The 72,089-nt window shown below is 45.1% G+C and overlaps 1 non-coding gene and 2 pseudogenes across 1 annotated transcript; all 3 read right to left on the minus strand.

The window, feature by feature from the left end:
* Positions 1-16,284: 16,284 nt before the first annotated feature.
* LOC107160712 lies at positions 16,285-42,942 on the minus strand (annotated as a pseudogene).
* LOC125619939 lies at positions 26,649-26,731 on the minus strand (annotated as a pseudogene).
* Positions 42,943-55,829: 12,887 nt separating the features above from the next.
* Positions 55,830-55,932, minus strand: LOC125619940. The gene has a single exon (XR_007351504.1). It is a non-coding gene; the product is annotated as a U6 spliceosomal RNA (small nuclear RNA).
* Between the last annotated feature and the right edge of the window lie 16,157 nt (positions 55,933-72,089).

Here is a 72,089-nt window from a genome sequence, read left to right on the forward strand (position 1 = left end):
CCCTGTGGAAGGGGCAGCAAGGAGGCTTCTGGAGCCAGACCAAGGCGGGTGGGGAGGCTAGCAGTGGGCTCAAGGTGGACCCAGGCTGAGCCACTTCTCCTGGCTGGAGAGCCGCGCAGTGATCGCGCGTTTCATGGAGTACTTGGTAGAACATAAACACTGTGTAACGGTAGGTTTGGTTGCAGCTGAGGCTTGATGAAGTCAGTTGCATCTTTTCAAGGAGGCTGGTCTTCTGCATACCCATGGACATTTAAATTTCTTTTTGTTTTAATTAGCTATACATGACAATAGAATGCATTTATGCACTTTGATATATCCCATGGACATTTTTTCATCTCGACAAGACTGGCATTTAATTGGGGGTAGATCACATTCAGACAAAAAAGGTCCTAAACAAATTGAAAAACAAAAATGAGAATTCATTCTAATTCAAAGCCAACAGGGCTGTGGGGTGGAGCCAAAGTCTTAATTAACAACCTTATGGCTCCTTGTAGGGAGGGGGTCAATTCCTGGGACAGGAAAACCCTGGAGGCAGGGTAGGTTCTTGGTAAGGATGGAGGGCTCTCTGGTGGGCTGCAGAGCACCTCGAACATGCCTTGGTCTGCTGCCTGGATTCAGTAGGCCACGGTACCTCATCTGCCTCCATTCCCAGCTGCCTCCACCACTGCCCATGGCCCTTGTCTATGTCCACGTGCTTTTGTTTTGCATGGATGCCAGTCACTCCAGAGGCAGGTGCTCTCACTTCTTGGGGCTCACCAGGGCAGAAGGGGAACTGCCTCCCTGGGGCGAGACAGCAGACAACATTTTGGCATCTCTTCCAAAGGTTTCATTTCCACCTGGTTCCCTGTCTTCTACCAGAACCCAGTACCACATGGGCTCAGCCTCTTCCCCACAGACCAGTGGGCTCCATTCATGCCCTCTGGATGTGTGAGTATCTGGGCTCCGCTTTGTGCCCTGAGAGTTGACTCTTTAGTCCTTTGAAGGCCTTCTAAAAGATCAGGGGTGGAAAAAATGTCTTGTGAGCTCTAAGATTGACTAGTGCCAGGGAGGCTGGATAAATGCTAGCTTGGAATATTTTAGCTCCAGCCTCACAAAGATGCCTCTTACTGACACATTGTGTTAAAAGGGTTTACCAGTAGAATTGCTTGCACTTCCCATCTCTAGAAGATTGGCAAGACCAAGCAGACATTTGTACTAGAGCAAAGGAGTCTTCTCTGAACCACCTATCTATGCAAGCTCTAAGGTCAAGGAGAGGATAGTTTGCCTCAAGAAGAGTCCTTACAGTGTCAGGTGACAATTGTGGCTCTTTGTGTTTCTTCTTTGCAGAAACAAATTCTTCCTCAGCCTTTCACAGTTTTGGACATCTATAAGCACTGGGAACAGTAAGTCTGGTTGGGCTGAAGGGTTTTAATAGGGATACCTCAGAGCAATCTTCATGGAATAAACTAGATTACTAGTCTGGTGTGAAACAGCTCACTGGAGACTCTTGTTTCCTCCAGGAAGCCATGTCACATCACATGTGTGGGTGCCTGGTAGTGGGGGGAGGACATTAAGGGGTTCAATCATTGAAGAATAAAAATGTCTCACAAGCTTGTTAAAGACCAACCGAGAACTGTAAAAGCACTTTATAAAAGCAGTGAGAATCCTTAATACAAAATTTCATCTACACTGTGTTCTCATCACTGATTTAACTCTCATCTTCTAGAAATGTCATGCCATCCATTTGGTATAGGCATTTCTTCTTGTCCTACAGAACCACAGAGCTCAGCCAGAAGCTGAAGTCAGAGAAGGCTCCAGCCCTGAAAGCCAAGAAAGGCTAAGGGTTTTACATCACCATTGGTTCAGAGAGGGAGGAGGAGGAGGAGGAGGAGGAGGAGGAGGAGGAGAATGTCAAAGCCAGTAAGAGCCCTGCATGTGGGTTGTTGCTAGGGGACTTAGGCCACCCAGTTTGGCCCCCATCCTTGGTGCTAGTGGGGATCCAGCTGGTTCTAAGAAGTGCCTGCATGAACCAGCACCTGTCAGAGACAGTTCACTGCTACTGTTCCTTAATGTTACTGATCACTCATGGTTATGTTCAAGACCAAATGAGAACTATAAAAGCACTTTAATAAAGGATTGAAAATGCAGAATACAAAATTATATTCTGCACCATTGGGAAGGCCAGTGGGATAGTGGGTTTTTTGGGTGGGAAACCCTCCTAGGTTCTCCCCTAGTGGGAGTCCTGGGAAGACCAAACCTTTTAATGGGAGAGATTTAAAAGCCATAACAGATCTGATGAGCCTTTTAGCTATGGCAAATAACTAGGGATGCAGGGGTAAACCACCAAAACCAGGTGGGTCCATGTAGCATATCGTCTGCCCTTCAGAAGTACCCAGAAACTGCATTTTTTTACAAATCTTGATGGGGTGGAAAGAAGACCACATTTTCAGAAGTGCTGTTGGAAACACTATAAAAGGCTTCTCTCAGACCTGTCTTCTGTGTGGACCTGGGGGATTTCTCAGGAGTACTGATCTCCACCCTCATGATGGAATTTGCACACTGGCATGGAGGGCTGTGCAAGGCATTGCCTCCTGCGCATTAGCACAGTGATTCTACACATGCCACCGTTCCCCCTTCTCCTGACTTCAAGTCTCCCTGAGCTTTCTCAGCAGCAGCCATGACTCTCCAGAGCAATGGCTAGGTCTCCTGGGCATGCTGTTACCATTTTTTTTGCTTACATAAAAGACAGTTCCCTAATTTTTTCACCTTCTTGAATTCTTTAATACAATTTTTGATTTCAAAAGAAAGGCAGGATTCATTATAGAATATACATTATACAATTCAGAAGTATATGAGGCAGGAGGATCAGAAGTTTGAGGCTACCTTGCCAACATAGTGGGGCCATGTTTCAAAATTTTAAAAAAGGCTGTTGCTCAGTTGTAGAGCACATGTGTGGCAACCCTCACAACAAAGGAGGAGGAGTTTAACTGAATTTAGAATGTTGGAAAATTGCTTTGAAAAAGAAAAAGAAAAAACGATCACCCATACTCTCTCCGTCTATAATTAAGTAAATTATTATTTTACTTATTTATTCTCAGACTGCTTTGAAATGTGTTTGAGATCACACTGAATCTATATCTATATCTATCTATCTATCTATATCACTTTGACGTCTTAGTTTATAAATGCAAAACAAGTGCACTTTGAACTAGAAACAGCGTCTACAAGGGACCTGGAAGGCTTCTTTTTCTCCTCTTCTGCTTGCTTTTGTTCATTGCATGTGTCTATTGGTGGGTGCCCTGTAAACTTCCTCTCTTCTGTATAGGCTAAAATGAGTGTTCACTATTGAAAGCATGAGTACAACCGTATGCATTAAACAGAAATGGTCAAATTTCTTAATGACTGCCTAAGCAAATTTTTACTTTACTTTTTCATGCTGGGGATTGAACCCCGAGGTGGTGAGTCACTGAGTCACATCCCCAGCCAATTTTTATATTTTCTTTTGAGAAAGGGTCTCACGAAGTTGCTGAGGCTGGTGATGAACTTGCAATCTTCCTGCCTCAGCTGCTACACTTGCTGGGATGACAGGAATGTGCCAATGGCTGGGCTTGGCTATGCAATTTTTTAAAGCTCTGATAATGGAATTTTAAATATACTTTTTGAAAGAGGCCACATTGAGGAAAATATGTTGAAGTATGTGTGGGCAAAATGACAGGATTTCGGGAAGAGTAAATGAGACAAAGATGAAATAAAATTGGCTACAAGGTGATAATGGACTGAGCTGGGTGGTTCAGTATTCCTCCCCTCTATTTACGAATTTCTTTAAAATATTGCATCACTATAGAAAGAAATAGACATGGAGACAAGTTCCAGGGGAAAAAAAAAGATTATGTATTCCTCTCAGTAACATTCTTTTTAGCAAATTAGTAATCGTTTTCTTTCTATCTGAGATGGAATCTATAAAATCAACAGCTATTTTGTTGCATGAATCATGGTTCAGCGACTTCTCCATTAAAAGCCATTTGAATTCCAGGTAGCTTTCCCTATAGACCCAGGCTGACTGCCTGACGACCAAGTCTTTTTCTTTTCTTGTGTCTGCTATGGGGGTGGGGGGTTGAGGGAAGATCACATGGAAGCCCCAGGCCTCAAGAATGCTAGCTGAATGCCTCATGACAGAACTTTATACCCCACCTCCACTGTCCTTACTTGCACTCGACTTTCAGGGCTATGGTGTGGTGTCCTTTGTGAAGGGAACCCACCAGTGTTGTGCAGTGTTGGTGATAGTTGGTGGCAGGGATGTGACCCAGTTCTTTCTTTCTGGGGCCATGATGTTTCATGCCACAGGGGAGCAGAGACCCTCAGGATATGGACACAGAGCTTCCGTGTTCCCTGACAGCCATGGCTAAGAGATGGCAGTTCTTTCCCAAATTGGACATTAGCCTTGGCTTCTCCCAGCAGCCCCAGGCTTTCAGGAGCAAAAGAGTTGTTTGTTTGTTTTTTCTCACTGAACAACTTATTTTTAGTTTATTTTTTTGAATTAGATGGGATTTAATTTGAATTAGATGGGATTTAATTTCTCATTTTTCTGAGTGTACAGGTTCAGAATCACATTGCTCATGCAGTCACCTATATACACACAGCAATAATAATGTCTATTTTATGCTGCTGTCCTTCCTATCCCCCCTTCCCCTCCCCTCCCCTCCTATCACTTCTCTCTACCCAATCTAATGTGACACACTCCTTTTTGTTTTCTCCTCACATCGTCATACATGTATTCTGTATAATGAACAGGGTCTCCTTCCCTCTTCCAGGCAATTCCCCTTCTCCCTCCCTTTCCCTCCCACCTCTCTTCCCTATCTAGAGGTAATATTTTTCTCATGCTCTTCCTCTCTCCCCCATTTTGAGTCTCCCACTTTATATCAAAGAAGACATTTGGTACTTATTTTTTAGGGATTGGCTAACTTCACTTAGCATAATCTGCTCTAATGCCATCCATTTCCCTGCAAATGCCATGATCTTATTATTTTTTAGTGCTGAATAATATTCCATTGTGTATAAATGCCATATCTTTTTTATCCATTCATCAATTCAAGGGCATCTAGGTTGCTTCCACAGTCTAGCTATTGTGAATTGTGCTGCAATTCACATTGATGTGGCTGTGTCCCTGTAGTATGCTGTTTTTAGGTCTTTTGGGTATAGTCTGAGAAGGGGAATAGTTGTGTCAAATGGTGGTTCCATTCCAAGCTTTCGAAGGAATCTCCATACTGCTTTCCAAATTGGCTGCACCAATTTGCAGTCCCACCAGCAATGTATGAGTGTACATTTTCTCCACTGCATCCTCACCAGCACTTGTTGTTGTTTGACTTCATAATGGCTGCCATTCTTACTGGAATGAGATGGTATCTTAAAGTAGTTTTAATTTGCATTTCTCTGATTGCTGGAGATGGTGAGCATTTTTTCGTGTATTCATTGATTGATTGTTCAGGTCCTTGGCCCATTTGTTGATTGGATTATTTGTTTTTTTGTTTTTGGTGTTTAACTTTTTGAGTTCTTTGTGTATCCTAGAGATTAGAGCTCTATCTGATGTATAAGGGGTAAAAATTTGTTCCCAGGATGTAGGCTCCGTATTCACCTCACATATTATTTCTCCTGCTGAGAAAAAGCTTCTCAGTTTGAATTTGTCCCATTTGTTGATTCTTGGTTTTAATTCTTGTGCTATAGCTGTCTTATTAAGGAACTTGAGGCCTAACCCCACATGATGGAGATGAGGGCCAAATTTTTCTTCTATTAGACACAGAGTCTCTGGTTTGATTCCTAGCTCCTTGATCCATTTTGAGTTAACTTTTGTGCATGGTGAGAGAAAGGGATTCAATTTCATTTTGTTGCATATGGATTTCCAGTTCTCCCAGCACCATTTGTTGAAGATGCTATCCTTCCTCCATTGCGTGTTTTTAGCACCTTTGTCTATATAAGTTAGTTGTAATTTTGTGGGTTAGTCTCTGTGTCCTCTATTCTCTACCATTGGTCTACCCGCCTGTTTTGGTGCCAGTACCATGCTGTTTTTTTTTTTTTTTTTTACTATTGCTCTGCAATATAATTTAAGATCTGGTATAGTGAGTGATACAACCTGTTTCACTCTTCCTGCTTAGAATTGCTTTAGCTATTCTGGGTCTCTTATTTTTACAGATGAATTTCACAATTGCTTTATCTATTTCTGTGAGGAATGCCATTGGGATTTTGATCGGAATCACATTGAATCTGTAAAGTGCTTTTGGTAATATGGCCATTTTAATAATATTAATTCTGCCTTTCCATGAACAAGGTATATCTTTCCATCTTCTAAGGTCTTCTTCTATTTCTCTCTTTAAGGTTCTATAGTTTTCATTGTATAGATCTTTCACCTCTTTTGTTAATTTGATTCCCAAGTATTTTAATTTTTTTGAGAATATTTTGAGTGGGGTAGTTTTCCTCATTTCCATTTCAGGGGATTTGTCACTGATATACAGGATGCCTTTGATTTATGGGTGTTGATTTTATATCCTGCCACTTTGCTGAATTCATTTACTAGTTCTAGAAGTTTCTTGGTAGAACCTTTTGGGTCTGCTATGTATAGGATCATATCATCAGCAAATAGTGCTAGTTTAAGTTCTTCTTTTCCTATAGTTATACCTTTAATTTCTTTCATCTGTCTGATTGCTCTGGCTAGTGCTTCCACTACTATGTTGAATAGAAGCGGTGAGAGAGGGCATCCCTGTCCTATATTTTAGAGGGAATTCCTTCAATTTTTCTCTGTTTAGAATGATGCTGGCCTGAGGCTTAGTGTAGATAGCTTTTATAATGTTGAGGTAGGTTCCTGTTATCCCTAGTTTTTCTAGTGTTTTGAACATAAAGGGATGCTGTATTTTGTTGAATGCTTTTTCTGTGTCTATCAAGATGATCATATGGTTCTTATATTTAACTCTTTTGAAGTGGTGAATTACATTTATTGATTTCCATATGTTAAACCAGCCTTGCATCTCGGGGATAAATCCCACTTGATCATGGTGCACAAACTTTTTGATATGTTTTGCATCTGATTTGCTAGAATTTTATTGAGGATTTTTGCATCTATATTTATTAGAGATATTGGTCTGAAAATTTCTTACTTTTATGTCTTTGTCTGCTTTTGGAATCAGGGTGATGTTGGCCTTGTAGAATGAATTTGGAAGTACTCCCTCTTTTTCTATTTCCTGAAATAGATTGAAGAGTATTAGTATTAGTTCTTCTTTAAAGGTCTTGTAAAACTCTGCTGTATATCCATTTGGTCCTGGGCTTTTCTTGGTTGATAATCTTTTGATGGCTTCTATTTCCTCATTTGATATTGGTCTGTTTAAGTTGTGTATACCTTCCTTACTCAATCTGGGGAGATCATATGACTCAAGGAATTTATTGATGTCTTCAGTATCTTCTATTTTATTGGAGTATAAGGTATCAAAATAATTTCTAATTATCACAGTATTTCTGTAGTGTCTGTTGTGATATTGCCTTTTTCATCCCATATGCTAGTAATTTGGGTTGTATCTCTTTTTCTATTTGTTAGCATGGCTAAGAGTCTGTCAATCTTATTTATTTTTTCAAGGAACCAACTTTTAGTTTTGTCAATTTTTTCAATTGTTTCTTTTATTTCGATTTCATTGATTTCAGCTCTGATTTTAATTATTTCTTGCCTTCTACTGCATTTGCTAATGATTTGCTCTTTTTTTTTTTTAGGACTTTGAGATGTAGTGTGAGACCATTTATTTGTTGGCTTTTTCTTTTTTTGAGGAATGAACTACATGCAATGAATTTTCCTTTTAATACTGCTTTCATAGTGTCCCATAGATTCCGATATGTTGTGTCCGTGTTTTCATTTATCTCTAAGAATTTTTTAATTTCCTCCTTGATGTCTTCTATAACCCATTATTCATTCAGTAGCATATTGTTCATTCTCCAGGTGACGTATAAATTTTTCTTCCTTATTTTATCTTTGATTTCCAAAATTCATTCCATTATGATCAGATAAAATGCATGGTATTATCTCTACTCCTTTATATTTGCTAAGAGTTGCCCTGTGACATAATATACAGTCTATTTTTGAGAAGGATCCATGTGCAGCTGAGAAAAAAGTGTATCTGCTTGATGTTGGTTTATATATTCTATATATGTCAATTGCATCTAAGTTACTGTGTTATTGAGTTCTATAGTTTCTTTATTCAACTTTTGTTTGGAAGATCTGTCCAGTGGTGAGAGAGATGTGTCAAAGTCACCCTTGATTATTGTGTTGTGGTCTATTTGTTTCTTGAACTTGAGAAGAGTTTGTTTGATGAACATAGCTGCACCATTGTTTGGGGCATATATATTAATGATTTTACAGGAATGCCTTTGATTCATTGGTGGTTAATGGTTCCCTTTAGCAGTATGTAATGTCCGTCTTTATCCATTTTGATTAACTTTGGCTTGAAGTCTATTTTATTTGATATGAGGATGGACACCCCTGCTTGCTTCCGAGGTCAATGTGAGTGGTATGATTCTTCCCAACCTTTCACCTTCAGTCTGTGCATGTATTTTCCTAATAGATGAGTCTCCTATAGGCAGCATATTGTTGGATTTTTTTTTTTTAATCCAGACTACTAGCCTATGTCTTTTGATTGGTGAGTTTAAGCCATTATCATTCAGGGTTACTATTGAGATATGGTTTGTACTTCTGGCCATGCTTGTTTATTTTTGTTATTTAACTTGATTTGTTTTTCCTCTTTGATTAGTTTTTCCCTTTACTGTCCTACCTCCCACTGTTGATTTTCATTGTTGTTTTTCATTTCCTCTTCATTGATTGTTTTGCCTAGGATGCTTTGCAGTGCTGGTTTTCTAGGTGCAAATTATTTTAACTTTTGTTTATCATGGAAGGTTTTTATTTCATCATCAAACCTGAAGCTTAATTTTGTTGGATACAAGCTTCTTGGTTGGAACCCATTATCTTACAGTGTTTGAAATATGTTGTCGCAGGATCTTCTTGCTTTCAGAGTCTGTGTTGAAAAATCAGCCATTAACCTAATTAGTTTACCCCTAAATGTAATCTGCCTCCTTTCTCTTGTGGCTTTTAAAATTCTCTCCTAGTTCTGTATGTTGGACATTTTCATTATAGTGTGTCTTGGTGTGGATCTCTTGTAGTTTTGTACATTTGGCATCCTGTAGGCTTCTAGGATTTGGATTTCCATTTCATTCTTCATGTATGGAAAGTTTTCTAAAATTATTTCATTGAACAGATTGCTCATTCCTTTGGTTTGTACCTCTATACCTTCCTCTATCCCAATAATTCTTAAATTTGGTCTTTTAATGTTATCCCAGATTTCTTGTATGTTCTGCTTTTGGGTTCTTATCAACCTTTCTGAGTTGTCTAGACTCTTTTCAAGATGATATATTTTGTCTTCATTGTCTGATGTTCTGACTTCTAATTGGTCTACTCTGCTGGTGATACTCTTATTTGAGTTTTAATTTGGTTTATAATTTCCTTCATTTCCAGGATTTCCTTTTTTTTTTTTTTTTGTATAACCTCTATCTCCCTGTGGAGTTGATCTTTTGCTTCTTGGATTTGTTTCAGTAATTCATTGTCAAAGTGATCTTCCATTGTCTGCATTTGCTGTCTAAGGTCTTCCTTGAGACTCCAGATCATCTGTAGCATGTATGTCTTGAAATCTTTATCTGACATTTTTTCTGCTGTAGCTACCAACTCCTCTATTGTTGAGTTGTCCTGCATTGTTTGTGTTCCTTTTTTTCCTTGTTTTTTCATGTTGTTCACATTTCTTTCCAACTCTGTGTGACTGCTGTGTTATTCTTTTCTCCTATAAATTTGTGTTGCTTTTGTCTAGCTCTCCTTTGTGATGGGAGACAATGTTTAGAGATGTTGGGTTCAATTGCAATTTAAAATAAATTCATTAGCTTCATAAAAGGCATACAGATTCTGGTGGCGTATAGAGAACTGAGGGTTGGATGTAGGACTTTATGTTTATGGGGAAAGATGTGAGGATATGGGGGTTAATATATCTTAGCTACTTTGGAGGAGAACTCTAATGAAGGGAGTTATTAACAGGAGAATAGACAGGAGTATTTTGGGGTAGCTAAGTACTCGGGAGGATTATAAGAAGCCTAGAAACATTCACCTATTTGCATTTAGTAAATTACATGTAGTAGAAATAGTAATGCTTGGGATGTTGGGAGGGGAAGAGAAGGAGGAAGAAAAATAGAAAGAAAAGAAGAAGAAAGAAAAAATGCACTCTTAGAATTCTGTTTTCTTCTCTTCTAATAGGTGGTGTTGTGCATTACAGGTTGAGTCTCTGCCCTCAGGATGTAGGAAGCAATTCGTGTGGGGCAGCTCTCCCTCCCCTGCCAGGTGCCTCTCCAATCCAGGCCTCTTTGGGTTGCTCCTGGTCTCTATTCCCCTCACTTCTCCTGCTCACCAGGCCCCAGTTACTGGGACTCTTCGCCACAGCTCTGGGTTCACTCTGGGTGTGTGGTGCCCTGGCTGCTCCGTTCTTGTGGTCAACTGAGTGCTCTCTGTGTTGGGTAGTCACCAAATCATCATGGCTGTGGAGAGCGGGAGTTGGAAACCAGCAACCTGTTCTGACTGACTCCCTCTGATAGCCACGCCCACTGAGAGCTGGTGAGAAGGGTTTGGGGTTATCACAACTGGGGATGTGGAGCTGGAGATGTGGCACCTTCTCAGTTTCACTGGGCTGATATTCACGCCCACCGAGAGCTGGCGAGAAAAGTTCTTGAGTTATCACATCTGAGTGGAAGTGGGGGCTGGGGGTCACACACCTGTTCCGTCGCCAGTCTCGCTGCCTGTTAGGTCTGCCCAAAGCTGATGAGGTAGATTTTCCAAAATGGCGACCACCCGTTTCCATGCTGGAGTGTCCGTGTCCAGTGAGGAGGAGGGAATGGGGCTGTTTCTCCACTAAGTCCAAACATCAGTCCTTGATCCGGTGCCCTGTGGAGACGCGGGCACTGCACCAAGTCTGTCTGGTGCATCCAATCTCCACAGAATCTGAGACTGTGCATCTCTATGCAGCCAGAACTCCAGAGTGAGCTGCTGTTCTGCTGGCAGGGGTTCCGCACATGGAACAACTTGGAATTTCTCACGTTCTGGACTGTGTTTGAGACCAGCCATTTTTTAAACTGTCACAGGCTCCATGAAGCTTAAATTCATGGGTGGGGGGTCCTATGGGGGGGGGCATCTGTCCACTAGCTCGGGGTCACGCCAGTAATGAGTTCTCCTCTAATCCATATCCAAGAGCTGTTTGTTGAAATGAAACCTGCCTGCTGTTCTTAGAGGAGAAGGCCCATGTGGCTCATCCAGTGGTGTTTGTCTCTTGTAGCCCCTAAACTTGCATCTACCAGTGCCTCAGCAGTTGAGCCAGATTTGCCATAAAGCATGAAAGAAAAGGCCAAGGTGAGTGGAACCACTCTGCATGCCATGCCTGTGGGAATTGAAGTGCCCTGTAGGAACAGTCCCCTAGGTCTAAAATGTGCATTGACTAAAAAGATCAGGGGGTGCACCCTGAAGGCTGAGTCACCCTTGGGGCCTCAGTGCCCACTCAATCTGCATAAACAGGGAAGGCCTGAGTCTCAGCACTCTGGGCTGGTTTCCTCCTCTGAGCTGTGTGGGTGGTCTTGCAGCCTCTTTCACACTTGGCATTTTCAGTTTCTCCTCCAAGGTTATGTGAACCAGGAGCTTCTCCGAGCCAATTCCCAGGCCTCAAAGTTCACTATAAAGGCACGCAGACTCTTTGCTTCCCATATTCTGGAGAACAAAGATGACCCAGATGGCAGACTGGAATCTCAGCATGAAGGAGCCATCGTTCCCCTTAAAACAGGTAAGTCAGGGACAGTAAGCCATGGAAGGAAAAGGCAGTGAGCCTCTTTTGTCCTCCTGTAGAAATAATGCCACCAATGTGGTCCAGTCTACTGCCATGGTCTCTCCAAATGAGGGGTTTTGGTCTCCAGTGAGACAGAGCAACACTCCTCAAAGTAAAGGTAGGGCCTATCCTGACGTGTCAGCTCCCACGCTCTGGCAGCCCAGGAGCCATGTGTATCCAGGAGGGGAAGCTGGTTGCAGCTATAGGAGAACATCTGCCTAACGGAAGCAGCACCCTGACTTGTGAAGTACACATTTCTCTCTCCCTTCAGCCCTTCTGAATTTTCTTCCCAACACACACAATCATGCTGTGGATTATAGGCACTAAAGGTGACTCAAACAAAGACTGAGCTGGCAATGGACCAGCCCCAAGCAACTCTGACACACTGTAAAGCCTTGACCATCCCCTGGCCACCCTGGGCTTCTAAGTATGTCTCAAGCAAGCTCTGCAGAGGGTGACAAATCCAGCACATGGCAAGGTACGGCACACAGAAAATAATCACATGGCCTTTGGAGAGAAGGTTCTGTGGGCACAGCCAGGCGCACTGCCCTCAGCCAGGTGTGACGTGGATGCTTACCTGTGTCACTCCTAATGTGAGTACCTCCAGAGCCAGTCCACTGAGCTTTCTTGAAGAGCCCAGCATATAAGACTTTATGCATGTTCAGCCCAGAATGGTGTAGATCTCTGACGAGGTCAGAGGCTGTGGTCTGAGGCAGTGTCGAGACCCAGGCTTTGATCTTCAAGATACAGCTTCACCGGCTGGGACAGCAGCAGATTGTTTGCTGACTTTCCTCCCCAGTGTTCTTTGTGTTAGATGTGGGTGTGACAAAGAGGCAGTTTAGAAGGGGATGTAGAAGGATTTCTTTGCCTGTGTAGTCACCACACAATTATGAAATGCTAAGCAGAGGTGTCGAAAATTGTAAACAACGGTGGCACCAGAAGTCACTCTGCCAGGCAGTAAATCTGCTTAGTCACCACTGTGTATCCAATGCCACCCACCCCAAGAAGCCTAGAGCCCAGGACTGGAAAGGCCAAGGGGCTTCTATGTCGATGGATTGGGAGTCGAGTGTCTACAAGCCCTTCACTTTTATTTTAAATCTGTAGTTTGTTACGGAGGGACCTTGTTGTTCATCCATCTACTAATTTTTCAAGCAGGGAAACTGAGTTTTTGAGAGGAGCTAGGTCCTGGATGGAATTACGTACGTTGGTGGTAAAGTCAGACTCACAGACCAGATCTTCTGACCCTGCTCTGGTCAGCCTGCTGAAAGATTCCTTCTCCCTCCTGGTTTCCCTTTCATCTCATTGGTAGAGAGGGCCTCACTTAAACATTCTGGGTTCATAGTCTTTTCCCCACCCTTATTTGAGTGGAGGATTTGAGTAAGAAGACAAAAGAGCTCTAAGTTGAATGTAAGGTCCATGTGTGAGGAAGGCATGAACTTGGAGCATGTTTGGGGCAGAGTGACCCCTGGACCTTGCCCTCCTGTCTATAGCATTGTAAAAGGGTGAGCATCTTCCCTTGCATCCTCTCCACTCTCACCATATGATATTTGTCCCAGCTCCCAATGGTCTGTGACCCCAAGTCCTCTCTCAGCAGATGCCACCAAGGAAGCAGCAAGAAAGGCTTGAAACTGAAGTCGTCAGAAGAAGACCAGTCAACCCCCAAGATCAAGAAGAAGCAGCAGCCAGAGATCAGGGAAGGCTTAGAGGGAGCTATTTTATCAGAAAAGCCCTCCATGCCTTCCAAAGGGACATCAAAGGGAGACAAAGCAAGTGGCATCCAAAAGGAAAAGAAGGGGAAGGAATCTTGTGACCCCCCAAGAGGCCCAAAACAAGCCAGAGGGGAGCTGGGGATGGTGAAGGTCAAGGTTGGAGATCCAAGTGACCCAAGAAGCAAAAGCAAGAAGAAGAAGTCTGATAAAGGTAAGTAAGCCCATGTCCTTAGGCCCATGCTGAGTGTGTCCAGGCCCCTCAGACAACGGTTGGTTTTCCACCATGCAGAGGAAGATCCCTGGGAAGTGATTTGTTCAGGGTCTTGGGGGCAGCTAGTGGCAAAGCCAGGAAAGAATCCAAAGCACCTGGTTCAATGGGGGATGCCAGCTCCCCAAAGCCCAGAAATCTCTCTTTGCATCTGGTAGTCACATTTATTTCCAGCTTCAGGCTTCTAGTAGGTCCAGGCTCAGGCTGCATCCTGACCATTGCAGAGAATGGTGTCCTCTACCCTTGGGGCCCATGCCAAATTTTGGAAGAGCCTATTTCTACATCCAGCTGTGGGGTGCTTATGGGACCAGAACGCCTGAGTCCTTTTCATCTCTCTAGACTTCATTTTCTCATTTATTGATACCTCTGCTGGGGTCTGCACTCAGTGGGTCCGTGTAAGTCTTCATGCCAGCACAGGTACCTAGAGAACTGAGGCTCAGAGTAGCAGTCTTCTCAGGGTCCCAGGTTTTCACTGGCTCCAAATTGGCCACCCTTAGCACACTGTGGGCATTGGAGTTTAACCAGTTTGACACAGATTCATTGTGGATCTCTTCTTCTTTCCTCTAGATTATTTGTGGGTGTCTCCCATCGAATGGCATCTGTTAGGCTGGGAGGGTTCATCTTTCTGGGTGCCTACGACCAGACCCGCTGCCGGCTGTCAGACATGGGCAGAGAGAGTTCCTGAGTGGATGCCACTCGTGCACTTCCATGAAGAAAGGGGCCCCCCGTGAGAGCCCTGCCTTCTGGGCAGCAGGAGAACCTGTGCTGAAGCCCAAAGCTGCTGTGACTGTGACCATGGTACCCAGGGTCAGACTGGCTGGTCATCAGGGTGCCACAAAAAGAAAGTGTGTCACGGTGGGACTCTGAACAGCCCCTCAGAACCCCTTAATAAATGTGCCTGGCAGTGCCACAGCCAGCCTGGCAAAGCTTGCATTTGATCTGTATATGATCTGTCATTTCCTACCGGCCCATGGTGGATGCTGTGGAGAGATGGTTACAATTTGAAAAGAATGAAGAGGGGAAGGGGGAAGTGGGGTGGGGGCACAACAGCTGTGCATGTGGGCATTGATCCCTGGGGTCAGTTCCTGTGGTGTAAGGTTAGAGCTCTGTTTAAAAAGCGCCTCCGGCAGGTGCAGACAGGCATTCTTCCTGTTAACCAGGTGCTATGTTCAATGACCCTCAGGTGGCACCTACCAACACAGGGTCCAGTGACCCATGTGGTGTGTGAGAGGAAGTGGGCATCTGCAGCTCCAGAGGCTAAACAGGGGCATGCAGTCCCCAGGAAGGCTGATCCCTACTCCACTGCTGTGCCTCCAGGCTCAGACGCGGCCTGGACCAGTGCTGAAACAGCAATGCTTCCTCCTCCTTAGTGGAGTCATCCCTGGAAGGAGAGAAGGCGAGATGGAAAAGTCGCTATACTGTGGATTTTATGGCTTTACCAATGAAGTGCACGTGTAGAAAAATTCAGAGAGAAATCACAGGAATCTAACAGTGTCGTGTCTACCCTGGAGCCATAGTGCATGATCCTGCCTTGCCCAAATTTCCCCTGTTGGGGAAAATATTAAAAGCAGAATGACTGCATTGATAAGGTGATCTCTGGAAAAGAAGGAACGAGCCCAGCCATATGCTCAACACTTATAAATCAACCTTTATTAAAGACACTTCAATGCCATTTGTTAGACACTTCAATATTTTACATGATTTTCAATGTACATTGTACCAAAATTTCTATAAATAAATAACTCTGTACATAAAAGTAATGCTTCCTGTTTCACATTGCCTCTCAGAAGCAGCAGATTCACATATTTTGTGAAAGTCACATTAATAAGTTAACTGTTGAGGACAAAACTCTAAATGTGCTTATCTTCTGGAAAAATTTTAACCTCTGATAGGAACATCTTACACAGGTAGCCATTTGGCTAATATCTCCCCTTCAGCCTTTTGGCTAAAGAAATGTACTTTGAGATTTTTTAAGGACCTTATTTGTTTCAATGTAATTTTCAGTGAATTGGCACTCATAAGATGGTTAGCTACAGGGCTCAAAATTGAAAACTCACCCAGGTCTAGGGCTAAATCTTATGTAGTCTACGCCCAGTCCCGTCTGTGTGTGCGAAGGGTGTGGACAGGCCTGCTCTGGCTCCTCAGTAGAAATAGCCCTGAAGGGTGAGAACTTAATCTTTTTTATCCCCCAATGTAATATTATATTGGCAGAATTAAAACATCATTATTGAAAAATGCACAGCTACCAACACCAGCAGCCTTTGCCTTAATAAAAAGCCTCAGCTAACAATCCGGCAACATGGATAAGACCACATTTGCTTTTAACAAAAAAATGAGGTTCAGAGAAGGAAGAAAGCCTAAATGTTCTGACCCATGGTGTGTGGTGGATTAGCAACATTCACGCCACCTGTCCCCAGGACCCACTGCAAGGGTGATGTGGAGAGTCTCCTCGGTCACCCTGGCTGGGCTCCTGGCCATGCAGTGCACTTGGCTGTGTGCTGTCTCTGGCTGTGGGCTGCGAGTGGAGGGCCTACTCCTTGGAGAAACTGTCCACGTCAGCATTGCAGTCACTGCACACAAGAGAGCTGCTGGGCTCTGAAGGAGAGAGCGAGCCAGATCAGAACCAATGCCAGCTCATCTCCATCCCCGCACACAGAACAGGCCACTCACTCACATCCAAGTGAGGTCCTGCTCCCCCACCAAACACCTTCACGGAAAAGTCTGGGGACATGCCACACTGTTAGTGGAGACGGGTCTTTCATGCTCACATGCCCAAGATCAAGCTAATCTGGTACTTAGAGAATGTAGTCACACTACTTTGATCACAGCCAAAAAATGAAGAAGAAAACAAAAGCAAACCCCAACAGTTGAATTAGGTACCATGCAGGGTTAAGAGTTTTCTGAACAACTAGAAGTTTCATCTCAAAACAACCCTGGTGAACAGATACTAAATCTCCCTATGTTGCTTATGATTCTGGAAAATTCTTGCTCAGGTTTACTGTATCATAAATAGTATCTAGGAGACACTTCTAGAATTAAAAGGGCACCACGCCAGACCTTCCTGTTTATATACTAAATTCAGAGAGAGAGTTCTGGATGGAAACGTAGGCATCTCCCCTCTTCATTTAGTGAGTAGGTCAACCCAGATTTTGATTTCAAAAAGGCACCCTGATGAAAGCATCACCTACCCATCTCAGGTGGACCAGGTGTCCAGTAGCTTTCTCTGTCAATGTTCCAGGGTTCTTTACTGTACCTAACACCGAGCTTGGGCTGCCTACACGTGATGCTGTGAACATCAACCTCTGGGAAGAGGCCTCAATCTCTGAGACACACAATTGCAACAGACTCCCCGGTTTAGAAACTGCTTAGGATGTGTCAATGAGCCTGAGGAACACAATAGGTGGAGTTGCTGCTGCAATCTTTCTATCAGTGGTGGCTGAAGCTGGCAATGGGCCTGTTTTCTAGTAACATTTTCCAAGCAAGCAGTCCTGCAGCATCCACAACCATGTTAGAGGAGCAGCTCTCACAGGCTCGGGCTTCAGCCCAGCAAGTGCTCATAATCTTCCACCAACTAAACAGCGCCCCCTGTAGAGCACTCTCCCTCTGACACTGGAATACAGAGCATATCTGGGTACTGCCCCTGCACTCTCATCCCTTGGTATCCATGAGGGGCCGGTGCCAGAGCCCCATGCAGATACCAAAATCCAGGGATGCTCAAGTCCCTTGTATACAATGACACACCATTTGCACATGACCTACATATATCCTCCCATATGAGTCACCTCTAGATTAATCATCATGACTGGTAAAATGTAACTATATACATAGCTGTTGGACTGTATTTTTAGGGAATAATGATAAGGAAAAGAAGGCTGCATGATCATGCAGCTTCTCTGCCCTGAATATTTCTAGTGTGTAAGTACTCGAACCCACAGACACAAACAGCCAACTGTGCAAGCAGGGCTTGGATTCAGGGCCTGGGTTGTCCCTTGCAGCTGTTCTTACAGCAGTCCTACCTTATCCCGACTGGGACACTCACTACTAATCCCAGGGGGTGACTTTCCTGAGACACAGGATGTTAAAACCTCTGCAGAATTTGACAGACCAGGACTGAGCCAAAGAGCAGAGGCCTTGGCAGGGCAGCCACCTTTTTCACCTGATGCTGCCCATCTAATGCCAAAAGCCTATCTTGGGAGGCCATCTTTACCTATGGGGACAGTCACCTAGAGCTCCACCTCACTGTATCAGAGGCCTTACCATCACCCTCGATGTCCTCATTGGCCCAATGGCCACCATCAGTCCTGACCACAGTTTCTTGCTGGTCAGAAAGGGTCCCCTGAGAAGAGAGGTAGCTTGGAACACCTGGTGGCACAAAGGTTTCATCTGAAAGGAGATAAGACAATGAAATATCAGGGTTTCAGTGACAACAGATGCATATGCATATTCAATGTGAGGCCTCAAACAGGATCCCCTGGAAACAGCCATCAAAGCTGCTCAGAGACCAGGTGGAGTTGGTGCAGTAAAAGGCCCTCCCAGACCTGAGACTTACCTGAGCCCAGGTCGAAAGCAGGGAAACCAATGTGAAGACCACAAAATGTGGAGAAGAGTGACAGGAAGGGAGACCGAACTAACAAAACCAGAGCACTGTGAGTTTCAGGGACAATCCACCATGTGGCAAGCAGCACAGGCTGCCTCCACTTATGAGGAGGATATCAGCAGGCAGTTTGTTAATATTTTTTTAAAGAGAGAGAGAGAGAGAGAGAGAGAGAGAGAGAGAGAGAGAATTTTTTTTAATATTTATTTTTTAGTTTTCGGTGGACACAACATCTTTGGTTGTGGTGCTGAGGATAGAACCCAGGCCGCACGCATACCAGGCAAGCGCGCTACCGCTTGAGCTACATCCCCAGCCCTATTAATATTTTTTAGTGTCAACTGTCATGGCTTCTCCTGACCTGAAAATAAATGCCACCATGCCCACCTGTGTTGGTGACGCTGTGCTACTCGCTCTTCTTCCTGATTTGGTAGATGATGCACACCCACACCAGAGACGTCAGAACGATGCTGCACACCAGGGCGATGGTGAAGATGCTCATGGTAGTCTCGTCCTTCCTGCAGCCAGGTGTGGGCAAGATGCTCAGCTGGCTGTGAGTGTGCTCTGTGCCCAGGATGTTAGATATCTCACAGGTGTACGGGCCTGCATCCTCCACCACCATGTTCTAGACCACCAGCAGCTGGTTGCCAGGGGTGAAGTGGCACCTGTGGGTGAGGCTCAGTGGGTGGTTACCCTTGAGCCAGGTGATGTGGGGTGAGGGGCTGCTGGCCACTTTTCACTGGAGGGCTACCATCTCCTCAACAGACACCACACAGTCTTCCAAGGGTACCACCAAGGATGGGGTCTCTGCAAGAGGTCAAGAGACCTCACACTCACTCTGGGGCCTCAGTGCTGTGGGTCTGCTTGGTTCTCTAGACATGGCACAATCCCACCAGAGAGCTTCTGTTAGAGCAGAAAATTTTTCAGAAGATGGCTGATCTCAGGTCACAAAGATGCTCCTGTTCCCAAACTGGCTTGTGTCCCTGTTCTTGACTAAGACCACACCCCTCCTGCATGCTGTCTGGTCTCCAGTTGCTCAAGGCTCTGGCATTGCACGGGCCTTTAGTATTTTTAAAGAGATAGGGCCAGATATGGTGGCACACGCCAGTAATCCCTACAGGTTGGGAGGCCGAGGCAAGGAGGATCATGTGTTCAAAGCCAGCCTCAGCGAAACCGAGGCACTAAGCAATTCAGTGAGACCTGGTCTCTAAATAAAATACAAAATATGGCTGGGGGTGTGGTTCAGTGGCTGAGTGCCTCTTGGTTCTATCCCCAGTACCAAAAATATTTTTCTTTAAAAAGAGGAAAAATCCTAAAATCAGCCCCAAATTTCAAACAGTAGAAACACCTTCCAATAACTCCTAGGCTCCAAAGAGCAATTCCACAGCGTTTGCCCTAGGTGCTGTTTAAGACCCCTACACACACACACACACACACACACACACTCGGAATACATCAGGGGTTGAACCTAAGACAGTCAGGGTGACATTCCCTGACACAGAGCCTGCTGAGTTCTGGGCAGTGCAGCTGTAAATGCCCATTTTCACATCAGTGATGAAAACACACGTTGTCTTCTGGCATGACATACATGCGATGTTCCCAAGCTGCAGGGAAGTCTCAGCCTCTGTCCTTCTGCCAGGCAATCTGGGGTTTGGGATGGCCAATGGCAGCACACTCAAGGGGAGCCAAGGTGCCTGTCCAGATGGTGATGTCTTGGGGCCTTTTGGTAAATGATGGCAGCACTGGAAAACATACACAAAGGGGGAGGTTAGGGGATAGCTAGCTGCAAATGCAGGGAATGTCTCTGGGGAAGAGACTCCCCGTGTGCGAGGGCCACAGCTTGCTCCCTCCCCGCCCTGTGCCTTCACCAGCCCAGGACTCTGCTACAGCCAATAAAGAGCAATGAGCATCCCAGAGAAAGTGCCAGCCTCTCCCCACCAGGGCACGGCACTTCCTCAACCTCTCCACTCCAGCTAGTGAGAGTCTCAGGCTGTTGCTGACATTCTGCCTACTGCACCTCATAGGGTAATGGGTCATGCAGGTGGAGTTGTGGCCTAAGGCTTTCCTGCATTCACAAGCCACCAGGAGAGAGGCCAGAAACAGAAATACCTGCTCACCAAGCTGGAATCACAGAGAGAAGGTCCATGCCTCCCCTGGGGCAGCTTGAGGGCCACACGGTCTGAGGGCCACCCGGGCAGAAGCACGTGGCTCACTGGCTCAGCCTCAGCAAGCACTGGGATGTCAGAGTCAGTGTCCAGCTGCACCGCAGGCATCACCACAATTCCTGACAAAGCTGCTCTGGTCAGCCAGGCGCTGTGGCACATGCCTGTCATCCCAGTGGCTCAGGAGGCTGAAGCAGGAGGATCATGTTCAAAGCCAGCCCCAACAACTCAGCAAGGCCCTAAGCAACTCAGTGAGACCCTGTCTCTAAAGTATAGAAAAGGGTTGGGGATGTGGCTCTGTGGGTAAGCCCCCTGGGACCTCTTTTTACCTGGTATAAATAACAACTTCCCTGGCAGAGAGTCACTTAGTGGTCTGAGTCTTGAGGTGGCAGTGGGGTCTCTCTCAGAATACACCGAGACAACCCTGCCAGAGTGAGGTCAAGTTTGTTCTGTGGTCTGTGGGGCTGACTGAGCACAGGGCACCACCACTTCTGATGACCTGTGAGTCAACTCTGTCACTGGCACTTTAATGATCAGAAAAATCTCCCCAGGTTCCATGGTGAGGGCAAGTGCCCACTCATGCTCCTCCGTCCCCCTCCACAAACAGCAGCCCTGAAGAGAGCCACTCTGACACGCTGGTTCCTGAGTACAGGACCTCGTGCCACCCTCCAAGACACTGGTCCTGCTCTCTGCTGTCTTGAGAGGTGGGGACCTGCCCCTGCCCAGGATGGCCTGTGCCTCCACAGCTCTGCCACCCACTCAGGGGCACAGCTTCCCCAGGATCCGGGTATGCGCAGAATCTGGAAACCGGACCGCATGGTTCCCGGAGCACCACAGACAGAAGGGCAAGGCTCAGCTCTGCTGCTCACCTCACATCCCCAAAGTCACTCAAAGCCAAGGAAGAAGGGTGCTTTAATCTGCAGAACTTTCTCTGGGCCAAACTCAGGGGAGAATGTGATCTAATCCCACTCCTGCCTCCGTCCTCTCTGAGGTGGACAGCAGTCGGAATGAGGTGCCTGGGAGTGACCAACAGGGGCCACTTCCATACCGTTCACCGTGCGCCAGGCCTTGTGAGAGTAGGCGGAGCCAAGGTGGTAGGTGATAAGACACTGGTAGTGGCCCTTATGCCCAAACGTGACAGGCCGGAGGTGCAGGATGGTGGTGTACTCACACTTCCCCATCCTGCATGCATACGTGTCTGCGTTGACCACAAGCTCATTGTCTTTCTTCCAGGCAAACGTCTGGGGGAGTTGCTGCTGCTGACTGCTGAGCACGTGAGCTGGATGTCCTTGCCCACTATGGCTGTTGTCCTCTTTGGCTGGGTGATGATCTGTGGCTTTGGGAAGTCATTTTGGGAGAAAAGGGCCACCGTGAGGAGACAGGAGCCAGCTGCTCTCATGCTTGCACAAAACTGGGCCAGACGCTATGAGAGCCTCGCCAGGGACACCAGACCCCACTCAGGTGAGGGCATGAGCACACCCCTGGACTAGAAATGGGCCCACCAGTGCTCAGTCATCTAGCCCTCCAGAAGTTTCCTGGAGGCCCGTACCCATTGCACTGCCGGCACTCACACTCAGCACACAGGCACACAAGAGGTGCCACTTGTTGTGGCTGCACAAAGGACTCTGGCATGATGCCTTCCAGAATGTCAGGGCTTCCAGAAATCTGAACTCCCTTAAAATGATGAAAGTACTGAAAAAATGGAGAGAATCAACTGTGCTGATTTCTGGGAAACCAAACACAAGGATCCATTGGGTGTGGACTCAAGAAAATGGAGTCCTCTTAGAAAGAGATAGGAGCTCTCTGGTGTTGTGAGTTACCCCAAGTCCCATCTGCTCCCACCCCGCTCTGTGACAGCCTTGAAACTCAGCAGTTAGCAACCATCTAGGCGGCAGGTGGAGCTCCCCCCAAAGCCCATCAGAGCAGTGTCACTGTGTGACCTGTCAGGCCAAGACCTGGAAAGCCCCACTCATGAAGAAGGCCCACCACAAGAATCCCTGTCCCCAGGCATCTGATGAAAATAGTGGCCACTGTGTAACAGAGCCACTGTCCCAGGTGACTGCACCAGTCAGGGTGAATAGGACAGTGGTCAAGAAAGTGAAGGAGAGTCAGGCGAATGAGATGCCAGCAGCAGGCCCTGTGAGGTCCACCAGAGTCCTGGGAATCAGAAAGGCCACACGCACAGACAGGGCTATACACGCACCCTGCAAAGACCCAGGGGGAGCCTCGTTTCTGGCCTGGGCTGGGCTGGCAGACGGGCACAAGGAGGAAGTGAGGGTGTGGCCCACCGTGCACACACACGGCCTGGGTGAAGGACTCAGGATTGCTGATGGGGGTGACTTAAGGACTTCTGTGTCCAATTATTGGCTACTCACTAGCAAACCAACCAGGAACTCAAGGGACAGTACAGACCAGGCTCCACAACACTCATCTAGGAGAGGCCCTAAAGGGCCTCAGTGGTTGAGTGGTCCTGGGTTCAACCCCCAGTACCCCCTCCCAACAAAACAAAAGAGTAAATGATTAATCACTCTGATCAAAAGGCAAGGAGAACCATAATGGATTAAAAAAAAAAAAAAAAAACTGTGACCCAGTATGGTAGTTTAGATCTAAGACAATTAAACAGTCACCCAATATGAGACGAAATATTTTATCATGTAAATGAGGAAATCACTCCATCAGGAAGACATACAAATTATAATATGTGCATCTAACTGAGATTTACAAAATGTAGAGCAAAACCTCTCAGAAATGAAGAGAAGAACAGACAATATAACAATAATAGTCTATTTCCAAAGATGGCAAGAAAAACTAGGCAGAATGACAAGGAGAAAGAAGACTTGAACTATAGTATAGACCAACTACATCTAACATATACCAATGGAACACCCTCCACCTAACAACAGCATAATATTCTTTTGAAATGTACATGGAATGATCTCTAAGACTGTATTTTAGGTCAAAACATAGATCCAATAAAATTAAAAAAATGGAAATCACACAAAATATCTTTTTTTTTGATGACAGTGGAATGACTTTTAAATCAATAGTGAAGAGAATATTTGGAATTCAACTTGTGGAAATTAAGCAGTGCACTTCTACACAGTAAAGAAATCACAGGGACCCTGGAAGATGCTTTCAGTTGAATGAAAACTGAACACATCATGTTAAGTCTTGGAAGCTGCGCCTAAAATGATGCTCATGGAATTATTGCTGGAAATACCTGTATTAAAGAAGTTTAGGATTAATAATCCAGTTTTTTTTTTAAATTTAATAATCCAGTTTTTTAACTGAGAAAAAGAAGAATAAACTCTGCTCACAGCAAGCAGTAAGAAGAAATTAATAAGAGTTTGAGCAAAAATGAAAGTATGAGGACCGGAAAATGAGAAAATCACTGCAAAGCAAAAATTGGTCCTTTGAAATTGAAAAACCTTAGCTTGACTAGTGGGCAGGTGAGAAAACACAGAAGACACAAAATTGGGCATCCTATTACTAACTTTCTGTCAAGCCAAAGGAATACAGGGAACACTCTAGCTACAGTATACCAGCTAATCAGACCACCTGGTTGAAATGCTCAATCTCCTAAAACTGACTCAAGAAGAAACAGAAATTTTAGATCAACATTAAGGAGACACTTTAGAGTTTAAGAATTTTTAAATGTACAATTTAAAAATTCCTACAAAGAAAATCTCAGACTAAAGTGAATTCTACCAAACATTTAGAGAGAGAGCCAATCCAAAGCATCCAAAGCATTTTTTCTTCCTTTTTTTTTTTTTTGGACAAGTAAATGTGAAGAGAATATCTTCCAACTCATTTTATACAACTATTACTCTAACAGCAAAACCTAAGAAAAACATCACACACACAACAACAACAACCTAGAGAACAATGTCTGAGTATAGATGCAAAAACTTCAGCAAAAATCTTAGCAAACTGAAATGTATAGCACCTAAAAAGAATTTCGTACTATAATCAATTTAGGCTGAACCCAGGAAAGCAAGGTTTAACATCCAAAAATCAATGCAATAGACCATTGTCAATAAAATAAAGACGGAAAATAAACCCACACATTCATTTCAGAAACACACACATATAACATATAACATATACCAGACAGAATCCAATACCTTTTCATATTAAAAATACTCAAAAATTAGGGATAAGAAGGGAACTTATTCACTTACATAGAGTTCATCTTTGAAAACCCACAGTTAATATTACACTTAGCTGGGCTCGGTGATGTGCGCCTGTAATCCCAGCAGCTTGGGAGGCTAAGTCAGGAGCAAAGCCAGCCTCAGCAATGACGAGGCACTAAGCAACTCAGTGAGACCCTGTCTCGAAATAAAATACAAAAGTGGGCTGGGGATGTGGCTCAGGAGTTGAGTGTCCCTGAGTTCAATCCCTGGTACCCACTCCCCCACAAAAAACTATTGTAAATGGATTTTTTGTTGTTATTTAGTACCTCACAATTGCTGAGGGTGGCTTTGAACTGGAAATTCTCCTGGCTCAGCCTCGCAAGCTTCTGGGATTAAAGGGATGCAACACTGAGCCTAGCCCTAAAAATATTTTTTAAGAAATTTTTGCACAACTGTCAAGAAACTGAAAAACAACCACCACAATTCACAGAGTAGGAAATGATATTTACAAATCATAGACCTGATGAGGGTCTCATATTCAGAATTGATATCTCATAACAAAATAAATAGTGAAATGAATATGGACAAATGACTTGAGTAGCTACTTTTCCAAAGAAGCTATGCATGATCCAATAAGCATCTAAAAAGTTGTTCAACATCATGAGTCACTGTGGAAATATTAAGACTACCATGAGATTCCACTTTGTTCTCATTAGCAAATCTAAAATAAATTAAAAAAGATAGCACACGTCAGCAAGGAAGAAGAGAAATCAGAACCCCACACATTGCCAGTTGGTGTGTACAATCCTGAAGCCGCTTTGAAAGAAACATTTTGACAGTTTTTCGTTCAAACCTAGAGCTACCATATGACCCAGAGATTTTATTCCCAGGTGCAATCCCAAGAGAATTCACATAACTAACCAGTGAATGAATGTTCACACCAATTAATCATAAAATCCCCAAAGTAAGCACCATCTAATATTCTCCATCTGATGAAGGGATGAAACGAAACCTATATCCATACAGCAGGATGTCATTCAGTAACAGAAAAGGAACTGATGCTTTAAAATTTGCTCAGGGGCTGGGGCTGGGGCTCATCGGTACAGCACTTGCCTAGCAGGTGTGAGGCGCTGGGTTCAATCCTCAGCACCACATAAAAATAAACAAATAAAATAAAGGTATTGTACCCAATTGTAACTAAAACAATATTAAAGATAAAATAAAATAAAATTATGCTCAGGGATGGGGGCAGCTCAGACCCCAGATTCAATCCCCTCAGTGGGGGAGAAGACCAGGCAAAGTAAGAAGTAAGAGTTCCACAGGCCACATACCGTCCAACGGCATTCATGGTACCTGTCCAGAATAGGCATGTCAGATACACATGTGGATTAGTGACCGCCAGGGTTGGCTGGGTGCCAGGAGAAGAGGGAGCACCTGGTAAGGTGTGGGGTTGTGGTCTCTTTCAGAGGTGATGAAAATGTTATAAATCAGAGAGTAGCAATGATGACACACACTAAGAATATTCTAAAACCAAAGTTCACATTTTAAAGAGGTGAATTTTTATGACATGTAAATTATATTTATCACACACACACACAAAGTTTTACTGAATAACAATTCACCTACACTGCAACTTGCCCCTTACAAGTTCACAACTGAATTGTCTATAGTGTATTCATGTGTGGGTGTCGTCATGGCTCTAGTCAATTTTAATATCTTTGTCACCTCATGGAGAAGCACTTTGTAGCTACTTGCTTTCCCCCTCCATCTTTCTCCAGGCTGGAGCACTTACTTCCTATCTCTATAGATCTCCCTTTCCTGGGTGTTCCCTCCGACTGGGTTGTAGACTGTGGTGCTTTGTCTTTCCTTATGCCTTTCCCTTAGCTTAGCATTTTCAATTAGCAATAATTGCACCTCAGATAAACCTCATTGGCTATGATACTGCCACTGCACAAAGCTGTTAGCTTATCATTTTCAAAGATCATCCAGGCTGTGGGAGAGATGGGTTGCATTTTATGGCCTAATAATACTCCAGAGTCTGGCTCTGCCACCTTCCTCTGTTCATCCATCAAGTGGTGGGCCTTTGAGTTCCCATTTTTGACTGTTATAAATAATGCTGCTGTGAACACATAAGTAGAGTGGTTTTCATGAGATATGCATTTGTACCAGACATGCATTTGTATCATAACTGTTTAAATGAGGAATTGCTAAGGCTGCCTTCCAAAGGAACTGCCCATCTTGTACTCCCCCAGCAGTGTGGGCGGGGGATTGGGGGTGTCCCCTCGCCTACCAGCGCTGGCTCCTACCTGGCTCTACTTGCCCTCTTGGAGGGTGAGAGGTGATTGTGCTTTGAATATTTTTTAAGATGTGGGAGAGCCCACAGAGCGGGAAACTCTGATCTTCTGACAAGTGTTTTTGTGATTCCCATTAACAATAGATGGTTGTTTTTTGGAGGTGGGGCGGGGTGGGGTGGGTGGAAGCCTGAGCTAAAATGCGGGGGTCAGCCTGAGAGATGTGAAATAAATAACCATTGCAATCCAGAGAATGCCAGCGCCCCGGGTCAGAGGCGGTCACAGCAGACTGGAAGTCATCCCTGGATTGTCCAAGGGAAAGGCTGCCGTGTAGCAGGAATGGGAGGAAGTGGCACATAACTCCACTCCAGGGAGCTATGGAAAGACATTAATGGTCCAGGGCTCAATGGCAATGGGCGAAGAACCATAGACCAGCTGTGCCTAGAGAGCCTGAACTAGGCACAGCCTCACATCCCATGCAGAAAGCCCCTAAGAAGCACTGGCACAGTCTGGAGGTCTGCAGCCATGTTCTCCATGCTTACTTCTCCCTGGTCTGAACCAGGCAGGAGGGTGGCCCACACTAAGAAGGGGTTTGTCCTAATGGGGTGAAGGGTGAAGGCATGGACAGAAGGCAGTCCTCTTTCACCCTCAGAAGAGAAATGACTAGTGCAAGAGCCAAAATTAGGTCACAGACATGTCCCAGCAGAACCCCTACACTGCTAGGTGGGCTTCCAGTTAGGAACGTCCTAGCCAGGATCTGGCAGCAGGAGAGATGTGCACCCGCCCAGCAAGGCCTGACAGGTGTGGAATCCTATCCTCTCTCTTGCTCCAAGCAAACACCAGAACAACTCAAAATTCATCTCAATCTTAGTGGCTGAGAAGCTGCATCATTCCTGTCTGGGCTAGCCTGTGTGTGTGTGTGTGTGTGTGTGTGTGTGTGTGTGTGTGTGTGTGTGTATTCAGCTGTTCAGCATTTTCTGTACTCTTTGCCACCAAACATGGATCCTGAGAACTCCTGGTCAAAAAAGAAAAAAAAAAAAGATGGCATTCCAACAACCAGAATGAAGGAGGCATCTCTAGCTACCCATGCAGATTTCAGGGGTTTGGAGACACAGCAAGAATGCAGGTCAACACAGAAGGATTGTTTTTACTAGAGTGAATGTTCTCCTGAGACCTATCTTTCCTGCAGTGGACCTCTCATTCTTGGGTCTGGGAAGAAACACGCATGAAAGCTCCAGCATCATATGCTGCGTAAACTCCCAGCGACACCAGGGCACCAGATCTCTCCTGAAACACTGGAAACATCTTCCTGTGGCTAATAATTCTGAGTGTCACTGAGCCCCTGCATGCTGCCCTCTGATCGAACGCATATACTTCTAATGTCACGGAAGGCACCTCATGGTAAATACCATGTGTGATTTCAGCAGAAAATAAATTGCATCCAGGGGCTGATCTGCAGCCAGGGGCTGGGATTTCCCGGGATCACAACAATTACTCCCACAAGCAGGAGTCCCTCCTGGCCTCCTCGCCCTTCATGGAAAAAAAAATCTTCCACGTGGTCTTACCACACACAAAACTGTCTGGTGGTACTGAGAAAATGCTCTGATCCTTCAGTGACCCTGGGTGGGCACTGGGGGCTATCATGAAGGCCTGCAGTGTCTTGCTCTTGAGCCATGGAGGCAGCCACTTGAGCTGGCAGTCACACAGAAAGCTGTCACTGCTGATGTGCCTGAAACAAAGAAAAGGACACTGAGGGTGGGACTGCATGGGAACAGTGCAGTTTTAACAGACGGGGACATTCATTGCCACCCACAGCACGTGACGCCAATACCAGCAAGCTGACCTGGGAGATGCCCTTCCCCACAGTTTCTTTCTCTAGAGGAACAACACCTAGAACCTACCTGGAGATTCTCACCAAGTGCAGCTTGATGAGTCCTTCAGGATGGAGCCCAACTCTGCCCTCCTACCAAGCTCCAGAGTGGTGCTGAGATCCCTGGTCCAGAGGCTGCGCTTGGAAGAGTGATGGCCTGAACTTGGCCCTTGTTCTCAGACTCTGCTCCTGTTACCATGGGGACAGCTTCTCTCCTTTTCCTGACCTTGGATACACCCTACAGTGGCAAGAATACTTTCCTGATAAGCTACTTGGAACTTCAAACTCAGTCCGCAGCCCTGGGACTTGGATCTAAACTCTGCAACAAGTTCTAAGAAGTCTTCTTTTTTTCTTTTACGGCTGCTACTTTTTGACTGGCCAAGCTGTGTGCCTTCTTCTTCTTCTTCTTCTTTTTTTTTTTGGCAGAGTTTGGGGGAGTGCCAGGGATTGAACCCAGAGGCACTTAACCATTGAGCAACATCCTCAGCCCTTTTTTATTTAAAGCCAGGGTCTTGCTGAGTTGCTTAGGGGCTTGCTATGTTACTGAGGTTGTCTTTGAACTTGTGATCCTCCTTCCTCAACCTCTTGAGCTGCTGGGATGACAGGTGTGCACCACCAAGCCAATTTCCCCATGTATTTTTTTTAAAAAACGATTCAATTAAATTCACCCATAAATGATCATAGCTATTAGAAAAAGTGAGCATAAAGCAATTACAAGGGTTTGTTACTCTGGAAGTTCTTCCTCATGCTCACAAAGGCCCCAGGAAGCCCAGGTACATACAGCTTCTTAAGATTCCCCATCTTGATAAAGGTGTCCAGCTGCACAGACCTGATGGCATTCTCTTCCAGGTCCCTGAAACACAACACAAGGACTTGTGCAAAGAAACCCTGGGTGCTGGGCTGGGGTTGTGGCTCAGTGGTAGAGCACTCACCTAGCATGTGCAAGTCCCTGAGTTTGATCCTCAGCACCACATAAAAATAAAACAAAGATATTATGTCTATCTACAACTAAAAAAAAAAAATAATAAAATATTAAAAAAAGAAACACCAGGTGCCCTTCCATCTAGCCACGTGTCTGAGCCAGGAAACTCAGAGGTTTTCCAGGATAGCCTTGGCTTTAGGTGACCCACAGGTGATAACTTCACAGGAGGTGGCTCTCACACATGTTGACACAGCACGTGCAGTGACACGGGGACCCAGCCAGTCTGAGGGGCAGCACAGAGTCTGGTGCAGGCCTGCTCAGCAAGCCAAGGCTCTCCCAGCAGAACATGGGATCAAATTGGTTCAAAGAGAAAACAAACTAAAGCACACACACTCAAGGCAGCTACCCCAGAAGCACTGTGAAGGTCTCAAGGCTGGCTGGTCCCCTTCCTCCCAGGGCTGGGAAGGCAACCACAACCATAGAGAAGTTCCCAGTGGGGTGGTGTATGTGTCACTCTGCTGGCTGGCCTAATGGGGATGGCGAGGAGACCAGGGCCTGGGAAGGAGTGGGTGCAGTGGCGACACAGGCAGCAGCAGGGAGAAAGGTATTGTCTACACACCAGTTGCATTAACTGGGAGCACACCAACTGGCCATATGTTCTGTGACTGCTCTGGCATGGGCAAAATAAGGGCCAGAGTTAAAGCAGCTGTCACTTCTAAATAGCCTGTTTCTCAGTTTACAAAGATGCTGACTAAATCACCAGCAGACTGCTGCGGCCACCTTTGGCAGGCCTGCGGGACAGGCAAGGTCTGGCGACATACTCACAGGTGCCCCAGGCATTCCAGCCCCATGAACGCTCTCTTGGCCACGGACTTGATCTTGTTCCCAATGAGAGTCCTGCAGTTACCAAACATCCAGGAAGAGAGAGGGTGGGGGGAAAGTGGGGGAAAGAACACATGATCAGCGCGCTGCTCCCTGGCCAGCCTGTCTGGTGAGAGGCAGGGGAAGTTGACCTGTGCTGAGATCCCAGGGAACATACACAGCCCTACCCCTTCTGAGAGGAAGCACTTTTCTCTATTACAATTCAGTAGCAAGGACAGGCTGAAGGTGTACGCACTTTAGGGCCTACAAAGGCCCCCTGCAGATTCCATCTCACTCCAGTCAGAATGGCACTCATCAAGAATACAAGCAGTAATAAATGTTGGTGAGGATGTGGGGAAAAGGCACACTCAGGCATTGCTGGTGGGATGGCAATTTGTGCAACTACTCTGGAAAGCAGTCTGGAGATTTCTCAGAAAACTTGGAATGGAGCCACCATTTGACCCAGTTATCCCATTCCATGGTTTATACCCAAAGGACTAAAAATAAGCCTACTACAATGACATAGCCACATCAGTGCTTATAGCAGCTCAATTCACAATAGCTAAGCTATGGAGTCAACCTAGGTGCTCTTCAATAGATGAATGGATAAAGAAAATATGGTGCATATACAATGGTATTATTATTATTCAGCCTCCAAGAATGAAATTATGGCATTTGTAGGTAAAAGGATGGAACCAGTGACTATCATGTTAAGTGAAATGAGCCAATCCCCCAAAACAAAGGCCGAATATTCACTCTGATTTGTGAATGCTAGCCCAAAACAAGGGTGGTTGGGGGAATAAAATAAATCCATTGGATTAGACAAAGGGAAATGAAAGGAAGGGAGGGAGATGGGAACAGGAAAGGCAGTGGAATGAATGGGACATCACTTTCCTATATTCATATGTGAATACACGACCAGTGAAACTCCATATCATGTACAACCACAAGAATGGGAAGCTGGACTCCATGTATGTGTAATATGTCAAAATACACTCTATTGTCCTGTATAAATAAAAGGAACAAATAAAAGCCATTGGAAAAAAAGCCTCTTGTAGCAACAAGTGGAAACCCCTTGTCTGGTCTGGCCCTCTGTCTCCAAGGGCCTCCTGAGGTGGGTGGGGCGAGGCAGGCAATACCATTACAGGAGACAGGCTGGGCACTGTCTCAGTGAGAAGAAGCAGACTGTGGATCTGAAAACTGCTGCCCACTTCTGAGAACTATGTTCCAGGGATAGTGGTTCCCAAAAGAGGTAAGAAGGGGTCAGGAAATGGGTGTCTGTCAAGGTGGCTCCACAGCTCTTTGCACCTGAGATGCACCCTGGCAGCCAGGGTGTGGCTGTGGTGAGCTGGGTCCTTGCCCTCAGCCTGCAGGAGATGACTTGTGCTGTGGTTTTTGAGCAAAACTCCAGATTTTATATGATGTCAACCCATCAGACACAGGTCCCACCAAGAACCAGGTAAGAAATCTGCCATAAAAAGGCCAGTTCTACCTCCCACTAGAGAAGGCAGTGAGCACCAAGTCCTCCTTCAGGGATGCCAAGAAAGGGAAGAGCCCTCAAAATCAAAGATGGCAGGGCCAGGCCATCGCCAAGTGTCTGAGCTTCAACCTAACTGCAACAAGGCAGAAGCCGCAGGTGTCCTCAGGAGCTTGGAGGGGGGAGACTGCGAAACCCGCTCTGCAGACACCACCAGCCCACAGGTAAACGTCTGGGGCAGCCATGCCACAGGGCTCCCTGTCCCCCATTTCATCAGAAATAAACTCCTCCCCTGGGGGCCTCCATTCCCAGGGCCCCAGCAGTCACTCCACATTCAGCCTCAGACAAAGGCAGCTCTGTTTCCTGTCTCCTTTGGAGGGCAGAGAGCAAACAGGGCAGAGACTGCTGTGAATGCCCATCTCTCTGAGGAGGTATGCATGGACATGACAGCAATCTCACCCCAAAAAGCATTGGTACAGCCTCACAATCAAAATTTCTATTGTAAAACAAATAAACCAAACACAGAAAACCTGGTGGCTTAGCTTAGGCTCTGTAACCACAGAACGAGCAGCAGATAAGAGCTCAGGGGGCACCAAACCCCAAGCAAGGCTGAGAGCACTGCCAACTTCTCCATTTTCTCAGATCCCCCCAGGTTGAGGAATGTGCACCCCAGGTCCTAGTACAAATGAATGGAGCTAATTAGCTAAATCTGCAAACTAGATCCAGGAAAAAGCCAGGCTTTATTTCAACTAAATATTAGTCACGTTGACCCCTTTTACAGGGAGGCCAGGCTATTATTTCTAATGGTGACAATAGCAATAAAATGAATTCTTGATTTTGCAGGGCCAATTGTGCTGTGGGTGGATTAAAACAGGCATTTATCTTCTCCCTGCTGGCGTGTGGGGGATGGGTGGCGCTCCAGCCTGACAACGCAGTGGTTCTAACAAACAGCTGCTGGGTGGCAAAGGAAGCTGAGGCTCTCTGCTGGGTGGATGTTCGGTCCCACAGCCAGGGATACCAAGGAAGGGATGGCTAGCCTCTCATGAGTCTCCTGCCTAGGCAGTCATGGGCTCCCAAAGGCTGAATCAGTGCTTGCCCCAGCCACAGTGGCAAGGCACGGGGGGGGGGGGGGGCAGTGCAATGGTGCTCATGTCCCTGGGACAATAATGACAGGCACAACCTCCTTTCCCCTTGAATCCATTCTGAAGGCCCTGCCCACCAGCTACAGGACTTCCTACCTCGTGGGAACCCGGAAGCTCTGCATCTCCCTAGACACCCCTTTACATGGCCCTCTGCTCCCAGCCTCCCAAAGAATGCCCCAGACGTGGGCGTTGCCACAGGGCAGACCCCTGCATCGCCTGTCCTCCCCATGTCATTAACAGTTCCAGAGAGCTGCCTCTCCTGGGGTCCATACGTTCTCCCTTCTCTCCTCACATGCTGCCTGTGCAGGTCCCCAGCAGGTGACTCCAGAGCCACCAGAACAGGATCTCTGGAGAGTATGACAATCCCAGGCAAACGTGGGAGAAAGAAACACTCCAGTTTGAAGAACTATCTGAGCTCAAAACTTGGAACAAGGATGGGAAAGGCAACGTCCTCCCAGTTGTCACAGAGGGCTCTGCTGTTCCCACAGCTCTTCACAGGAGAATAGCTCCATTTAGGCCTGCGGTGAGGTCGGGAGGACCCCAGGAGAAGCTCTGCCCCCCTCACAATCAGAGGCAGATCCAGCAAGACGAGCCTCTTAAGCTCTCCAAAGGCAAGCCCAGGCCACCTTGCAGGGACTCCTCAGGGCTCCTGTGTGCTTCTCAGGGGAGCCCTGCAGACTGAGGCCCACCCATTCAGATGGGGCAAGGTAGCATGGTGGCCACATCTTCCAGCACGGCCAGGCCACAGGACTCCCAGTGACATGCTGAGGAAACCCAGCAGGGGAGGGGATCCAAGCAGCACAGTTTCCTCCTTAAACAGTCACTCAACCCCAAGCAAAGTGGTCAGACTGGAGCTGCACACTAAGACCTGCTTTTCTCTTTCCCTTCTAATGCATAAACCTTCACACACCATGATAGCAGACAAGGCTGAACCCCAGATGGCTGTCACACACCTACAGCTGTCATCAGATTGTGACAATCTCATTATCACCTCTATCTCTTCCCTTTTGTCATTTTCTAATCCAACTGGATTATTTCAAATCTAAATCACAGGTATCAAATCATTTTATTATTATTATTTTGGTATCACGGGTTGAACCCAAGTGTGCTTAAGCACTGAGTCACATCCCCAGCCCTATTTAATATTTTATTTAGACATAGGGTGTCACTGAGTTGCTTAGGGCCTTGCTAAATTGCTGAGGCTGGCTTTGAACTCGTGATCCTCCTGCCTTAGCCTGAGCCACTGGGATTACAGGTGTGCATGACCACACCAGGCTACAGCCCACTTTCTGCTGCAGGACTCAGACACAGGACAAGGGAGTTGTCAAAGGGGGATCCAGTGCATGCCAGCAGTCAGAGAGCCAAGTACTCAGAAATACTCACAGCTTGCTGAGGCTGTCAAGGCCAGTGAAGGTGCCCCTGGTGTCCTATATTGTGCTTGAGGTCTCATTATGGTCCAGGTTCCTGGGGAGAAGACAGAGCATGAAACTCTTAGTCACAACCCTCGCACCACTTTGTTTTCATTAGTTTTACATGACAACAGAATATAATATGGCATAATCTTTAAAACATGGAATATAATTCGTTCTAATTCAGTCCCCAGTATTCCCCCCTGCCACTCTCTGTGGGGACAGGATAACAGCTTCAGATTGGTTTCAACACAGCCTAAGGCACCCAGGTGCACCCTAGGGGCCCAGTGTCATGTACGGTCATGAGGACTGTGGCTCTGAGGAGCAGGCCCCACTCTGTACAGCCTGCAGCATGGCCGGGGTCCCACGGCCTTCCAACACAGCTGATGCACACCCCAAATTAGCAGCTTCCCCACCAGGCTTGGGGGCAGAAAGCAGTAGATACCACATGACAGAAAGCCCAGTTTGTATTCTGCCTGCACAGGGTGGACATCTTTCCCTGGCATGGAGGATCAATTGAGAAATTCCTTGAGGTTCTTTCTTCTCTAAATCAACCAGATCCCTTTTCTGGACATGACCAATAATCTGGAGCAAGGCATGTAGAATAAAAAGTAAATCAGCTAGCAAAGAAAGGGACGCTGGCCCTGTGCCCCGGCATGCTGGCCAGTGAGTCTGGGGCCCAGAGCCCATCTCCTCATGAGGCCTGCACAGAGTTAGACATTGAGCCAGGGAGGACATCTGGGTGCTGAGTCAGACTTGTGACCCACTCGCTTGGGTACGAGGGATGGGGCCGACTCTCCAGGCCAGGCTCCTCCAGCAGAGCAAACCCCAAGGCCAGTGACTCAGCCCCCTTCCCAGCTTCCAAGGGCATGTCACAGTACCCAGGCGAGACATCACTCCTGGTGGCCAGGCCCTGTTCTGTATGCACTCTGCCATCTTCAACTTTCCACCAGGCCCTCGTGCCTGTCCTTCCCTCTCCTGAGCCCTTGCAGAATGGACAGGAGCAGAAAGGAATGCTCTTGGCTCCAAGGAGGACCTGGAATGGACAGTGCCAGTGGGAAGGGAGCTCTGACTGAAGGTGAAACACTCCCTGTGACCTTGCTTTTATAGCAGGAAGCTCCAAGAGTGGAGTCTGCTGCTGGAAGGGGCTTCTCCTTCCCACAGTTCATGCCTATTATCTTCAGACTGCATGAACCCAGGCCTGGGCTGTGGCTTTGTGTGCTTATGTCCTCACTCCTGCTGCCAACCTTTTCCTCTTCCTCTGGCCTCCTAAGTCTCAAAGCCTGGTCTAGTTATCTTGCAGGACCTCAGCTTGAATAACTTGGCCTGGGGCGCTTTGGCTCCCCCAAGCAGTGACTCTACATTAAAGCCAGTTCCACCAGGTGCAAGTAAGTGCAGAGGGACTTCCTGCCCCAGGTGCCTGCAGCAAGCCCCTCTCCACTGGGAAATCGTGCGTAAGAAAGGAGCTCCACCACTGTCTGCTAAGAATCACACATCCCTCTCATCCCTCTCTGGGGAATTTCTGCTAATGGTTTGGAAACTATCTGAGGCCAACCATCAAAAACTTTTATAAAAATCCCAGAAAAGCATCCTGTGGCAAATTCTGGCAACTCACCTAACGGGACACTTAGAGGGACATGGCATTGTCACCTCCACCTGGTTCAATGAGTCCCTAATGAGGTCAAATAAAGACATGGAGTCCTCAACTCCACCTCTTTTGGAAATGAGGCACACCAGACACCAGGTGTGACAACGGAGTTTTGAACTAGCTAGTTTTTGATCTAGTTTCTCCATTGGCTTGGAGAAAAAGACATAGAGGGTTTAAAAAGTGAAGCCAGGTGCAGTGGTGTACGCCTGTAATCCCAGCAGCTTGGGAGGCTGAGGCAGGAGGATTGAGAGTTCAAAATTAACTTCAGCAAAATGTGAGGCCCTAAGCAACTCAGTGAGACCCTGTCTCTAAATAAAATATAAACAGGACTGGGGACATGGATCAGTGGTTGAGTGCCCCTGGGTTTAATCCCTGGTATCCCCAAATAAAAAGAAAGATGATTTCAGGGACAGTCTGGCAATGGATGCCAACCTGGGGATGCTTGCCTCAACAGCAGGACTCAGCATCCTCACTGGCACAATGTGCAGCTTCGGCTTGGTAACACCATGCTTTTGGGTTGTCATTCCCCTCAGGCATCATCCCAGGGTAACGAGACATTCTACATCAGCTCTGCACACATAACACATCATCTTGGGGTCCAATTCACATCCAAAGCCAGTGAGAGTGGAGTCTGGAGAATTCCCAGAGAGGCCTTCAGTGGCCGGCTCTGCCCTGTTCTGCTCCCCCGCCCAGGACCCTGGGGCTCCATCACCCCTACAGCAAATGCCATACAAGATGTGCAGGTTTTTGAGTCCCTTGAATGTGCCCTTGGTGATGTGACTGATGGAGTGTGGCTGAGGCGCAAAATCCTCAAGCTGTCCAGCTCAGGCAGGCTCTCCTCATCCAGCCACCTGAGGTTGTTGAAGGACAGGATCGTGGGGAGGTGGAGGGGCACATGTCATTATCGGGCCTCACAGAGTTGCTTACAACAGCCAGTGGGATCTCAGTGGGCAGGGAGTATCTCACAGTGGACGTGCAGCTAGATCATCCACCTGGTCTAACAATGAGGATGGTTGTGCAGGTCCTGGTGTGGTTGAACTTTGGGGATGGCACGATGTCATGCAATACAAAACCTTCCTGCTGATGTCCATGCTGGTCCTGATTCAGGCTATGAAAAACCTTTCTTGGCAGAGGATTGATACCCAGGACATGCCCCTTATGGGTTGGACGCTGCCACTCCACACACTGGACAGCAGAAGGCGCCACACATCACTGCCCGGGACAACCACTCCAGGGCCTCTGCTTCAGCCTGGAGGCTCTGGCCTGAGTGTCACGCCTACTCTTCTTGTGAGCAGGAAAGGACACACCCCAAATCATCCACTCAGCCTGCATATAGGACTCAAGCCTCCTCCCAGACACTCCTGCATTCCTGACACAACACGGGTGCTGTAACTTGGCATATTAGACACCTCTGGTTGAAAAATGGGAAGTTTAGGCTGGGTCAGGAAGAAGAAAAATAGTATCAGTGAAGATTAATGGGTTTTTAAAGGGGGCAGAGACCAGCATTCTTTCCCTCCTGGAGAAATAAGTCATGATGTGTGTCAGTCTTAGGCCCTGGCAGCAGACCAAAATTATATCCTCATCTGCAATTATGGAATTTTGCTTAGGGAAGGGGCGGGAAAGCAACCCTCAGCCTGGCTCCGAGGTGACATGAGAATAGGGCAAACTTCTAGGACTAGTTAAGCCACACAGCAGTGACCTCTGACCCCCTCTAAAGGGCACAGCAGACAGCTGTACACAGCCAGAAAGGGGAACAGCAAACTCCAAACCCCGCCAAAGCTCCGGAACACAGCTTCTCCAGGAGCTCACACACCCTCTGCCGAGTCACAGGACTGTTCTTCGCCTTAGGAACTAGACAGGCTTAGGACTGTGGGACTCAACACCTGCCCTTCTTCCCCAGGGCTCCCAGCCCAGGAAATCAAAGAACCATGTGTCCCTGGAGTCCCCTGGTGCAGTCCCAGCCTGAGCAAAGAGCTTGACATCCGACACCCAAAAAAGACAATGCAGCACCCTGAAGCATCAGGAAGACTAATCTGACAGCCCAACACCAAGGGCAGTGAGCAGGAGGGAAAGGCAGGGTGCTGCTTGGCACTCGCTATGACCACAGACCCAGTGAGACCGAAATGCCAGGTTAGCAGAGGGATGTGCATGGGTACGTGACAGGAGAGACACACAACGGGAGAGACGGGGTCAAGATTCGAATGCGAGTGCAGCATTAAGATCCAAGGCCCCAGCAAGCCCCTGCGAGTGTGAGCAGCACCCTTACTCTCACTCATGTTAAGTGATTTTTCTAGGCAAAGCCTATGAAAAGTGGGAATGAGGAGACAACCCTCCCAAACTCTCTTGAAAAATAAGGAAACACAACTGGACTAAACTAGAGCATTATTAAACTGAAAATGTTCACCTGGGGAGGAACCCAACACAAGTGGAACTCTAGAAATGGAATGCAGACACAGAAACATGCCCAAATTTTCAGACCCCATGGCTATGCAGCTCTGGCTGTGCACGCAGGATGGAGGGGTGTCACCACCACTGGATGCTCTCCGCATGGGAAGGAGTGAGCTCAGGTGTCCTCAGGCCGAGCCTGGCGTCCTGCCTGGGGATCTTCCAAAGGGATGAGGGCGCTGTACTCCTCTGCACACATCCACCTCCTCCACCAAGCACAGAACAAAAAGGAAGGAGCCAGGCCCCTGGGAAGCTGACTGAGGTGGAAATGCTGAGGACATAGACGTTGCTCCACAGTCAGCAGGTCGCCATTGCTCCATTCAAGCTCCTGGTGTGGTGCAGATGCACTGTTTCTCTTTTTCTTTTTCTTTTTTTTTGTACTGGTCCTTGAACCCAGGGGTACTCTACCACTGAGCCACATTTCCAGCTTCTTTTATTTTTTTGAGGCAGATCTCACTAATTTGCTGAGGCTGGCCTCCACTTTGTAATCCTCCTGCCTTGCCACCCAGGTCACTGGGATTACAGGTGTGCAACATCATGGCCCAGAGGCCTAGGGTGCCATCACTCTCCAAGTAGCTACATGGGGAAAGTTTCTGGGTTGCTCTTCCTCAACAGAGCCCTCTACTTCAGGAGCTTTTTCCAAACCCAAGAAATCCCTGGGGACAGATCTTCCCCAGGGGGACCTACATGCTACACCTCTGCTATTCCAAAAAAAAAAAAAAAAAAGAGGCAGGAATGGCCCTGACAGTACTTCTTTGGGCCTGGCTGGCCTGGGCATCTGTCTTTCTTCCACAACAGGACCATCTGCTGGCCTGCCTCTGACCTGCCTTTGCACCTGAGGCCTGCACCCCTTCCTAGTCCACTGTGATCTGGGCTCTGGAGGATCTGCCTCCAGGTGCTGTCAAAGACAAAAGCCAAGGACACTTACAACATGTGCAGCTTTGGACAGAACCTCCAGGGGTCATGGTGGATGCGAGAGATGGAGTTGTTGCTGAGGTGTAGCTGGTGCAGGGTCATGAGGCCATACATTTCACCCTCATGACTTCCACCAAGCTGTTGTGCTCAAGGTGCCTGAAATGACAGTGCACGTGGGATCAAGGGGCTCCAGCCTTCACCTGACACATGGAGAGCCTGGTCAGCGCTCCAATCAGACACTGTGGTCACAACAATGGTGTAAGAGCACGTGGGAAGCAGGGAGTCCCCTTAGTGTGTGCACACATGCAGGAGAGAAGATGGGCAGACCCCAGTGGAGATCTCAAGCCAAGACATACTCAGAAATTTCAAAAGGGCAGAGGACATTGGACATAAGTGACTTTTAGTTGAGGAAAAGTGAACCAGGCAGATGAGTGGGCCGAGGAGCTCTTGACAAGAGCAACGCCAGGAGAGGAACAGAGAAAGAAGATAAAAGGGGAGGCAGCCCTTATCCTCATCTGGCTGACAAAATCCACTGTGCCAGGAGACATGGCATTAGCTCTGGAGTCCAATAACTATATGATATATTTTTTGGTCCCTGGGATTGAACCTAGGGGGGTTTCTTAACCACAGAGCCACCTCCCCAGATCTTTTTTTGCATTTTTGTTTAGAGACAATATCTCACTGAGTTGCTTAGCGCCTTGCTAAGATGCTAAGATGGGCTTTGAACTCATGACCCTCCTGGCTCAGCCTCCTGAGGCACTGGGATTACAGGCATGCGCCACTACTCCCTGCTCCATGACTATAAGATTTAAATCTTGATTTTGCCATTTGAAGGCTAAAGGAAATATCCAGAAGAATCCACCTCATGGTACTGTCTGGGGATGGAACAGAGAATGTACCTTGGGCTTTGGGCACAGGGCTCAGGACCTGACTCCCAACAAGCTGATTAAGTATGCACAGTAGGTCTCTGACTTACAGTCTTCCAACTTGTGATGTCCCCACTCTATGAAGGTGTGAGAGCAGCACACGTTCTGCAGAAACCCTGCTTGGAATTCTGAATCTAGATCTTTGCTACCTGGTACAATCCTTTCTCAATGCTGGGAGTGGCAGAGAGACAGCTCGCCGTCACCAGAGGAAACAACTGACACTCTACCATGTGTTGTGCTGCCAAGCTAGGATGCCCTGGGTACTAGGTATTAAGTGTATTTTCAACTTATGTCATCTTCAACTCATAGTGGGCTTATCAGGATATGACCCCATCAAATATCAAAGAGCATCTGTGTGCCATTCTCTCACTTCTCAGAATCCTAGCCAATGACAGCTCCTCCCAGACAACTGGTTTCTCTCATGGAAGTTACCAATGACATTTTACCTTTTTTTGGTACCAGGGATTAAACCCAGGGGTGCTTAACTACTGAGCCACATCCCCACCCCTTTTAAAATTTTATTTAGAGGCAGGATCTTGCTGAGTCACTTAGGACCTTGATAAGTTGCTGAGGCTGACTCAAACTTGCAATCCTCCTGCCTCAGTCTCTAAAGCAGTAGGATTACAGGCATGCACCACCATGACTGGCCCTAATTTGTATAAATTTGTTTATACAAATAAAATGGCAGAGCCTAACACTATTTTCTTCTGAAAATTCTTTTAATCTCAGACCATGATTAACTTAGAACTTCAGATTCTAAATGACAGCCTTGAGGAAGGAAGAGTGTTCTGGAATATGCACCACAGACCTCCAGCCCATCTGAAGTGGCAAAGGAGGAGAAGCCAAGCAGCAGGCTGGCATCCTGGTCATGCCAAGCAGACCTGCCAGTGGGAGATGCTTCTGCACAGCACAATGTGGTGCTGGGACCTAGGCTTTTGGGCTTGGTTTCAGTTACGACGACAAGTAGTGAAGGAAAGAAGGTGTAAAGATACTGGTGCAGGTGTGCTAACTTGGAAGTGACCACCAGCCAACCTGAACACAGGAAAACCAAGAGGAAATGCTCAGACCCAATTGCCTCCTGGGAGAAGAACCGGGATGGGGAGAGAGGGTAAGAGGACGGATGATGGGTGGGCAGCAGCTGCTTTTCTTTACTATCTGATTCATTCATGCAGATGCATTACCTCTGATAAAAATAAACAAGTTTAAATGTTTGATCACAGCATACTGCATTCCTCTGCAATTTTTTTTTTTTTTTTTTTGATGTTGCCTTTGTTTCTGGCAGGCCTCAGCTCCACTATCACAGACATCTGGCCAAAGAGAACGTGATCTTGATAAAATCTGCACATCTGCACCAATTCCCTTTGATGAGCTCACTAGGTACAAATAAATCTCCTGAGATGAACTAGACATTTTGGATCCACTTTCACATCAAGTAAGATTGTGAAGCCCAAAATGCAGAGGGTAAGAGCTTCCTGTGGGGTTTAGGAGTGGAGAGAATGTGGGGAAGGATCTGTTCTGCAGCGAGGAAGTGGGGGTGGGAGGAGACCCAGAAACGTGAAGCTTTTTACAAGGTTAAGGGTGATAGCTGGACATAAAATTTCTAAAAAGATATTTTTGCAAAGAGACAATAGTAACTGCTAACCATGGTTTCTTACAGCAATGCACTATCATGTGTTACTTTTGCTTTAAAAGTGTCAGTATGGAGCAACTAGGTTTTTCAGTTCTATGTGAACATATATCACAAACTAGATGTTCACTAGGGAAACTTTAAAGAAAAGTCTAAAGAAGAAAGTGTGAATGATTGGCAAACCTGCTAATCCACATAAATACTTATCAGTGTAGAGTCTCCAAGATTTTTCTTAACATAAATTACTTTAAAATCAAGATTACATGACACATTTGAACAAAAATTATTTATCATATAAGTAATTACTTGTTATGTAAGTAATTTTTCACAAGCTATAGAATATTACATTGGACAGCTATCCTGTTTTGTAACTAGGCCAGATTGGACTTGTTCTTCTAATTTTTCATTTTATACACAATACAAGGGTATCTTAACCCTTTTAAAATACCCACTGTCCTCAGATGTAGGCCTTAGAGCTCTTCTTTCCTTACGCTGAGAAGCTTTGTGGTTTACCACAAGGTTTGTGAGCCCAGACCTCTAGACGCTCAGTGAGGGGGAAAGTGAGGCCAGCAGCAGGGCCCCGAGCTCCCAGCAGGGCAGCCAGGCCTCTGCACACCACCACCTCTGTGTCCGGCATCCTCCCACTCACCTGCAGCTCCCTGCCCATCCCCCACAGCCACCAGGACACGGACCCATCTCTTCCTTCACTCTTTTGCTGTCATATTGAAAACATTTCTTACCTAAAAGACAAAATGCTTCATCATAGGACAGCTGAAGAAAACGCTGAGGTAGAGGACGAGGACCTGCTGGCTCAGCCACACAGGTTTGGTGTGGGGCCTAGCACCTCCAGTCTGTAGGCACAGAAGCAAACTCCCCAAATGAAACCTCTCTCCAGATCATTTCCTAGGAAATTGATCAGGAATAAGACTTTCTCCTCCTATTTCACAGGTTATTTCACTGAGATAATCTTGAAAATAATTTGCAACTAGATACCTCAATATACCCTATCTTAATAAATGTACCACAGGAAAGAAAACGCTGTGGATTAAACTTTGAAATAGCTTAACACTGACTGTGAGACATATTCCAGGGTCAGAGACACTAAAGTGTCTTAGAAATGGTGAAATACAACATAAGAAGTTACTTGGCTTGACTGGCTCACTACCTTAAGGATGAGGCTGAAACGAGGATACAAAATTTGGAAATACCTGCTTATTATGAACTTCAGGAAAATCTCCAGTTTTTAAGCATATTTTAAATGCCAGGAACTATGAAAGTATCAACTAAATTGCTTCAAAGGCAGCTGACTCTGGCTCATGGTGGCCCCTTTCTTAGGAAATGGTGTTGAAGAAAAGGGAGGCTGAGTCCACTCTTGTGGATGATCTAATAGGAAAGAACCTACATATGAAAGACTCTTTCAATGGGATCAACTTTCATAATCTATGAACTGGGCTGGGTGCAGTGGGGGAGGCTGGGGCAGGAGGAGGGCAAGGTCAAGGCAAGCCTGTATAACTTAGTGAACCCTTCTCAAAATAAAAAGTAAGAAAGGCTGGGAATGTGGCTCAGTGGCAGAGTGCTTGCCTAGCATGCACAAGGCCCTGGGTTCAATACCTAGTGTTGACGGTGGGAAACAATATACAACGGGATGCCAACATAAAATGCTGGTAAACATACTTTAAATTCCATGATGTAACTGATATTTAAGAAACAATATACAAATTCAGAGAGGCTTTGTCACAAATTTGATATATCGATTGTTCCTCTTTTCTTTGTCTTTTTAGGGTAATGGGGACTAAACTCAGGGACACTCAACCACTGAGCCACATCTCCAGCTCTATTTTGTATTTTATTTAGAGACAGGGCCTCACTGAGTTTCTTAGAGCCTTGCTTTTGCTGAGGCTGGCTGTGAACTCACAATCCTCCTGGCTCAGCCTTCCCTCTCTGCTGGTATTACAAGTGTGTATCACTGCACCCCACCAGGTAACATTTTTAATCTTTAATTTAAATTAATAAATGGCATTGGAATTCTATGGAACTTATGATTCCCTAGGTAAAACTGAAATTTTGTATTATTATTCATTGTATTATTGTTCAGTTTACCAATTTAAGAGGTACTATATTTGTTATTTTAATTTATTTGTTTATCAGAAAAATTTTTATTGTATTGCTTTTTTTATATAGGTCCTACACAGGCACAATTTTCTTTGACTGCTACACTGCTGTGAATATTTTCCCATATTCATAAATATCATTCAGAACTATGATTTTTAATGCCTGCCCACTGGATTAAATTCTTTATTAACAGACATTTTACTATTTTAACATGAAGTATAAGGCTGTTTAACATCAAAGGCTATTTAGATTTACTATTATTTCAACTGTTTCTGACACTTTCTGGATGGACAATGAGGTTAACTTATACACCTAGTAACTTACACTTATGTGAGTAAAGTTCATGTTTGAAACAGATGTGTGCATGTGCACACACACATGCACAAACCATTGTAGCATCCACGTTGATAGACTGAGCTCTTTCTACTTTTTGCAGTGCTGGGGATTGAACTTGAGGCCTTGTGCAAGCTGGACCAATGCTCTACCACTGAGCCCCAAATCAAGTTCTTTCTTAATTGTGAAAGTAACACCACTTACTAAATGGGACCAATGGAATTTAAGTGAGGACTCTATGGCAGGGTACAGTTTCAACAAGTACAACATTACATCCTCTTTAACAAGTTCTGAAAACCCATGGTTTTTTTTTTGTATCTTGGAGATCTAGAATTTCAAAAGCCATTTCCTCATTGTCACGAGGGGCAAAGTTGCAATGTATGCAGTCGAGGGGGAGAAATAAAGAATGTCCACATGCTTCTGCCCTTTTCAATGCTTTTTTCACTCAAATCATTCAATACAATTCCACTCTATAGGTTCTTAATCAAGAAAATGACCATCCTTCATGTTAGGCACTGCAATCAGACATAATCAATTCACAGTCTCCACCTTAATCTTATCGCCTTTCCCTCTTTTCAGGGGAGAAGATCCTGACAGAGGCTTCACTCTGTTTATCAGGGTAGGGAGAAGTGACTTGTTTGTGTCTGAGGGTTCCCTTAGGCATGCCTGGTGAGACTGCTGGTTTCAAACTGAAGTTTTTAAAATGGAGTTGCTTAGGCTCAGGCCTAAGGCCATCCTCACACTCCTGAAACAGCAAAGCATGCTGGCTTCCACAGAGGTCTCCCACTGCAGCCCAGCTCAGCAGGACTCAGGAGCAGTGACCTCATAAGTCCACATTACTGAGGACAAGGAGGGCTGGTGGAGAGTCAGAGGCAGATGGGGGACAACAGTACAGGTGTGCAAGGATGAGGGGCGCCCCTTGAACAAGAAGAGTTGGAGAAGAGCCTTTTGTGAGAAGGGAAAAGAGGATCAGAAATAAAATTTCCAAGGACTCTAGGTCTAACAGATTCCTCTAAAGGTCAAAGTCAACTCATTAAAAAAATGGGGCTGTGGGCATGACGGGGAGAGACCAGTGAGCTCAGCACTAGCCACCTCTCTTCTCCTTGAACCTAAATCCACACGTACAACCAAGCCTGTGGTATTCCAGCCCTATGACCTGACGCTCGTTTCTGTGTCACTATGCCACTAATCCAGTTACCACAAGACTTCCACACTAAAATGATCCGCATCCTCACAGTGAAAAAACTCCACAGTCACTACACAGCCCAGGAATAGCCCACGGGAAGCACACTACATGGTGTTGTGTGAAAAGAGCAGCAGCCCATTATTGGAGCAGCAAAAAAGCAGCCAGCTAATTTCTTCTGATTTTTGTATATCTGCTGAACATTCTAGAATGATCATGAATTGCCTTGTTTATCCAAAATTCTGCCAACTGCTAAAATGTAAACTCCATCTCCATTTACTGCCTGACAAGCTAATTTAGTCCAGATAAGACTTTCAAACACTATTCCAAATAGGAAGTATGAGTAGTGATGTTTTTTGAACTTTTCAAGATCAGATGTCCTATCTCCTCAGCTAAGGCCCAGCTAAAAACAGGCCTTCTTGGTCTGACTCTAAATCAGCAGGGTATCTGGGGCAAAATTCAATACCTTTAGGCCTCAGGTGCCCCAAATAAGGGACTCTGAGTAAACTAGGTCTCTACAAATACAGCTGTGGCACGTGAGATAATTCTAGGTGCTACTTAAACAAGATCATGCATTTTTAGTTTAATAGTCACTAAAATGTTAATTTGTTTAAGACAGAAGAAAAATTAGGACAGGAAAGCCCTCCTAATTTCCTGTTGCAGGAGGTGGAAGTGTGTGCTAATCTATGTACATTTAGTGAAGGAGCTGTAGGGTCTGTACTGCTGGCCTGACCAGCTGCTGGGAGGAGAGATACAGCACTGTGTCTGCAGCGCATGGCTCAAGCTGGTGAAGTGTCGGCTGCCTCTGGTTCCCCACAGTGACAAAGGGCCTACAGAGAGATGAAACAAAACCAAGTTAAACAATCCCTGGCTGTGGAGCTGCCAGCACCAAATAACTGTTACTGATAAAAAAGTCACTAAAAATTCTAACCTTTTGAGAATCATATTTGAGGACAATTATTCTTTAAACCAAACTTTTGGCTGATAGTCATCTAAATGCCCATCCTCATTAAATCATTAAAGAGGTTACAGTTCCTTCACTCAGTGGATGTTACGGTCTCAAGAAATTTCTGTAAACCAGGGTTTCTGGCCTGCATTATCCAGCCCAAGCTCTTGGGATGCTCTGGGCAAATGGCGCCCTCTGTTGTATGCAGCTGGGCAGTGGGCAGATGAAGAAAGACCTTCAAGTGAAACTGTTCAGAAGAACAAGGTGTAAAGCAAGGTGTAGAGGGAGGCAGGGAATGCATGTTACAGACAACTCCAGAAGATCATGCAAGAAACTGAAGAGCGCTGCCTTCAGAAAACAGGGTCATTTAAGGCTGGATATGAAAGACCTGCCTTTTTGTATTTTGGGAGATTTTTTTTAACCACATGCATCTGTTACTTGAAAAAAATGTTTGAGAATAGCCATGTCTGAGAGGAAGCCATCTGACCAGTCCCAGGAATGGCAGTGTCAGTTGAGGAAGAAGGCAGAGGTGACAGGCACGGGTGGCGATAAAGGAGTGGAACCGTGCTAGCAAGATCAGTGTGTGCACAGATTCTTGAGCTCTGTGCTTCACTAGAGAAGTGAGAGGATTAAAACAGCCCTGGAGGAAAGTGGCCTTAAGGGTATTGGCTTGATAAACAGAAAACAAAAACCCGACAACAGCTGTTTTCTAGTCTATTGAAGTTATGTAGAAGACAGTAACTGCGGCTTCATCAGCAGGCACCAACAATCACTTACACGACCACTAGAAAGGATGGGTAAGGACAGGGAAAATAACATTAAAGGGTGGTAGGAAGCCATCACAATATCTCCACTGCATACAGACACTGAAACACAAAGGGATAATCTTTAATTACCAGAGAGCATTTAATAACATCTCTTTTGTTTCATAAAATAAAAAATGTAGGCCTATGAGAATTCAGAACTTTGTCCTTCCAAGTCTCATTCTGCTGCACACATTTTAGCTGTTCTTGTGAACCCTTTCATCTTCAACACAATATCTTAATTAATAATAATATGTAATATTAAGACATTTCATCTTACCCTGTGCAGCATTATGATCTCTGATATATTTCAAGAAGAGTAAAGATCACTATCAGATTTTTTGAAAGACAGAACTATCATTCATAATCTGCTTGAATCAAATGTATGAAATATGACATGTCAAGAGCTTTGTAATGTTTTGAACAACTAATAATAAAAAAAGAAAAAAAAAGAAATATCATTCATAGCTAATAATGTATCCAGCCTAAAAGAGCTCAATTGTCAAATATAGAAAGAAATCAACTTCAGAATTTAGAAATAGCCACTATTTTTTTAATGGGGGGCAGGGAAGAATTGGGGATTGAACCCAGGGCCTTGTGTACATTAGAAATAGTCATGTTTGCTGGGTGTGGTGGCACATGACCGTAATTCCAGTGACTCAAGAGGCTGAGGCAGGAGGATCACAAGTTTGAGGCAGCCTCAGCAACTTAGTGAGATCCTGTTTCAAAATAAAACATAGACAGGGCTGTTGATAGGGCACAGTGATAGGGTGCCCCTGAGTTCAGTCCTCAATACCACCAAAACCACAGTCTACAACCGGCTGTGCTAAAACTGTATCATAATATTTTAAAGAAGAAATCCCAGTAGTTCATGTGAGTCAGATTCTGAAGCTCAGTTACAGGTCACTATCTCCTCACTTATCAACTCTGCTCTGATCCTTTCAGTTCTTATTAATTTCAGGCCATGAGACCCCAGACTCAGGAAGCAATAACCTGCAGGCTAAATTGGGAGAGGTCAGAAGCCCCTCACTCAGGTGGGGACACAAGGGCCCACAGGGTTCTACCCCAGCACACATCACTTTCCACACCAAGAACTCCTTCCTTCTCACTTGGGTCTCTTCTATGAAAGCAAACTGGTTGGTGAGAGATTTTAGAACAATGACTACTATGTTTCTGACTGATCTGTTGCAGTGTTTAAAAAAATACAGTGACAGGTACTAAGGAAGGCAATCAACTTCTTAAAAGTCAGACAATTATTAATTCCAGAAAAAAGAAACTGTAACAGTAGAATACTACCTAGCTCAGCTCTGAAGGTACATACACATAATTTAATAGCAAAAACAATGCCCAGAGATTCAGTCCAAACTGGGCTTCTACCGATATTGAAAGAAAGTAAGGGTAAGGATAGACTGTTACATCTCCAATTAGCATAACCATGTTGACCAAAGAACAGCAGACACAACATGCAGAGGAAGGTGAAAGAATTGAAAGTGTCCCTAGATGATGGGAAGGAGCAGGAAAGGACTAGAAGTGAAAGTTCTGAGTCTTTCACTACTTTATGGAAGCTCATTTTTTTTTTACTTCCTGTGTGGTGCTGGGGATTGAACTGCGGGCCTTGGGCACCCTAGGCAAGGGCTCAACCTCTGAGCCGCACCCCCAGCCTGGAAGTTAATATTTTAAGGAATAGCACAGCAACCTGCAGTGGGGACAGCTATCCCTATTTACAGAGGAGGAAACCCAGGTGTCAATGTGCACCTGGAAGCAGAGGTGGGAAGTGTCGCTCCAAATCAGTGCTCCTTCCCAAAGCCCATCCTGGGCCACCCCTCAGCCAAGAGTGGTCTTCGCTGGTCTTCCTCCCAGAAGCCTTTCCCAGGCCCCTGCCAGCCCAGGTCAGGGCAGTGCCTGGCACATGTTAAGGGGCAAATGAGTTGTTGATACATCAGTGAGTGAATCAACCAAGCCACAAATCAAACTGGTTGATTCCCAGTGGGTGTGACAGGTCGTAGGAAATCTGCCACTATGCAGAAAGCCCTGTCAGCTGGACTTCTCCCAGGATCTCCAAGGCATCTCACAGGTGGGTCTCCAAGAGGAAAAGGCAGGAGACCCACAGGGAAGCCCAGCACTCAGGAGTCCCAGAAGTTCAGGACACAGCAGGACTTCAGCTCTGCCCCACACAGCCCAGGTGAAAGGGCCAGGCTTCCCTGCACAGCAAGGCTGGCCTGGCCTCCACTCCCCAGAGGGGGCAGAAGAGAGGCCCTGCACGATGTCAAGGGAAGTCTGTGTCCACAGGAGGGGTCATTATAGCAGCCAGACAGCTCCTGGACCAGCCCTGCCACCACTGGCTGTGCAATTTATTTATCTATTTTATTATTTTTATTATTTTTGGTACCGGGGATTAAATTCAGAGGTGCTTAACCACAGAGTCATATCCATACTCCTTTTTATTTTTTATTTTAAGACAGGGTCTTGCTAAGTTGCTGAGGCTGTCCTTGAACTTGCAATCCTCCTGTCTCAGCCTCCTGAGCCACTGGGATTATAAGTGTGCACCCCTGCGCCTGGCCTGGCTGTGTGACTTGGAACATGTCACTTGGGTGGGCCCTCAGAGACTCACCTCATCATCTCTACAATGGAAATAATGTCATGAAAGGCAGTGTGAGCGCTGACCGAGGTGACATGTGTTCAGCCCAGTGCACAGAACCTGCTCAACCAGGGAGACCATTATGTTTTAAAGCCTTGAACTACAACTGCACTCATGAAAAGTTTGAAAAATACTCAATAGTGTACAGTACCGTCATCAGGGACATGCCTTGTCCATTTAGATTTTAAAATCTACAGAAACTATTATTAAATCTTATGGGAACAGGTAGTTCCCAAATGAATCTCACCATTGCTGAGAGTGGTCTTCACTGCCAAAACAGAAACTGTGGAAAGGTGTTCAGGAAAGCTGCCTGCACCAGAAATGACCTGTCAATTAAAAGTAAATAAATAAATAAATAAACAAACAAACAAATAAATAAATAAATATATTTTTTTTATTCCAGTGCTGGGGTTGAACCCAGGGCCTTGAAACTGGAGTCCCGTGCTTCACAATTGAGCCACATCCCCCTCCCCTAAGTTTTTTGAGACAGGGTCTCCCCAAATTGCCCAAACTAGTCTCCAACTTCTAATTCTCCTGCCTCAACCTCCCAATTTGCTGGGATTACAGGCAAGGACTGCTGCACTCAGCAAAAAGTGGTTTTGTTTTCTGGTGCTGGGGATAGAACCCAGAGCCTCAGGAATGCTGGGCAGGTACTCTTCCACTGAGCTACATCTCTAGGCCCCCAGGCAAAACAACATTTTTAAAGATGCATTCCTACATAAAAAGGAACATTAAAATAATAACCTGAGCCAGCTACTGTGGCACACACTCACAATCCCAGACACCAAGGAGGCTTAGGTGGGCGGGGGGCACAAGTTCAGCTCTCAAAGATAATAGGGCTGGGAATGTGGCTTGGTGGTAAAGCACCCCTGGGTGCAATTCCCCAGTACCCCCCAAAATAAATAAAACAATAAACACCCACAGATTATACCATGCACAGAATTAAAGAACTGAGAGAGGTGGACGAGTGATTTCCAGGCTCGGTGGCCACTGGCCAAGCAGATGCCCCCAGGCCTCACCTCCTCTTCACCCTCCCATCCAACCAGGCACCATGCCTGGCTGTCCCCTTAAAAATTCCTCTGCCTGGTGGCCACACCTCTGCTGTCATCCTGCTGCCACTTCTTTGTTCAGGCCTCCGCATCCCTGGGCCATAGGGTAAGGGTCTCCTCGTGGGTCTCTCACCTCTCCCCTGGAAATTACCACCTTTCTACACTAGGTAGCTTTGTCACTTCACAGCCCTGACATGTCCTTTCCTGGATCCCTGCTGCCAGTTAGGAATTCTGGGCACAGCCTGCAGGACTGCCACGTGGCCCCAGCCTTCCACACCAGCCTCCTGCTGCCCTTGCCCCACCCTCCCCACAGCCATCCAGACCTGCAGTTAGTCTTGAGCTCACTCTGACGCACTTTTGTGTCTCCACCAGGTCCTCCTGGTTTGCAGCACAGCAGCTCTTACAAAACCTCCCTGACCCTCTGCCCTCTGGAGCCCCCACGCACCAGGCTCTGACTGCACTGCCCTGTGCAAACTTCACACAGCGTCGTCCTCCAGAACAGGCCGGGACAGCACTTTCGGGAAACTGGCTTTTGGCAAAGGGGCCATGACCACTCAATGGGGGAAAAATGGATTCAATAAATGGTGTTGGAACAACAGGGTTCAAACCCACAGGAGAATGAAGTTGGAGCCCCACCTCACACTCTAGGCACAACTTAACTCAAAGTGCACTAATGACCTAAAGGTAAGAGGTAGGAAAGAGATCAGTGGTGGCTTGGGCCTGGGCGCCACTTGGGCAGCTGGGGACAAGGGCTAAAAAGTTGTCTTCTTGGAGTGATGAAAATGTTCTAATTAGATTACAATGGTGAGTGCACAGGTTTGTGAGAATACTACAAACCAGTCAATTGTGTGCTTCAAATGGATGAACTGTATGGTATGTGAGTTGTAGTTCAATATGGCTGATACAACAACAACAAATGGTTATACACAAGAAGGTAAGAAGAGGGAAAAAAACAGATTTTGATGCCATGCATTTTGGGTGAAAAAAACCCTATGTTCCTTCCTCAATTTGTGTGTCTCCCTCCACCATCATATAAAAGAGTGTAATAAGAGAATTTACTCCACGTAGAGATTTGGAATACAGGGAAAATGCATGAACACATGAAGACAGTCGCTGGCACAGTTTAGGGCTCATGAAAGAAGACAGCTATTTAAAAAGGGGCCTTGAAATAGAAGGAGAAGGAGGAAGGAAAAAGTTGGGGGGGGGGATAGGAGGAGATCATCACAAGGACAAAAGAAGCATATTAAGGCCAGAAATTCTGCCAAAGATCCCAGGTCACATTTTTTTTAAAGATTCTTTTAATATTTATTTTTTAGTTGTAGTTGGAAACAATACCTTTATTTATTTATCTTTATGTGGTGCTGAGGATCGAACTCAGGGCCTCACACACGCTAGGTGAGCGCTCTACAGCTTAGCCACAAGCCCAGCCCCCCTGGTCACATTTTTTTAAGGAACTCTGCAGGCTTTAGGTTTCAGAATTAGAAAAGCAGGACTGTGGACTCAACAACAAAATAGGGTGGAGAAGGCAGATGGCAGCCACGCAGTGGCCCTGGAGGCAACCTTAGGAGGCAGAGCAGCAGGGGGCCTTCCTGGAGCCCAGGAAACCCACCAGGGCCCAGGTAAAGGAAAGGCGACACCGTGTGCTGACATAGGAGTCATCTCTGTACTGAGCCTCTCTGCACCGAGGCCACCTCTCAGCCAGACTTAAACTCCACCTGGAGACAACCATGCCCTTCAGAGCTTCATGGGAGCTTCTCAGCCTCCTACCTGGTGGGCATCCCCATGTGACCCTGGGGGTCCTGCCTGCCCACCAGGAAAGCTATGCTTGCCAGTTCCCTCCCCATCACTGAGCAAGCACCAGCCATTAGGTAAACTGTGAAGCTCATGTTCATTTTACAGCCAAGTGCCCCAATTCCCAGAGAGGCAAGGAATGCTGGCAGGGTTACCCAGCAGCCACTGGCTGGATGGGAGAGCCTCCCCCTTCCCCCCACCCGGACTCCTGAAGGTCCCTGAGATAATATCTTAGACTAGTTTTGATTTGCACTTCTCTGATTGCTAGAGACGATGAGCATTTTTTCATAGGTTCGTTGATTGATTGTATATCCTCTCCTGAGAAGTGTCTGTTCAGGCCCTTGGCCCATTTGTTGATTGAGTTATTTGTTTTTTTGGTGTTTAGCGTTTTGAGTTCTTTATATACCCTAGAGATTATTGCTCTATCTGATGTGTGAGGGGTAAAGATTTTCTCCCAGGATGTAGGCCCTCTGTTCACCTCAAAGATTGTTTCTTTTGTTGAGAAAAAACTTTTTAGTTTGATTCCATCCCATTTAATGATTATTGGTTTTAATTCTTGCACTTAGGAGTCTTATTAAGGAAGTTGAAGCCTAATCCCACATTAGGAACATTAGGGCCTTTTTTTTTCTATTAAATGCAGAGTCTCTGGTTTCATTCCTATGTCCACTTTGAGTTGTGTGCATGTGAGAGATAGGGGTTTAATTTCATTTTGTTGCTTATGGATTTCCAGTTTCCCCAGCACCATTTGTTGAAAATGCTATATTTTCTCTAGTGCATGTTTTTGGCACATTTGTCTAATATAAGACAATTACAATTGTAATTTTGGGGGTTACTTTCTGTGTCCTCTATTCTGTACCATTGGCCTACCAGTCTGTGTTGGTGCCAATACCATGCTGTTTTTGTTACTATTGCTCTGCAGTATAGTTTAAGGTCTGGTATAGTGATGCCATCTGCTTCACTCTTCCTGCTAAGGATTGCTTTAGCTATTCTGGGTCTCTTATTTTTCCAGATGAATTTCATGATTACTTTCTCTATTTCTATGAGGATTGCCATTGGGATTTTGATTAGACTTGCATTAAATCTGTATAGTACTCTTGGTAGTAGTCATTTTGATAATATTAAGTCTGCCTATCCAAGAGCAAGGTAGATCTTTCCATCTTCTAAGGTCTTCTTTGATTTCTCTCTTTAGGGTTGTGTAGTTTTTATTGTATAGATATTTCACCACTTTTGTTAAGTTGATTCCCAGGTATCTTATTTTTTTGAGGTTATTTCCTTCTCAGAGGCTTTGTCACTGATATACACAAATGCCTTTGATTTATGGGTGTTGATTTTATATCCTGCTACTTTGTTGAATTCATTTACTATTCCTAGAAGTTTTCTGGTGGAGTTCTTTGGGTCTTCTGGATATAGAATCATATCTTCAGCAAATAGTGCTAATTTAAGTTCTTCTTTTCCTATATATATCCCTTTGATTTCATTCGTCTAATTGCTCTGGCCAGTGTTTCAAGAATTATGTTGAATAGATGTGGTAAAAGAGGGCATTACTGTCTTGTTCCAGTTTTTAGAGGGAATGCTTTCAATTTTTCTTCATTTAGCATGAGGTTGACCTGAGGCTTAGCATAGATAGCCTTTATGATGATTAGATATGTTCCTGTTATTCCTAGTTTTTCTAGTATTTTGAACATAAAGGGTGCTGTATTTTGCCAAATGCTTTTTCTGCATCTATTGAGATGATCATATGATTCTTATAAGTCTATTGATGTGATGAGTTACATTTATTGATTTCCGTATGTTGAAACAAACTTGCATCCCTGGAATGAATCCCACTTGATCATGGTGCACAATCTTTTTGATATGTTTTTGTATTCCATTTGCCAGAATTTTATTGACAACTTTTGCATCTATGTTCATTAGAGATATCAGCCTGAAGTTTTCTTTCTTTGATGTGTCTTTGCCTGGTTTTGGGATTAGGGTGATATTGGCCTCATAGAATGAGTTTGGAATTACTGCCTCTGTTTCTATTTCCTGAAATAAATCAAAGAGTATTGGTATTAATTCTTCTTTAAAGATCTTGTAGGACTTGGCTGTGTATTCATCCGGTCCTAGGCTTTTCTTGGTTGGTAAGCTTTTGATGGCTTCTTCTATTTCCTCACTTGATATTGGTCTGTTTAAATTTTGTATATCTTCTTGACTCAATCTGGGCAAATTGTATGACTTAAGAAATTTATTGATGCCTTCAATATCTTCTATTTTTTTGGAGTATAAGATTTCAAAATAATTTCTAATTATCCTCTGGATTTCTGTAGTGTCTGTTGTGATATTACCTTTTTCATCACATATGCTGGTAATTTGAGTTCTCTCTCTCCTTCTCTTTGTTAGCATGGGTAAGGGTCTATCAAATTTATTTATTTTTTTCAAAGAACAAACTTTTGTTTTGTCAGTTTTTTTCAATTATTTATTTTGTTTCAATTTTATTTTATTTCATCTCTAATTTTAATTGTTTCTTGCCTTCTACTGCTTTTGCTGCTGGCTTGTTTTTCTTTTTTAGGGCTTTGAGATGTAGTGTGAGGTCATTTATTTGTTGACCTTTTCTTCTTTTAAGGAATGAACTCTATGAAATGGATTTTCCTCTTAGTACTGCTTTCATAGTGTCCCAGAGATTTTGATATAAAAATATGGAACGCTTCACGAATTTGTGTGTCATCCTTGCACAAGGGCCATGCTAACTTTCTCTGTTTCATTCCAATTTTAGTATTTGTGCTGCCAAAGCAAGCATCAAAGCTGTTCTAATAGGTATATAGTGACATCTCATTATGATTTTAATTTGTATAGTTAATGACACTGACCTCCTTTTCATGTGTGTGTGTGTGTGTTTTTCTTAACCATCTACATATCCTTTTTGGCTGAAATGTATGTTCATGTATTTTGCTCATTTTCTAGTTGGATTTTTTGGTTTTTCTTTTCTTTTCTTTTTCTCTCAGAACTGAGGATTGAATTTAGGACCACAAAGATGCTAGGCAAGAGTGTAATCACTAAACTACATTCCCAGCCCGGTTTGGTTTCTTCTACTGTTCATTTAGAAGAATTCTTTATGTATTCTATATGTGAGTCCATTTTTAGGTCACCCCTTGCAAATTGATCTCAGGATGCATATTCAGAAAACATTTCCTTCTCAAAGTACAAACTGTCCTTGCAAGAGAGCAATCTTATCTAGGATCATCAACATTGATGAGGAATGTGGGTATACTGAGAAGATGAATGGAACAAACTTTCACTAAAATCCATTTGCCAAACTTCTTCAGAAAATACATTTGAAGTGCCAGTGCCTGCATGAACCAACTGCTGTTTACTAATGACACAGAAACTCCAATGTGAAAGTTTCTCTATCACCTCTCAGAAGCAATTTCACTTAATTCTAGTTCAATCAGAAAAAAAAAAAACAATGTGCTCACATACAATTAGTTCCTGCAAGTTGAAGGTGCTTGCAAAATATGCTTCATTCCTGCATTACCAAAATGTTCTCAGAAAGCACATTCAGAGTTCAATTACTTCCCAATATAAAAAGTGTGGTAGCAAGGGAGTTGTTGTCCCTTAGCTCATAAAATTTGAGGAAGTCAGTGGAATGCTAAGAAAATAAACTCTCAAAAGTTTCTTTGAAATTCATAACTCATACATTTTCAGAATGAAATGAAATGCAGGGCCATGCATGCAACAAACAGTGGTTTACAGATGGCACAGATGCTTCAATGTGAATGCCAATCATTACAAGTGGTTCTGCCACACTCTATTTCAACCAGGGACAGCCCCAAAGTGCCCACTGAGAACACACATACTTTGTTCCTGCAAGTTGAAGCTCCTTGAATGAACTGCTTCAGTTCTGAAATCCCAAGCTCTTCTCAGCGATCATATTCAGAGCACAGTTCTGGCCCAATAGAAACAGTGTCCTAGCAAGGGGTCCTGTGCCTATGATCACCTTCATAAGGTAGCTTACCATCTCCAGTGTGGGGGTGTATTTCTCATTGGCCCTTATGCTGTGGTGGAGACTTCTAGGAGCTCAGTTTGATGCAGGACCATCTGACATGGACTTTTTGCAAGCCCTGTGCAGCCCTCACACATGCTCAAATGCTACAGGACTCTGCAGACCAGTCCAGGCAACAGTAGGCATTCATTCATTGTCTATGATCTACAGATTCCTAGATGCATGGCATTCATTATCATTCAATGCAGAATTTTTAGAGACCATATATATGGTATAAAAAATCAGAAATAGTCCAAAATCAAAAGAGTGGATCCCCATTTTGATGCTACAAGTAGAAAATACCATATCTGAACTCAGGGGATGGTTTACTGTCAAAACTAGGGGCTCTAAATATATCAGATAAAATTGCCTTCACTTTATGTGTAGAATTGCATGTGAAGCACACATGTATGACTTCTTTAGACTTGGGTTTCATCCACAAGACATCTTATGTAATTGAAAATATTCCAAAATTGGAGAAGTATTTTAGCATAGGCCAACTCACAGTGTCTATCTATCTCTCAGTGAGTATGTGCTCTTGTGTGTGTGTCTTTGTGTGTGTGTGTGTGTATCACAATATCCAATATTTCATTGCTCCCATTGCAAATCTGACTCAGAAAATGCCATCTGCCATATTCCTATAAACAAAATTTCTTTCTGATCAAATGAAACATTTCTTTCTTTCGGTTTTTATGTTTCCTCTAGGAATCGCTGCTACAATCTATATACTCAAATCACTGAAGTAGATTTTTGGAGACTCTTTCCCACAGGACAAAATTGTATTTCACTCTGCCATTCATGGCATAATACACATTTCCATCATCAGGGAATCCTCAGATCTACCAAAGTAGGTCAGAAAACAAAAGATTATATTTTAAACAGTACTTGCTTTAAATGACAAATATATGATATAGTGATGAATGTGTTACTAAAGGGGATAAATAACAAAGAACTAATGTCAAATTATAGATTAGCAACTTGAAAATTTTGAAGAATATAGGTAAAGAAATTGATGTCAGTGATCATGTGATGCTTCAGCACTGCACAGCTAGACAGCCGCAAGTTGTTCTTTGAAGGATCCTGTGGAGAGCTCAAGCCTCCGTTGCATCATCAGGAGGAGGTTTGGCCTGGATCCACTCATCCTTCTTTTTTGGGATGGTCCTCTTCCTCAGCACAAAGTTGTATTCAATGTGAGGGTTCACGACATAGAAAACATTTGTGTCATGAGGAATCTTCAGCTCTGGAGAGAGGGGTATAATGATGGAAGGTGGCACTCAAGAGGTGCACCATGAGAACGCCCAATATCGGAGGACCTATGCCAGGAAAGACGTGAACCACAGACCTGAAAGCTCTCCAGTTCAGCTCCAACACCAACAAAGACATCCACAGTAGACTTCCCTGAGGAAAACCTATGCAGAGAACTGTAACTGAACTGATGTCTGTTGCTTCTAAAGGCTTTAGACTGCAGTACATTTCAGTTCATCTTGGATCTGCCAAAGCACATCGCTAGGGTTGGCATCTGAAATCTCCCACAAAAGGCTCATGTGCTGAAGATTCTGTCCAACTTCAACAATGTTCACAGGTGGTTTGGGGTGAAGCATTTGATGTTGAGTGCTCTGATGTTCTCATAAAATTCTCATTCAAGATGGATACACTTCTAGGAGGTGGTAGGAACTGGAAGAAGGTTGGGCATGGTTGGAGGAAGACCTGAATTAGGTTTTGCCTTTAGCAACTATAAGTTGGCCCTGTCGGCTCCTCTCAGTACTCATTCTTCTGGTAGTATTCATCCTCTAACACCTACTGATCTTTCTCCATCCTCTTCTCTCTCTCCCATTCTATCCCTTTTTGGAAACAGCTGAGGAGAGCTCCACTGCCACACACTATGGCTTTATTGACAGACTCAGTGCACAACCAAATGGAAAGCTATGAAACCTGAAAAAAAAAAAAAAACAAACATAGAACTATACTTCTATGTTATTTTCCTCAAGTATGGCCACAGTGAGGACAGGCTGACCAGCACAGACACCACATTGAAGTCATGCTTCTTCCATTGGTGGTGCCTGCCTCCTTGTGGACCAGGCTTCCTAGAATGGAGGCCACATCTCAAATGCTGCCCTACTGAGAGCAATGGTTTCAAAGACCAGCAAAGGGACTGATCCCCTTCAACATAGTGTTATGGTCTAAGGATTCCATGACCCCAGTGGGATTCAAACATCCAGCTTCTCCTTCCTCTGACACCTGTTTCCTGCAGCCCTCCTCTAGCCTGGAGCCTGTTCTCCATCCCTTCTGGGTTGGATGTGTGGGTCTCTGCTATAAAGTTCTTAGCCTACCAAGGCCCAGACTTCCTGTTCCATAAGACTCTACTAACCTAACCGTAGGTTAAGATAGGAGAAAATTTATCCTAGAACTCATAGGGTTCATGGTTTTCAGTGCAGATAGGCTGGGATCATGGCTGCTATGGGTGATTGGCTCACAAAACAAAAACAAAACAAAACAAAACAAAAAGAGTGCTAGAATTATTGACAGAACAGCTTTGTGGTAGATGTGCTCAGGAAGCCCTCATCTGACTTTAGTTAGGGATCATAACTTGGCTATTGTGATCACTCCTTTGCAAGTGGACTCAAGTTCAGAAAATGGTGTATATGTCCAAACACAGATGATTCAGGCTGTCTCCCATCCTGTATTTTCTTTCCAATTTTATCCTGTTATTGCTTTCTAGAATACTGGCAAGGCTCTGCACAGGCAGTGGCTTTCTGGTCACACAGAAGGCTTTCAATATCCCTGCTTCAGTCCACAAAACTCTCAGTTCCATCCTGAGCCCATGCATTCCCATGTTCCTCTGAAATCACTCCTATCAGAGACCATGAAACCATACTGCTCCTGGAAGGAGGCTTTCCTCCTCACTCCTCACTGATGTCAGCTCTGGATTCCTGTTCATGTCCAGGGGAGGACGCTTTGTAGGGAGTTGCATTAGCCAATGGGGCATAACATACAACTTCGAGACCTTACCCCAGCATGAGTGAAGTTTTCTTTGTGCATGAGTGCAGCACACCCTGTTGGGGTGTTCTTGTGGGTCAGAGACGACTCTTTGTTGTTATAAGTTGACCTAAGTCCAAATCCTCATCCTTGGTCCCCGCCATCTGATTGTTCTACTTACTCTAGTGGTTGGTGATGATGTGGCCCTGCTCATAATCTTCTGGCTTTTCCTCATTTAGGAAGTGTAGCTCAAGGGCCTTGCTTGACTGCCGGAGCCCTATCCTGGCAGGCTCCCTGGAGAATCATGGACACAGGGCTTCTGGAAAGGGGCCTTTCAGTGACTCCTCAAGGACAGTGGAGAGAGACACTCAGGAGGCACCTCAGCTCTACATATAAGGGTACCATCCATGACCTACGACCTGAGGTTGGCCTACAGGTAATCGTGTGAACTCTTCCAATGGGCTAATAGCCCAATCCTTGGACAAAGGACTGCCTGGACCTTCCATTGCTCTTTGTGGGGCCACATTCCACTCAAGGTGAATAAACCACACAACTTGTATATAGAAAGAATTTTGTCCCACCAAGATAAGGTGAATGGGACAGTGGCCTCCAAGATCCCAGGTCTGCTCAAGGATGCAGGCTGCATTTGGGGTGGCCCAGTCACAAAACCTAGAGGCTTCAGTCTTGATTGCCAGGGCCCAAAACAGACTCAGAACAAGACCACACACAGGAGTGCTGAAAGATAGCCACGAGAGCTCCTGGCCTCCAGAGGCTCAGTGATGACTGTGGTACAGGAGGGCACCTCGTCTGGCAAGGGTGGTCACAGGAAAGGGCTCCTGTCCTGCAGGTTACCTGGACATTTAGTGTGCTTGCTCTACATCCATATCGACTCTGCAGAGAGACACTCTCAGCTCCTTATTCAAGGAACATGCAGAACCTCATACTACTGTCCTCCTCCATGGACAACAGCATCCTCCATCCCATAGAGGGGGAACCTGCAGCCAAGATCCTGTCCTGTTCTCATCTACCACCAATACTTGCCACCTGACACACAGATTCCTTCAGACATGGGTGTGGACATACTGTTGCTTTCCCTCATCACAACAAGACCTTAACACTGACCTCTTCCTTATTTATTCCCATCTATCCTTCCTGACCCACCAGAAGCTCCAATTGAAGAGAGCATGAGAAGTCCCTGGTATTGGATTAGTGTTTGTTCCCTGCCCATTGTAAGAACCAGAGGACACCCTTGCAGGGGCTTACCAGGGCAGTTTTGGCATCCTTTGTGGTCTGCTTCTCTAACCAGGTGCACATCAAGCAGGTTTCACCAAACTTCTTGTTGAACAGTGGCCTCGAGGAATTGGAAGTTGAATCTGAGAACTGTTGTGGATGAAACATCAGTAAAGCCCAGAAATGGAAAGCCACCCCAGCCTGTCAGTTTGCTCTATGGGCATTCTAGAACATATGTCCAGGTGATGAGGCTTCTTGTCTCCTTGTGTGATTCTGGAATGGCATCAGGAGTGAAGCATGAATAACATAGGGTTTTACATCCTTTTTCTTAACCTGGGCCCACTTGTTGGTGGTTCATTTTCTAATACATGGAAAAATAGATGATTCCATAGTCAGGGACATTTACTTCTGCAGAGAGGTGAGGAAGATTGTTAGGTGACACTCAAGGATTATACCAAAAGACACCTCCAACCTCTGAGAGTCTCCACCAGGGCGGGCCTGCACCACAGACTTGAGAGCCCTCCGATCCAGCTACAGTGCCACCAAAGACTCCCTCAGTCATTCTTCCCTGGAGGAGGCACTATGCAGCCAAAAGTCCCTACCCACTCTATGTCTGTGGAGTTGCTGCACAAACTCCCTGCTCCCTTCTTCTGGTGTCACCTAGAGTCCTGGATGCTTCTTACAAACTCTACATGGGTTCTAAGCAGATGTCTTAGATGCGCCATGTAATGAGCTCCTTTCTTATCTTCATCAGCATCTCCATGCCTCAGTCTTTGCTAGACAAATGTGTCAGTTCATCAGTCTCTTGAAAACAGAGCTTTTAGCCCCCTTCCCCCAGTCTGGTGATGTTGGCACTGAGCCCCCCTAAGCTGCCTGTGGGTTCTGCATCACTTGTCAGCTCCTCTGTCCAGCAGACAGCCTGCCTGCCCCCTTGGTCATCTGTCATCCCGTAACTAATGTGAAAGGGGACAGGGGAGTAGCCAAAGGAATGAATGCTATAAAATCCACATTTCCTTCCTTCATTCTGCTGGGGAAAGTCATGAAGAAGGGCATGTGAAGGGAGAGTAGGTGCTGGTCATCTCAGCACTTGGAGCACAGCATGAGGAGGACGTCTCCTGGGATGGATGTTGGCAGCAACAAAAGGGTTGATAATGGGGAAAATAACAACTTCATGGTGCATAGACCTAGCAGTCACTAACTTAGGTGATCTCCTGCACATCATCATGAATGCAACAAGTTAAAATTGTTTCCACCTGAGAGGATGTGACAAAAAAAAAAAAAAAATCACTTCTGTGATCCCGACCAAAGACTTACACCTGAATCTAATGATGATGAAGCATCAGACAAGCCAAAACCATGGCACTTGCTGCCGAGGGACTGACCGATAATCTTTTAAACTGTCAAGGTCATGAAAGTCAAAGATGGCTCCAGAGAGATGTGATGGCTAAATGCAGTGTGTGACTCCAATGGGTCCATTGTGGCAAAATCACAGGACAGGCAGTTCTCAACTCCTGATGGCTGCACTTAGATTCTGTGATTCTACAATGGTGCAAAAGTGGCCTGTGCTCAGTGGAAACTGAACATGCAGTTTTGAATTTCCTGGGGATGTGGCCTGGTCCTCTCTGATGTGAGGCAGTTGCAGCCTGCGATCAAGAGGGTAGGCAAGTGACAGTGTATGTGCCCTGCTGCCAAGCTGGGAGGAACAAGTGGGTGTATCCCATGCATTTCTGAGTTGCAGTGTGTTTGCCTTATGATGGGTACAAAAGAACATAATCCCACCATGAGTCCTGGCGTATGTGTGTGGACACTTGGAAACACATGAGGGGTCTGAGGCTCAGAGGGTAGGAGTGTGCCAGGTTGATTTTCTGAATTGGTCAGCTGTACTATTGTGTGGGAGGATGTCCCTGTTTGTGTGAAACATACACCACACACTCTGCGGATGGTGGGGGTGTATGCCAGTGGCTTATTTCCTAATGATTCAACTTTCTGAACACTGTAGGTTGTTCAACAAAAATAAACACACTCTGTAGGCAAGTTAAAGCCCTGGGCCTGCTAATTAAGGCACATGAGTGAGATCAGGGGAAGGGCTGGACCTCCTCTAGGAGGAGCAAGTGCACTTGTCACCTGCCATTCATTCAGGATGCCATTCATCATGGCAGAGTTCCAGTCCTTCATTTGCCACCTGTGCCTTATGGTCTGCAAGGGACTTGGATGTGTTTTTGTATTTCTCACGGTACCTTTCTGGAGTAGGCAAATTGTTCTTCCATGTAATATATAGATCATGATGATGATAATAATGGGCAACACTTACATGGTACTTCTTATGGGCCAGGAAGTTGCCTAATATTTAGAATGATAACTTACTTTTTATAATTACCCTTAGAAGTATATTGTGGTTACTTTATCTTACAAGTGAGGAAACCATTGCACAGAAAAGTCAGGTAACTTGTGTAATGCCACAAAGCTTGAAAGTGATGGAGCCAGGGTTTAAATCAGGCAGTCAGACTCGAATACCAGATGCAGGGGAAATAGGTGCAAGGAAGCTGGATCCCTGGGCTCCATGGAGCTCAGACTCCCTTGGGGTGTGTCAGAGCCTCAAGGGAGGCACTCACCAGTGACCATGCTGCCTCAAACACGTCAGGAGTGGCAGCTGGGCTAGCTGCTGGGCTGGCCAGTCTCCGAGCTCACCGGGGTGCTTTCTTCTCTTTTCCCTTGAAGGTCACCGGGTTGGTGCTCTGGATGCTGTGCTGCATTCCAATGAACGTGTCACTCTGTTTTGAATTCTGCTTCAAGTTCCTGGTCACAGGTGCCTTCTCCCATAGCATGCGGTGTGTTACTGAATTGATCGGATGTTTCCTGAGCAATAGCCACTGGTGAGTCTCATTCTGTTGGAATGTTCCAAACCCTAAGGTCTGAGCATGCTGAGCATCTGCATGTGGGTGAGCCTGAAGGTAACCCCCAGAGCCTCACCTGCTTTCCAGGAGCTCCCTGTCTCTCCTCCTCCACAAGTCGGTCTCTTTAACCATCAAAATCACATAACTCTGTGAGCACAGCCATGCCAGGCTTCTGAGTGGTGGGGTCCAGGGTACTCACACATAGTTGGATATGATACGGACATTTCCTTCGTAGTCTTGTTCCTAACTTAACAGATGAGTTCCAGGTGTGTGCACCTGTGGTAAAGACCTGGGGGCAAAGTCCTAGGGATGCATCTGACTGCTCAGTCTTGACCCCATGTTCCATGTTTGCACCAAGAGACTGAATCACTGGGCTACTGGGTGCTGAAGAAGTTTAGAAATACCCTCCTCCTCCACCTGCCGGTCCTGTTCCTCCTGGGTGTTAGCTCTGTAACTGCTCATGTTCTTGGCATTATTACAGCCTGAGAAGCCCCTTCCATTATAAATAAACCCCAAACCAGGTCTTTATTCACAGGAATTAAGTGATCAGCCTTTCAGAGATTAAAAAAAATAGGGAAAATAATCATCTGTAACTCTTATCCAGTGATAATCTTATGTTTACACATATGTATACATGAAGAAAAGGTTTTAGGTTTTTTTTGGATTTTTTTTCTTAACACTTTATTAGGTACCATAAACTTCTAATATCACTTCCTGTCTACTAGCAAAATTTCCCCTGGAAAAATACAGAATGTACAAAGAAGAGATTTCTCATTCACTTCCACCATCCTGTGCTAATCACTATTCATATCTCATTGTTTCTTTAACAGCCTGTTTATTTTTTTCATTTGTGTTCCATTGTAATTATACATAATGGGATTCATCATGATGTATTGATACATGTACATAATAATTTGGTAAATTTCATTTCCCAGTACCTCCCTGTTTGCAATTAAGACAAATCATTCTATTTTTATATAAAGTGATGGAAAAAATCATGTATGCTCAATTTGAAGAAGTCAACATTGAAAACTACAAACAAGAAAATATTCAGGCAGGTGTGGTGGTGCACACCTGTAATCCCAGCAGCTTGAGAGTTTGAGGCAGGAGTATCACAAGATCAGTCAGCCTCAGCAACAATAAGGCACTAAGCAACTTAGAGACCCTGTGTCTAAGTAAAATACACAATAGGGCTGGGGATGTGGCTTAGTGATTCAGTACCCCTGAGTTCAATCCCTGGTAACTTCCCAACCCCCTCCTCAAAATAGATAAGAAAATATCCATTGCCACAAATTTTAATCATGCAAAGTAACCCCAAAGGTAGTTACCAAGATGGGTAGAAGTGCTGTTATTAATGTAACTTGTCTGCCAATTCTATTTTTTTAACAAAGTATGAGGTTTAGTTTATTTCATTGAAAGGAAAGAAATGGAAGTAAAATAAACACTTATTTGAAGTTTATCTTTTTAACATAAGGAAGATTATTTTTCTAAAAGGTTCAATAAGGGTAAGGGAAGAGATTTTTGGAAGCTTTGTAAGGTTAGAACTATGGTATTTGAGAAACAGTGCTTCAGTTCTGACTATGTACATTGATAACCCATCCTATAGGACCAGGGTACAGCATTCTATTTTGAGGGGTGCCTGGGTTGAACTTGGAGGTACTCGACCACTGAGCCATGCCCAGCCCTATTTTGTATTTTATTTAGAGACAGGGTCTCAAGGATTTGCTTAGTGCCTTACTTTTCCTGAGGCTGGCTTGGAACTTGTGACCCTTCTGCCTCAGCCTACCAAGCTGATGGGATTACAGGTGTGCAGCATTGCACCCCAGGGTACAGCATTCTTATTCTCTCTCTGCTTCTGCAACCTCTCATCTTAAAAAGTAATTGACATTACATCATAATCCTAATTCTGTCCTGTAACTGTGTTTTCTGTTATTCTTTGTCTTGGCTTTGCATTTACATTGCTTTAATGCTTCTACTTGGGTATGGCTCTCCCATTCCAGAATCATTTATTTTGGTTTGTCTTTTAACTGGCTGACTTTCTGATTGTTTGTTGTGGTTGTTTTCTTCTAGTGGTCTCAAGAGTGTTCTGTTCTCTGAATGTTTCCGCATGAGTAAATATGTGTTCCTAACTCTTGGACTCGAGTGATAGCTTGACTGGGTATGATAGTCATGGGCTACACGCTACAGCTGCCTGGCTGTGGCTCTAGGGTCTTTCGGTATGTGAGGCAGCAACATGAGAATTATCAGTCTGGTCTGAATCCCTCCCCTGAGTGCCTGCTTCTCATGGTGATGTGCTTTCAGTGCATACAACTCTTCCTTTGTCATTGATATTTAGTAACTTTATTAGAATCTGTTACCGCTGCATGCATGTGTTAACACTTTCTGTAACTGGGCTCTTGCATCCTGCAGATGGACTTCTGTAATTATTTTCTTATGGGTAATTTCTTTGTCATTCTGCATATGTATTATATTTTGCATTCTGTTTGTTCTATTCTCCACTTTAAAGATATTTTATGTTGGATAGTTTTGTTGGCATTTCATTTTTTGTTTTTCTTTATCTGTGCTTTTCATCTGTACTGTGCATTGCATGCATAACTTTATTGAGTTGTCAATACAGTTTCAGCAGTGTTTTCTGTACCTCAATATTAACTTAGTTACTAGTTTTGTCAGGTTGTTTGATCCTCAGTTCATTGCTCTATGCCTTTAATCTCCTTTTTTGTTTTTTTATTTTCTCATTTCATCTGTGGGTTCCTGTTTGCTGAATTAATGTTCTTAGTTTATTGCTTTGGAGCACAAAGCATATGTGAGAAGTTCCTTTTCTTGGAGTGTTCACTTTCTTCTAGGTTGTATCTCCATCTTCGCAACCTTTGTCGTCCTCTGTTTCTTTTCTCCTGCTGTTGATTGTGTGTGTGGTTGCTGTGCTGTTTCTCCTCATCTTGGGCGTTGTTATCTGAGACATTATAGAGGCAGTAGTCTGGTGGGACTGTTTAACTTGGGGGCAGAGCAGACAGAACTGGTCTGCTGCTTGTCTAGGCATGGGGTGTGCTTCAGAAGTGGGATCCTCTCCTGGTATTTCTCCCAGCTCCACTCTAACCTGGGATAAAGAGTGGATCTTGCTCTGAATTTGGAGTTTTTGATACAAATATTCAAAATTTTGTCTCCTTGCTAGGCTGGCTCTGGGGGAGTTGGCAGAGTAGGGAGTTAGCTCCATCTTTGCTCTATTCCTGAATGTGCCCCTTCCAAACTACAGCCATGCAGTGTTATTCTGAATGGCTGCCTAGCATTCAACCCTGTGGCTGTAGCTTAATTCACTCATCTAGTCCTTTATTAGAAACTTAATTGGTTCTGATTTTTCAGTACTTTAAAAACAATCAATGGGGCTGTAGCTCAGTGGCAGAGCACTTGCCTCGCATGTGTGAAGCACTGGGTTCTATCCTCAGCACCACATTAACAAACGAACAAACAAACAAACAAATAAAGGCATTCTGTCCATTTACAACTACAAAAAACAAAAACAAAAACAAACAAACAAACAAAAACAATCAAACATCTGTTCAATTCAAATTTCCAGGACCCTTGCCATCCTCAATGACAATTCATTTGGAATGTCTGGTGCCTGCTGAGCACTAGACACCTGTGTGGTGTTGGGGATGCATCAGTCTCCTCCATCCAGCTCTGCAGGGCCATGAAATGACAAGTCCAGGTGGGAAGCAGGCTAGGGCAAGCAGAGGACAGAGCACACAATGGGGAGTGGCTGCATGGAAGGTTGTGTACATGTTGCCAAAGGGGGCGGACATAGACCGGCAAAATGCCTGCCACAAAGTGTGCTGCAGCTTCCCTGGTTGCCCACGCCCCACTAGGGCAGCAGTTCCGGGCTCTTTTGAACCACGTTCTGCTTCCTGCAGTTTGCCCTGGGCTGGATTTTTGCTTTGGGTCTGACTCAGGCCAGGTTGGCCAGTGCCTCGCCTTCTGCCCTCACTTTGCCCACTGAAGGTCCTGAGTACTGAAGTGTTCTTTTCAGGGTGCTCTTCTTGAGGTAAGGATGGGAGTTGGGGTAGACGTGGGTCTGGGGCTGTGGTGTTGACTCAGATGCTTCGGCTTCTTCAGGCATTACTTGGGCATCTTGTGTGTTATTGACTCATCATGGTTCATATTTCATTGTGTTGAGCATTGAGAGAGGATCCCTGCCCAGGAATTTGGGTCAGATAAAGTCAGAAAACAGAGGAAGGACCCTGGTGAAACCAGCACAAAGGTAGAAATAGAAAGAGTGGCCTGTGAAATGATCCCTATCTGTATGAGGCTCCTGTGTGGCAGGACAGGGAAGGATGGGGGGAGCTTTTGAGTGTTTTTCTTTTCATTTTTTTCATGTTTAATGGGTGAACCATGTTATTTGGCAAATTATCTGTGGATAACAGGTTGGGAGGAGAGACAAGTTGTTATTACTATTTTAATTTAACATGGACAAAAGTATTCCAAGGTCTTATGAAGACGCCTAGCTTTAGGGACAAAGATATGTTGTGAGGAGTGGCTGAGTGGCTTGGGGCTCATAGACAGGGGAGCATGTCTCATCTTTCAGGTTAGAGCTCAGACATCCATTCCTGACACCCTCCTGGTGCTCAAGTCATCATCATTTACTTACTTTCTTCCCTGTCTCCCTCATGGAAATAAAAGTTCTGAAAGTCATTGGCTGATGACCCTCCTATGCCCAGAATAGCACTGGGCATGGAGCCGTGCCCACTGAAGCATGGGTGGGTAGATGGTGGGGAAGTATGGAAAGAAGGTGACCGAGGCACCATGGTGAAGTCTTATAAGGGGAGGGAAGGTGACGTGTCCAGATGACCCCTGACTTAGGGTGGTCAGACTTAAGGAATTTTTGACTTCCCAGTGTATAGCACAACCATACATTCTGCTTTTCACTTTGGTATAGAATCCAATAAATTACATGAGCTATTCAATACTTTATGAGAAATAGGATTTCAACACTGTATGAGAAATAGGCTTTGTTTTTGATGGTTTTGCACAAATGCAGGGTAATGGAAGTGTTCTGAATAAGTTGAGGAGAACTTAGGCTAAGCTATGGTGTTTAGTGTCTTAGGTAGTAAATACAGTTTTTATTTATGGCAATCTCAACTTATGATGAGTTTATTGGGTAGCAACCACATTGTAAGTTGAGGAGCATCTGTAATTACAAATAAGACTTCTTGGGCCCTTTCTGATAAGCCAGGTACAGGATATTCCAGGGGAGGGTACAGGCCTACTCATGATTATTGAGCACTCAAGGAACTTGCAAGTTAGATATTGTGTTTCTTTATTTAAACAAAACTTTTTCTTATAAAATATACACAACAAAATTTACTCTCCTAACCATTTCTAGGTGCGCACATTAGTTGCATTAAGTACTTTCACAATTAGTTGCATTAAGTACTTTCACAGGCATCTCCACAACACTTCTCAAGTTCCTAAACTAAATCTCTGCACCCATTAAACCACTACTCTCTGCACCCCCTCACCTGGAAGCTGCCATTCTACTTCTCGTCTCTGAATTTGCTAAGGAACCTCATCTGGTGGACTCATACCACATTATCCAATGACTGGCTTAGTTCACTTGGCATAGAGTCTTCAGGGCTCATCCATGGTGCTGTGTGTATCAGGACGTCCTTCCTTGTCAGGGCTGGATGATATTCCATTGTATGTCTGCTTTCTTCACAGAATCAGAGATGATGGCTGGCCCATGAGTCAGCGGTACATGGAACCAGGAGGGCTAAATACCAGGAGCTAATCCCCACTCAGATTGGGGCCTGGGAGAAGAAAGTACTTGGAGAGGACCCTGAACCCCAGTGAATTTGACCCTAAGCTGTGACAAGTTCTCCAGGGTCCTGGAAGAGTGAGGACATTTGCTTCTGGTTCTCTGTACCTCGTGGTCTTGGTTAGGCATGGTCCCATTCTGTTTTGAGAAGTCCAGAGCATGCCCGGCTGCACCTTAGTTCTTCTCATAAGTTCCCATGTGAGATGCAGCACTGGCACGTTCCTTCTGGTAGCTGGTATGAATTCTCATTTTTCCACGTGTGCAGGTTGCAGGATCACATTGGTTATGTGGCCACGTATGTTTATCACCAGCCTCTTAACGTTTTTAAATAAAGTCATGTTGCTTACGCACACATAATGACATTCACTGAAGGTCTCCTCCTTCCGTGAGGGATGTCATTTATAGTTATCTAAAAAGCAGGTGGATGCCAAGTCTGACCTGTAGTACATTTCGAGGTCAAAACTGATGTTAAAAAATATCTTGGGGCCTGATGCATTCCTGGAGTCCCAGCAACTAGAGATGAAGTGAGAGGATCACATGAACCTAGGATTCCAGAACAGACTGGACAACATGGTGACACCATTTTTAGAAGAATAAAAGCCCCCCAAAACCACAAAACCTTAAGCCTGGAGTGAAATCTTACAGGTTGTCGAACTTCCTGACCGGGTCTAGCAGATGTCTAGCTTTATCCTTTTCAGGTGTAGATGGTTCTTAGTGATCAACCATATTTCCCACCCCCATGTCCCCTCCTTTACCTTCTCTCCCCTTTGTTCTATCTAGAGTTTGTCTAATCCACCTATGCTTTTCCCCTCCAACCCCATTGTGCATCAGCATCCTTATATCAGAGAAAACATTTGGCATTTATTTTTCTGGGATTGGCTATCTTCACTTAGCATTATATTCTCTAACTCCATCCCTTTACCTGCAAATGCCATGATTTTATTCTCTTTTAATGCTGCATAGTATTCCATCGTGTACATATACCACATTTTTTGCTCTCCATGCATCAACTGAAGGGCATCTAGGTTGGTTCCATAGTTTAGCTATTGTGAATTGTGCTGCTATAAACATTGATGTGGCTGTGTCCCTGCAGTATACTGTTTTTACGTCCTTTGGGTATAGACCGAGGAATGGGATAGCCCAAGGCCCTTGATATTCTGTTCCATGCCTTGTCTGTTTTATTTGCCAGTGTATCCTAGAAATCACCCCATACCAGACTGGAGAGAAGGTGTTTGTTCTTCTTTCATTTTGTAGGAAGTACAATTGTTTATGCAAACGTGTGTTTGGATCGTTTTCCACCTTTGCCATGACAAATAATACCTTGAGCTCAAAAAAATCCTTATATTAAAGTGGCATATTTTGGGATAACAATATTGATTTATGACACTTGAAAGATAACATGCTCTAAATGAAAGGAAGGAAGGAAGGAAGGAAGGAAGGAAGGAAGGAAGGAAGGGAAGGAGGAGGAAAGGAAGGAAGGAAAGAATAAAGGAAGGAAGGAAGAGAGAGAAAGAAAAAACAAGGGAAAGAAAAAACAGGAGAAAGAAAGAAAGTCTGAGGAGGCGGTGCTGGGGGGAGTCTGAGAGTACAACTTTGCATTTGCTTCCCCCTCTCCTTTGGCCAAATACAAAGGATCTGAGGTTTGGGGCTTTCCTAATCATATCCTGGACACTTGGCTGCTCTACAAAACTTGAAAAACTTCCTTTTGCTTCAATCTGTGCCTGTGGCCAGACAGTGAAGCCTGCAAAAGACGGGAGGCTGTAAGGCCACTATCCTGGCTGTACCTGGAGCCAGTGGATCCTCTTCTCAGCCATGCCTGTTGCTCTAGAGCCTAATAAATCATGAAGAATAGAATCAACTTCACCAGCCCTCAGGTTTGTTCCATAAGTGATTTAAAATTAGATTATTTCAATGTTAGTGCCCACATTTAATTTCTAAACTAGTTCATAGAGTAAGGATTTGGTAGCATGCCCTAAAAAGCAGCCCCATATTAAGGAACTCTTAC

Source organism: Marmota marmota, unplaced genomic scaffold (genome assembly GCF_001458135.2).
Source record: "Marmota marmota marmota unplaced genomic scaffold, marMar, whole genome shotgun sequence".
NCBI lineage: Eukaryota > Metazoa > Chordata > Mammalia > Rodentia > Sciuridae > Marmota > Marmota marmota.